At 43.0% G+C, this 60948-nt stretch overlaps 2 protein-coding genes across 3 annotated transcripts; one reads left to right on the forward strand and one right to left on the reverse strand.

The window, feature by feature from the left end:
- Positions 1 to 37851: 37851 nt before the first annotated feature.
- rnf114 (ring finger protein 114) lies at positions 37852 to 44774 on the reverse strand. 2 transcript variants are annotated; one of them, XM_058052290.2, is made up of 6 exons: positions 44582 to 44774; positions 40505 to 40655; positions 39440 to 39546; positions 38991 to 39122; positions 38804 to 38911; positions 37852 to 38728 (listed from the first exon to the last, which is right to left on the reverse strand). In XM_058052290.2, the coding sequence occupies exons 1-5, from the start codon at positions 44716 to 44718 to the stop codon at positions 38839 to 38841; spliced, it is 600 nt and encodes a 199-aa protein (XP_057908273.2). In that variant the 5' UTR covers positions 44719 to 44774; the 3' UTR covers positions 37852 to 38728; positions 38804 to 38838. The 2 variants fall into 2 exon arrangements, with proteins under 2 accessions (XP_057908273.2, XP_057908272.2); XM_058052289.2 differs by having other exon boundaries at positions 38991 to 39105; positions 44582 to 44772.
- A 320-nt stretch (positions 44775 to 45094) lies between these two features.
- On the forward strand, positions 45095 to 60052 carry spata2 (spermatogenesis associated 2). Its single transcript, XM_058051980.2, has 3 exons — positions 45095 to 45195; positions 46346 to 47152; positions 50699 to 60052. The coding sequence occupies exons 2-3, from the start codon at positions 46802 to 46804 to the stop codon at positions 52049 to 52051; spliced, it is 1704 nt and encodes a 567-aa protein (XP_057907963.2). The 5' UTR covers positions 45095 to 45195; positions 46346 to 46801; the 3' UTR covers positions 52052 to 60052.
- Positions 60053 to 60948: the final 896 nt, after the last annotated feature.

Genomic DNA, 60948 nt, shown 5'->3' on the forward strand with positions numbered 1-60948 from the left:
CGAGTACTTGTTTTTGGATTAACTCTTTAGCAAGTGAGATACACTTGCTCCCCAAAAACTGTTTGAAAGCACCGTTTCTACCGAACACTATGGTTTGGTGTAGTTCATCGTACACTAAGTCATGTGTTTACAGTGTACAAAGTTTGGATGTGTGCTGAAATGACATTCATTCATTAGTTTTCTACCGGTTATCTTCACGAGTGTCGTGGGGGTGCTGGAGCTCAGCTGTCTTCGGGGCAAGAGGCGGGGTACACCCTGGACTGGTGGCCAGCCAATCACAGGGCACATATAGACAAACAACCATTCCCACCTACATTCATACCTATGGACAATTTGGAGTGGCCAATTAACCTAGCATGTTTTTGGAATGGGGGAAGAAGCCGGGGAGAACATGCAAACTCCACACAGGGTGTGAATAACTTGAATAACAGGGCCGGTGCGAAGTAAGTGAATGAGAACAATTGAGTTTGAATGAGTCCTTCATGACTCGCACATCTCGACGCCATTGCTATTTGTGTCATGTTTCTCTGGTTGTTTGTCTTAATGTGCCCTGTGGTTGAGTGGCGACCAGTCCAGGGTGTAGTCAGCTGGGATAGGCTCCAGCTCACCCATGACCCTATGAGGATAAGCAGTATAGAAAATGGAGATTTGTTTTTTACATTTCGTTATGATATCATGCATCCTGATTTTACACCATTTATTTTTTGTCACATCACCTTGCTCTGTCGGGTTTCTCATTCTAAACATTCTTTGGTGAGCTCAGATTGGTGGAAAATGGGTTGTGAGCATGTGCGAAAGAGAGTAAGACGGAGGAAGGAAGGTCTTGGGCCACTCAAACTGATTACACAGCTATCGACAGGGACCCAGAAAACAGGCACTCTCTTTCCTCTTGATTGAATTAAACACCTTTTATGGGGCAAATCGATGGGATGGACATGGTGGGGGTTGGAGGGGGAGTTCTGGGCAGACGGTGGTCTAAACCGAGAGGAAAGCCAAGTGTTATGATATGTGGAGGTGAGATTTGTCTTTAGCCCTCACATTTCCCAACTCACACTCTTGCACATCCAGCACCCGAGACAGTTGAGAGGTCCGATGCCCTGTTGTAATTCAGGCAAATCAATGCTTTTAAACCATTTAGCCACGACTGGTCCAGAGCCCGCCAAGTGTGCATGTCCAAGACCCAAATCAATCATAATTATAGTGCCAGGCTGAGATGGTGCATCGAGTGGGCAGAGGGAAGATTGGACTATGCAGCACATTCGTTTTATGGTGCATAATAAACGGGTCCACTAGAACACCAGTTGTCATTAGACATTCGCAGTCTCAACTGTCAGTGAAGGAAAAGGCGGTTCACCTCCCCCTTTGACCAGTTCTCATATGACATATGATGGAGTGAAATGTACCTATTCCATGACATGCAGTGGCACTGTGACAAGTTAGACCTGTGTGGTGAGCTGCATTGATGATTTACAGAGCTTGCACAGGATTGTTCAGTGTCTTTTCAAAAATTACAAAACTTTTGAATTGGGGCTAATTTCCGCTTTTTTAGGACAGTGCTTGATGTTTAGCCTACACGGGGAAAGACGAGTGCTTCCGGTCAGATACAATGATGATAGGAATTTCACCGTGACAACATACAGTTGAATTAGAGGATGGACGCAATTTCTCTTCCCTATGACTTTGTTCAACCTTTGGTTTGGTTCAGGTTAAAGCAAACTCTAATACGATTACTCCTTTATTACGATTTTATTTGGACAATTTGAACATCTGAACCCTGACTTTCACAGGTGGACCAAGACCACTTTTACAGAAACGTTTGGGAATGTCTGTCTTCGCAAGTTTACAGTAGTGGTGGGCAAAACCATTCATTTCAGTTCACCAGATCATTCCAGTCAGCCTGGTCGAGTCAGTCCGTTCACTCATATTCACGTTCGTTCTGACTCAACAGCGCAACAGCACATGATGACTAGTGGTGTGTCGGTCATGAACGGGTCAAAAGAACTAGTTCTTTTTTGTGAACGCAATGAACTAGGTCACTAGGTTGAACGAGGTTCGTTCCTCAGTGGGGAAATTTACATTTACTGAACGGGAAGTTTAGGGGCGGTGGCCTCGTTCATTCCATTCACAAAAAAGAACTAGTTCTTTTGTCATGATTGGGTCATGATTTGTTCATGACCGACACACCAGTAGTTTGCAGATAGCAGAGCGGCATAACTCAAAGCTCACATCCTGTGTCATCAAATTCCCTTCAACCTTCATAGATGCCCATTACTTCTTTAGGCTATAGCCTTACTCATGAGGTTGAAGAGAGGTTAAGTTGCTTTGGTGGAAGTCAGCTACCATGCATGAGTAATAGAATGACAGAATTAGGGACGCATTCAAGTGCATGAGATATAAGATAATAAGGAATTATAATTGCCAGACAAAACAACTGGTGTTGAAAGTGAACTTGGTGCAAACCAGATCCGACTACAGTGACATCATTCTAACATAAGATTCTGCTGCTGGAATATTCTGGACCCGGCCTTATGAGCGTTGCCAACCCTTCAGTGGTCGGTGTCTTCACAGACCCTTGCCAGAACAGTATGACCTCATGTTACCACACAGCGACCCCCAACTTGCAGCCTGTCAAAATCAGCCGTTCATCGTGGCTGTATGGTCCCTTATGACCACATTAGCTAACAAGAGGGGCGTAGCCTAATCCCGCAAACCGCTATGCTAACACTGGAGCCTGCCTTGACCAATCAACGCTGTCATCAACGGCAGCCAAACCAATTAAAGGGTCTAATGAGAGTCTTGTATAACGCTAACATGGCTATTAAAGAGCATTTAAAGAGAGCGCAGGGTATCAGGTGGAGGCCTGTGGGTTATGGTGTCATGACTTATTAGTATTCAAGCTGCATTTGGTTTCCATTAAGGGGGCATTCATGTGCATATGGTCTCAACGCATCTAAAACTTCACTCATGACAATGATCCCCCCGCATTAAGAAGAAAGATACAGTAAATAAATGTGGCGCATGTTGAGTGTGTGTGAGAAAACAAAGGCACTCCGTTTAATACCCAGCCATAATATTGCTGAGGGAACAGGCCCAAGGCACTACTTTCTTTTATTAGTCATTCACTGGGATTATGGACACATTGCGTCCATTACCTGAGAGAGAGGAGCAGCAGCCTTGCCCCTTGGGGACGACCAAATAACTCTCTCTCTCATACACACACACACATTAACATGCGCACACAGATGCACGTGGAAGTAATTGCACGCAGTCCATCATGAAGACAAACACAGACTTGGATGAACCCCTTTTACCAGCAGTAGGAGTAGAATCAATAATGCGTTTAAATAAATGGAGACTAAATAGATCCATAATAAAGTTGCTGAAAGACGTTAAGTCAAACAGACTCAGTGGATGTCCTTTGTTCCTGAGCATGTGTTCATCTCTCCGTCCTTCTCTGTCCATCATTTTCATGTGTGACTTGATTTGCTCTTAAATCTTTGCCCTGTTCAAACATAGGTGAAGGTTGCAAGGTCAAGTTTGGGAGCACACCGGCTCTGACAAAACACACATCATTTTTGTCAGCAGTGATGCAATGAGGCTGATGGATGAGTAGCGGGAGAAAGGATGGATGGATGAATTTGATTTGTCTGAATGCATCGGGGGACTTCAAGGTGATGAGCGTTCTACCAGAGCTCCACGACTACAGTTGGAAAAAAGTAAATCAATTAGCAATCAATGAGTGATGCTTCAAATTGCATAACTCAATTGCTGTTGTTTCCTTTGCTCCACACAAGCTGAGTGTGGTGTGAGGTCTGTAAGAGCTTGCATGCTAACTAACCTACCGGTGGAGGTGGTGCGTTTGGTACCTGGGTCTTCATTGGGCCGGCCAGATTGAAGCAATGCCAATACTGTATTGGCATTATACATACAATATTGACAACGATAAATGTCCTCTTATCTTTGGATACATTGTCACCAATAGGCCTGACTTACATTAATGCTAGTAACTTTGAGTCAGTGACTAATTCCGACTAGTGATCGATGGTAAATTGGGTACCAAATGAGGCAAGCATCACACAAAAAGCATCGAAACCTTTCTTCGTCGTACCCTTCTCTCCAGCACCCTGGAATAGACTTTCCCAGGGAGGCAGTCGAGTGTGATCCCCCTATAGTTGGAACACACCCTCCGGTCACCCTTCTTAAAGAGGGGGAGCATCACCCCGGTCTGCCAATCCAAAGGTACTGTTCCACACAATGTTGAAGAGACGTGCCAGCCAAGACAGTCCCTCAACATCCAGAGCCTTGAGGAATTCCGGGCGCAACTCGTCCACCCCCGGAGCTTTGCCACTGAGGAGCATTTTGACCACCCCAGATACCTCAGCCATGGTGATGGCACTGTCCACGTATGTGTCCTCAGACTCTGCTTCCTCTATGGAAGGTACGTCAGTGGAATTGAGAAGGGCCTCAAAGTATTCCTTCTACCGTCCGACAACATCCCCAGTCGAGGTCAGCAGGCCGTCCCCACTTGTAAACACTGTGGACTGGGCACTGCTTCCATTTTCTGAGGCGCCAGACGGTTTGCCAGAACCTCTTGGAGGCCAACTGAAAGTCGTGCTCCATGGCCTCACCGAGCCGTTTGGCCTGACGTTGGCCTACCTGTCAGCTGCTTCAGGAGTCCCACAAGCCATCCACACACGATATGACTCCTTCTTCGGCTCCAGGGTGAGGCCCTGGTATCCTACATACGGGGGAGGTGCGGTTCCTCCTCTTTGTTGTCATCATAAGGGTGGCTATAGTACAGCCGCTCATTATTTATTTATTTTTTACATGGGCTACAGTACAGCAAACACCATTTGGACCCCAATGTGCTGTCCAATTACATGCCAATCTCAAAGCTCCCGTTTCTGTCAAAGGTGTTTGAAAAAGTTGTTCAGGTGTTGTTCAGTCCCAGTTGCAGGCATACCTTAATATTAATGGTATTTCTGAACATTTTCAATCTGGTTTTAAATCGCAGCATAGCACAGAGACTGCACCTTTAAGGGTTTTAAGGGTTATTGTGAGACTTATCAGCAGCCTTTGATCAAAGTGGACCATGATATCCTCCTGTCACGTCTGGACCTATGCAACCTATTTATTTACGAGCTGGACCTATTTATCTGGAAGGTATATGGTAATATGGTAATATGGGCCACTTCAATTCAAAAGTGGCCAGTCTGGTGTGCCTCAAGGCTCCATTTTGGGTCCAGCCTTGTTTGCTCTGTACATGTTGCCCTTGGGGTCTATTATCTCCAAATATAATATTACATTTCATTGTTTTGCAGATGATCTCCAAATCTACCTGCCTTTGAAATCTGGTACAGACTCCTTCTCTGCCCTTTTGACCTGTCTTTGTGATGTCAAGCAGTGGTTGTCCCTGAATTTGCTCAAGCTGAAAAAGGGAAAAACTGAAATTCCCAGCTGTTTTAGATGGAGTGGACAGTGTACTTGGCCCATTGGCGTCATACTGCCAACCATATGTTAAAAACCTTGGTGTGTTTTTAGACAGTTCTTTTAAATTATGTTTTAAATGATTAACAAGTGAGTGCTGAGGTCCAATCTGGTTTCTTCCACTTGAGACAGCTGGCAAAGGTAAAACCTTACCTTCCTGCTGACGTCTTTGAGCGTGTTATTCATTTATTTATTTCATAAATAAATTCACTGCATTGTGGTCTGGACCAGTCTTCCATGCATCGTCTCCAGCTGGTTCAAAATGCAGCTGCCCGCCCGCTAACGGGTACCAAGAGACATCATCATATAACCCCGATCCTGACCTCCTTGCATTGGTTACCCATTACTTACAGGATCCAATGCAAAGTTCTTCTTTTGGTTTTTAAATGGCTGAATGGGCTGGCTCCCTCATACTTATCTGACTTTTGACTGTTTATGTTCCTACCAGAACTATGAGGTCCAGCTCACAGCTCCCTTTAACTACACCTTGGTCTAATCTTAAATCTCGGGGTGATAGGGCCTTCTCCGTCGCAGGTCACCTGCCTCTGAACATCAAATTTGCACAATCATTGGAGCATTTTAAACCCTTATTGAAATCTCACTTTTATGGTCTGGCATTGTGTGCTTCTATCGTTTTCTTTTTGTTTTTAATTCATTTATTGTTTTACTGTTTTTAGTGTTCTGTGCACTGTTTTTATTTTACTTTTAGGAGCACGACTTATTATTATGCATGTGTGTTTTGTGTTTTACTGACTGCTGTACAGCACTTACAGCAGTTAACTGTTGGAAATGTGCAATATAAATACATTTTACCTTGACCTTGATGAGTATATCTTGTCATTATCCGTATTCGTGATTAAAGAAAAGGCTCATTATGTGGTCACTCTTCACGCTCTGAAACCGAGCGTTTTGAGCCATCACAAACTTCTTTCAAATGTGCAAACCTCATTATCTGAAACTTTGGAATTGTTTAACACGAGAATACAACATTCTAACTACACCTTTTCCTTTTATTGGAAAATGGGTGAACCCTTGTTACATGAATGTAGCGACCCTGAACGGAGGGGGAACTAATGGCTGCCACACGTTCTACTAAGATCCAATCTGAACTTGTGACTATGCGTGTGTGTGATTGAGTTCATGTGTGAAAACTTCTAACAAACGGGATGTTCTCCCAGGATGCAACTGGGTGCTGGCACCTCTATCTCTTCATGACTCAGAGGCCCAGGACGTTCTGCCTTCGCCTCAAGGCCAAGTTGTTTTCCATCAGCTGTACTCTTATTTACTAAGAAAAAGCACAACAGAGCAAATGCATGATGCTTGTACATTACTCAAGTATTTGCTTCTGACTAAGAGTCATTCAACAACCACTTCCTTTTGGGATTTTTAGTTAAGTCATTGTTGTTTAGAGCAATGTCTTTTACACCGAGAGGTCTCCTCATAGTAGGTGTGGTTCGTCTTATGCCAATGTCTACCACTGTTTCCATGTAGTCGCTGTCATCATGTGTATACATACGACCTACGTATGTCTGATAGGTGCACATCTGTGACAGGTTTTCCATTTGAGGTGACCATACCTCTATTTTTCCAGTACTGGGCGAATGTATGTACAGTAGCATAGGCGTATTATCTGTTTATCCTGGATTTACGACTTACATCATGGGATATGCATCTGCACTGTCAGGAGACATCAGTGTCATTTTTGGTGCAGGTGGGAGGGGGGTAAGGGACCGCCTAACTTCTTAGACCACTCCATTTGGGTAGGTCTAGTGCTGGAATATTCACGATGTGGAGGTATGACTTTGTGATCCTCACATTCTGCATATTCAATGGGGGATGGAATGAGGGATACAGCGATGTACAGTTACTATGTCCATAAATATTTGGAGGGACACAAAGTTTTTCTAATTGTGGTACTGTACAGTACCACAATGTATTTGAAATGACACGGTCCAGATGTAGATTTCATTCAGTGGGTTGAAAGATTGCATAAAAATGCCAGGAATTAATTAAACACAATCCCTTCATTTCAGGGGCTCTAAAGTCATTGGAAATTAAGTAACTGAAAACTAAATGTTTATTTCTAATACTTGGTTGAAAACCCTTTCCTGGCAATGACTTCTTGAAGTCTTGAACTCATGGACATCACCAGACGCTGGGGTTCCTCCACTCCTATGCTCTGCCAGGCCTCTACTGCAGCAGCTTTCAGTTGCTGTTTGTTTGTGGGCCCTTCTGTCCTAAGTTTAGTCTTTAACAAGTGAAATGCATGCTCAAGTGGGTTGAGATCAGGTGACTGACTTGGTCATTCAAGAATATTCCACTTCTTTGCTTTCATAAACTCCTGAGTTGCTGGAGTTTGCTGTATGTTTTGGGTCATTGTCCGTCTGTATTATGAACCCCAAACAATCAATTTGGCCGAATTTGACTGGATCTGAGCAGATAGAATGTCTCTGAACACCGCAGAATTCATCCGGCTGCTTCTGTCCTGTGTCACATTATCAATAAACACTAGTGACCCAGTGCCACTGGCATCCATGCAGGCCCAAGCCATCACATGTTAATTTGTTGGGAATTCTAATAACAGGGTATTCTTTACCAGTGGGGGAGTGACCAATGGTACTCTTGCTGTGGTAATTCTCAAGCTTCTACCCTGGTGAGGGCAAGAATTCTTGCCTTTGCTTCCACAACAAGTCACTACTTCCAGTCCCATGGTATTGGTATGATATTGGTATGTGAACTAAAAATTCCCTCCACCCACAATCGCCTGTTTTCTTTTTCTGCTTTTCTATCCCCTCCTGCTTCGGTCTGGCCGTTCCAAATTTGCATAACAACAAAACATCAAATAAAGCCAAATAATAGTCCCTATAACAGGGAAGCGCTTTGTGGAAACAGAGGAAGTGAGCCATTAGACAACTAATAATTAACAACAATTAAAAGCAAAGATTAATATCACATCGGCTGTTAAAATCTTCAAAAAAATCTTTTTATTTGATATTACAGAAAAAATATCGTCAAAGGCGGTGACAGAGCCTCTAATGCAGGTGTATCACAAACACGATGCCTGGATTAACCTGCAGCTGTGTTGTAATGCAATGTATTGTGTTGTGTTGTAATGTAATGTAATGTATTGTATTGTAATGTAACTATCAGGAAGAGATTACGTGTCCCACCAGGTGGTGTACGTGGTGACGCTCACTGTGGCCTCTGATGCGCATTTAAAAGCAATGAGAGGCATTCATTGATTGATTAAGATTACACTCGGCTGTGTCAAATCCTGTCACACCTTCTCTCCTCTCTTTGCCACTTGCGTCGGTGGGAGATAAAGAGGCGCGGGTGCGCCGAGCTGCGTTGGACTGCGCCGCTCACGGAAATTGCAAAGTGCGCGAGCCACACCCTGTTGGTGCAGTGTAAGCGCGGCGTAGGGCAGATGCGCTGCTCCTGGTCTAAGAAATTAAAGAAATGAAAGCCCTTTGAGTGATTGGTGTTGTTTGGCATACAGTTAAAGTGCACCTTCCGTCCATTGCCCAACATGACCTGCACATCACAGAAAGGCACACATGCTGGTGGAAAGTATTATGTATATTTACTCTCCTAAATACACACGACCAAGCACCCGCTCTCCTAAAGCCCAACCTGGCATACATTTTCCAGCTGGGCCTCAAAGCGACAAATAGCCAATAAAAGTGCCAAGGGTGTTCACACATACATTTCTGGCACAATCAAATCAATTTACTCTAAGTAGCCATAAACATGTTCTCTTTCAGAAGTAGTGAGAGGGGTGCCATTATCCCCGGCCCCCCTGGGCTCAAGGGGTCAAGCATTATGGCCTAATCTGTCTCAGTCCATTAGACTAGGACCTCCACCATGTCTGAACCTTCTGATCACAAGACTACGTCCATTAATCAGTAGCAAGCAGCACAGTGACAAGGAGGAGGCCTGGCAGGGGGTCAGACAGTCAAGGGAGGAACCCTGGTCCTGTTACTGGTCTCTGGCCATGCTCCAGGCTGGCATCAAGAACCAGTACAAGGGTCTGTTTAGATTTTGGTGTGATTAATTACTGAGTGGTCTTTCACTCAAAGCGCCAGCCTTCAGGTTAGCAGACGACCACTCTACCACCTGAGCCACGCCACCATCAGTGTCACAGCTGATCTTTAGCTCTATTTGTTGGAGCTAAATTGGACGCTGTTTTTACAAGTTGCATTGTCATTCAGTTGCGGGGGGGGGGGGGGGTGGGGTTGCTCAGACTACAATCACCCTGGTTGTCCTCTTCATAGTCACTGTAATTATAATTGCCTATAAACACTTTTTACAAACAACCACAATGAAGAACACTTCACCCCCACCTTACAGCTCATTCCTCTGTCCCTCCTTTACTCCATCAAACCTTGGACCTCTTGCACTCATAGGGAGTCTAGACTCATTTTCCTTAAATCTAGTTAATATCCAATGGCTCATTAAATATTGATAGCTTTAAGGGGGAAATCACACACCTACCAACACAAAATCCTTCCTCTACCTAATTGTGGCTCAGGGGGTAGAGCTAGTTATAATCCTATTTCCTCTGTCCCAATCACTATTGTTGTTTTCTTAGACAAACACGCTTCGCCCACAATGCGCCATAGTTACCTTCAACTAGCTTCAGAAGCTTCACTGACTAAGATGTTAACCCATTCACAGTAGATGCACACTGGTCGCCCACTGCTCCTCCTGAGGAAAGGTTAAATGCAGAGACCAATTTCACTGTACATTGTGCACATGACAAAATTGGGATCTGTCTTTCTTTCTTTAAAGATGTGCTCCAGTTCAGGGGTTCCTACAGTTCATGTTTGTGCATTTTAGGGACAAATGGACATGGACATTGTGGCCAAGGATAACCGAGACTCACCGAGCCAGAAACGCCGGTCGGTGGTAATCAGGTGGCGGACTGCCCCCCTGAGAGCCCAGTTCATTTCTAGTGCTGAAATATTTAGGAGTCTGTGCATGACCAAGGAGGCGAAAAGTAATCCTTGTGCCTTCTCATCCAGTTAAGCTTTGTTCAAACGACTTAGATGTGCCAACATATGTGGTCTAAATGTTGTGTTTTATAAGAACATTTTAAAATCATGTCATCATGTCATGGGTTGTTTCCCCGTCTCAGTCTACCACTCTTGTCTACTCCTTCTTGCTGACTCCAGTGACCCTTCCAGTTTCCCGGGAGTCCCTGGCCTCCGCAACACCACAAACACCATTTTATTGAAGTCATTTGCAGCACGGATGAAGGAGAGAAACTGGTGCTTGTCAAAACCACCTCTGTTCTGCAGCGAAGAAAACATGTCCTGACACATGACAGATTCTTAGCTTTGTACAAATGGACAGCTCTCGGAATCGCCTCCTTCTGAGCCCAAAACTCTCACCTTTTCCCTCTCCGATTCAGTCGTGGGGTATTCCTTTCTCCCCTCCTTCTTTTGACTCAAGAAATGCACTTACCTGTCGTTTGCTCTCTCTGCCTGTGTCAAATGGGCAAAAATCACTGCATTATTCAGTGTGCATGGACAGCCGAGTCATCTCATCAAATCTAATTCAGGCATGCTGCAGCATGACCCTCGGTGATTGACACCTGCACAAATATGGAGTTTTAAAAGAAACTCTTCCTTATTTTACAAGTTTAGAATATCAACCATTGGACTAGTAATGTGTTATATTTATGGCTGTCAAAACGCTGCTCCCATTAAACATATTTTTTGAATAAAATAATGGCCCATATTTTCAAATTTGGAATCTCTTTCAATATCATTTTGAGTAGTCATCGTAGTTGCGTGTCAAATTGTTTTCCACAGAGACATCCCCACTTATTATAAACATTTTTTCATCTGCGATTAAATGTGATTAACTGTGAGTTAACTGTGGACCAAATGTGATTAATTGCAATGAAATATTGTCATCAATTGACAGCTCTAGCTGGAATATGCGTGAGGGATTAGCCTTTGTGTACTTTCACATTTCGACAGCCCTCACCTCCTCCCACTGGCATCATAAAGGAAAGGTAAGACCCTCTCAATCATCAGCTCAATCGATGGAGATGATTGGACCAGTGAACAGGAACACATTGGGTTAACACCTCCACCCTGCTCTGCACCTGACGTGACGCTCACATCCCATTTGTCACTGCAGTTTTTCCAGGAGCACAGGGCCAAAGATTGAACGGGCCGCCATGGAAATATGATTTTCAGTACGCATTGTTAACTCACTGGGGAGAGGGCTTTGCCAAATTCTATCAAACAGCGCAAGTGTGTATTAAATGACCATCAAAAGGCCAGTCATCATTTTTCACGCCGTAACCATGACGTGCCCCAGGACTAACCCCTCTACAATCACAAGCCAGGCTATTGCTATTGATCCAGAAGCAATGGCCATTGTGAGCATGTCAACACAGTGTATGATGCTGCTGCACCCAAGCAGAGGTGAGACAGACGGAAGTCAAGTGATGGTTTGTATGTTGGAGTTTTTTACGGAGAGCTTGGGAGAGGCTTGTTGCTTTATGCACAAATACACAGGGGGGCATCTCAAAATTGCTTCTTCCCACGCTTTGGTCAAAAGTTTGGTGTTACACCACAATGATCCATATGTAAGCAGGGGCCACGAGTGGGCAAGAGGGGCTCCCTGTGGGTGGCAGGTCATGGATCGCGGTTGACGAAACATCACAATTTGCCCGCATCACACAACGGCAGCTGAATGTATCTTCAGTGTGTAGGAAGAGAGCTGGTTAAAGTTTAACCAGCCCCATCCTGTTCTCCATAATCCTCCATCAGCCAGAACCACTGCCTCCACCCCCACCCTGTTAGAGACTGAAGTGATGGATCGCCCCTGTCATTGTGCTCTGTGAGGAGACCGCTGCAAAGAGCGAGCCAGGCTCCTTGTTAATCTGACCCTCTGAGCCAGAGCAGACAACACATTATGACAACCCCCTTCCAAAAAGACAAAAAATGGCGTGAAGAGAAACTCACCCGCCGCCGCATGGCACGCGACACGTTTCTTCTTTGCTTGTTCTTTGGCAGGACTAAAAAGTAGAGACATAGTTGGTCAGAAGGAGTCAAATGAGAGAGAGGGAGATGGCGTGACACGATGCAGCGCTGATGAATGATGCTCAATGAACTCATGATATCGACGAGTGATCAGTCATGTACGGATGCCATTTCTGCCTTAAAGCATATGCTGACGGCACACAGCGCACTTTCTTCTGTCATGATTGTAAGCAAAGATATGCAATAGTATAACTAGTGGCTTGCATCACAAGCATCTGCTTTTTGAAAGGTAAGTTTTTCTTCAATTAAACTTTTGTTGCTTTTTGGTCTTTCTCAGGATTCAACAGTGCAGCTCGGGCAGTGGAAATGTTTGTACTTGCTTGGAACATGCTTAAGGAACATTGCACGTTCACACTTGCATCATTCAACATGCCTGAAAAAGGAGTAGGAATAAGCAGAACTAATTGAAGCCTAATCGCAGCAATTACTACTCATTTGTTCACTTCCTGTGTTTAAAAGTAGACCTGTTGCCATTTTCTTAGACAACAAAAAGAAAAAAAAGAAAAGTAAGTAAATACAAACAAATAAATGAATCCATAAACAAACATACACAAAGAAAAATAAAACGTTTAAAGATAACTAAATCAGAAAATAAAATAAATGAATACAGCGAAAAAATGGAGAGAAAAAAAGCTTTTGACAAAAATGTTTTGTTTTTTTTTTTTGCACCTCTAGTAAAAAGAAAAACCTCACCAGTTTGACATATCACATTATGGAAGAAACACAGCGTAATTAATCCTACCCCCCATCGTTTCACATCAATTGCAATGTACTCTTTGCCAGTATATACAAAGAAAAATAATAAAGCAATATAACAATGTGGTGCAACAATGGTCAAGGTTAATCATTACTGTAAGGAAATTATATAACAGACTTAATCATAATAATAAATAGAAGGGTTTGTAGTTTACAGTTGGATCATGAGTGAGTACAGACAATGTACTCAACAGAAAGTGTAGTAGTGGTTAGACAAAGCATTGTGGTTCATGACTACTTCCTTGTACTCTTTCTTGAAATACCTCAGTTTAGTGTATTGTTTGAGTTTCTTCCTCAAGCCATTGCATAATTTCATTCTACCGACTGAAATACTGAAGGTTTTTCGCCTTGTTCTTTGATGGAAGTGTCATACTTTAATTTCTGCCTAAAGTCATATTTGTCCTCTCTTGTTGAGAAGAATTGTGGGGCCATTATTTGCTGTAGCAGTTTGAGAGGTTAACATATCTGCAGTCATTTATGAGTTTGTATGTTCTCTATAAGCGGCATCATAGATTACTAACTGACCTGATGTACACTTTTAATATAATGGCCTATCAAGAGTGTGACTTTGGTATATATATATGTATATATATATATATATATATAGTCTAAACAATCATCTGTCAATATTCATTTCTTTTTAAAGCATGAAGAATGTTACAAAAGAAAGAACACAGCTAAATTGCAGAGGCCTGCCTTATGATTACTACGTACACGTTTCTCTTGGGGGGACCTGGCAGGTGGTAAGTTCATTTTACCGTTTTCTTGAAGGACCATGGGGTCACACCCTCACACGTAAATTTAATGATGCAAACAACATGGGTCAGTCTCACATTTGAAAAAAACATCTTGTATCTGTTTTCATGGACTCATGTGACAGTGGGGTCAGACCTGAAACTTGGGTGGACTCGCATGTGTATGAGCAAATACGTGTGTGTGGAGGGTTTGACATGCACTTGTGCTGCACCTCTCACAGCTGACGCGTGGAATATGTTTGCGCGGGACAAGTCCACCAAGACCCATCCATCAAGTGAGCCCAAATACGCCCTGCGCCTCTGTTGACACAAGGTTAACAACTTGACACTGACAGAAGTGGGCGACGCTCGCGGCAGCAAAGAGGCCGAGACAGAAAAAGATGGATTGGACTGTGATCGACACTTAATTTGAATGATTGCAAATATTTTCATTCAGGAGAAAATGACATACATAATGAAGTACAAGCTGGTGGACAAGCCAGAATGATTTGTAACAAGGCACTGTTCGATCACATGCACATGTGTTTGTGTGCTGCACAAGTGAAAACAAACTTGTTTATATTTTCTAATCTCAGAATTTGACTTGATAGACATGCTTGTCAAATCTGCCGCCAGCGCTGAGTTATGTTTAAATAGTTGGAGAAGACATCTAACTTCCTCTTTGTCTGTAATCACCATACATTACACATTAAACATGCACTAATGTACGAGTAATCAATTCTGTGGTGTAGCAACAACCAGAAAGTGATTCAAACTTTTAGGGCACATTGATTTATAAACTACTCTGCAGGCTTTGTGGAAAAAGTACAAGCTCGTACATGCACGGATCAGACATGCCGGGAAACCTCAGACAATGTGTAAGAGGTGAGGCGGGGATGTGCAGGTGGATGAAAACGCAAGGGAAATGTAGCATAATCTCATCCTCAGCCATGTTATCGGCAGGGCTTTTTAACACAGGGGCCAATTTAATTGCACTTAAAGCCAAATGGCAGAACATCAATCTTGATGAGTGGATCTGCATCGCACTTGTCCCAGGCCAATCTATCACTATCTGTGCCTCTGGCACACCCTCCTCAACCTCCACCCCCGGCACTAACACACTCATGTATGCCCATGCTGCCCTGGTCTGATCTGCATGTTCCCAACATGGATGCTGCTCTCACAAAATGATGTTTGAATGTGATGCTGAAGCAAGTTTGTTTGTCTTAGATATGGCTGCTGGTATTTTTCATGTCGTAATTTTTTGTGATCAGCGCTTAACCCATGGTTACTAAACCATGATACAGTATGTGATTTAGATGCATTCTGCAAAACTGCCAAAAGGTGGCACATTTCTCATTTCTCGTTAAGATCAATAGTCATTAGTGATGGTAAACTGCATTCCTTTTATAGAAGGAGTTTTTACGAGTCACTCACTAAAGGGAATCAAGTATTCGATTCACTCGATTCGGGTGACACAGCTAGCATGCGCAAAAAACAAAAACCCTCACACGGATGCTCCCATAGACATACAGTATAGATGCACGAAGCAAACCTCCTAGAGATGGTTGCCATGTTGCAGGGATACGTTTGGATGTGGCAGATCTTCCCCTTAAACAATTTTTTTTTAAAAGCGAACAGAACATAAAGCACTCGACTGCAAAAGAGCCTGGTTCAACCATAGGAACCATTATTTATTTATTTCATTATTAACCCTTTGGGCGGCAAAATTTTTTTCAAGAGAATATTCAGTTTGATATTGCTATTTCTTTTGTAATGATTAGAGATAAATATATACTGTAAATGAAATCACCAGTATGGCCCAGGAGTTAGGATGGGAGTAAATGCAGTAAATGCTGCAAAAAAAAGTTTGGGAAACACTGGTCTTGTGAGACAAGGTTCGCAAGTGCCAGCTTTCTTCAAGTGCTTGGCTCACGGTTAGCGAGGGAGCAGCTCGGACAGGAGCAGGAAGTGGAAAGGAGAGTTGGAATGAAAATACAAACAAACAACAAATAAACAACCAATTTAACAACGACCGCCATCGGTGCTGTTCACCTACAGGGTGCCGGTGGAACTTGGCTGACTGGTCAAAGAAGGAGAGAAGGAAGATGTGTCCGTAAGAAGAGAGAGAAGAGGAGCGCCAAGAACCTAGAACTGAGAGTAGGGACTTTGAATGTTGGAACCATGACAGGAAAAGGTAGAGAGTTGGTTGACATGATGCAGAGGAGGAAGGTAGACATACTGTGTGTCCAGGAGACCAGGCGGAAAGGTAGCAAGGCTAGAAGTTTAGGAGCAGGGTTCAACTTCTTCTATCATGGTGTAGATGGAAGAGAAATGGAGGAGGAGGACTTGGTTAAGAAAGTGTCAGATAGGGTGATGAGTCTGAAGCTACAAATTGAAGGTGGGTTGTTCAATGTTGTTAGTGGGTATGCCCCACAAGTAGGATGGGAAATTGTGTCTGGACCTCGATGAATTGATGCAGAGCATCCCTAGAAGGGAAAGAGTTGTCATTGGGGCAGACTTGAATGGACATGTTGGTGCAGGAAATAGAGATGATGAAGAGGTGATGGGCAGGTTTGGTATTCAGGAGAGGAACGCAGAAGGACAGATGGTGGTTGACTTTGCCAAAAGGATGGAAATTGAATTTTTTTAAAGCAATTGTTTAACACTGCGAGATAGGAGCATTTTCGCCATTTATGCATTTAATGTAAGTCTACAAAAAATGGTCAGAGCTGTGACGACGTGTTTGGACCCCAGATGCAGAGACAGGCAACTCCAGGAGCAATTCAAAGTCTTTAATAAAGAGTTCAAAATAGATTTCCAAGGACAACACAAGGGGGTGGTGAAAAAAACAAAAGAACAGAAAATCTCACCACGAAAACCAGGTCAGGAGAGAAGAAAACTAGGCCAAAAATCTGTCTGGAAGACTAGGAAGAGCTGGGCTAACCTAGAGGGAGACACACAAGACTATGCTGGCAAAAAGTTTAGCAAAGGGCTTGGGGTGGCCCAAGCGACAGTACACTAGCAGGTGTCTGAGACCAGGAATCAGCGCATCCGGCTGCAAGCAGTCAGCTTACATGAGGAGAAGCGTAATGAGCTTCAGGTGTGCCCAGTCTTCCCGCTTCCAGCCCGCTCAAGGACATTTGGAAAAAAAGAAAAAAAAAACAGCCAGGAGAAGGCAGGGACTCAAAACAGGAGGCAGCGGCCGAAATGTACTTGGAAAGTTCTCAACAGCTTCTACAAAATATCAAAGCCTGATCCATAAAATGTACGATTCTTATTGTGGTGTGAATCAAAATATGGGAGGAATTATGGTGCTTGGCCGAGTGCTGCTACATACAGTAATAGTATATAGTACAGTATATATTTCTCACTCCCGTCCAGCTACTTAGGCTGATTGGAGATTGGTTCCTCGCTCTCCTTTCCTGATGCTGTCGCACGACATCTCACCCAGCGGTCCCTGCCTCCTCAGCCAGAGGACTTTCTCTCCGTTTTTGTTATCCTGGTGTGCAGTCTGCTGACGGTGACGAATGCAAGACGGCATTTAACACGCACATTGGCCACTTTGAGTGCCTGGTCATGGCCTTCGGTCTCACAAATGCCCCCTGCCGTATTCCAAAACCTCATCAATAACATCCTTCGTGACATGCTCGACCGTTTTTTTTATATGTACCTCGACAACATCCTTATTTTTTCTTCCTCACTTGAAGAACAACAGAAGTCCAACAAGTCTGCCTTGTTCTCCGACGACTCTTAGAGAACAGACTCTTTGTCAAGGCCGAGGATGCTGCTTTCACGCGTCATCCACTCCATTTCCGGGGTTCATCATGGAGAAGGGCCATCTTAGAGATGATCCTGCCCAAATCCAGGCTGTAGCCAACTGGCCAGTTCCTATTTCCAGGAAGCACTTACAAAGGATTCTGGGATTTGCTAACTTCTACTGCCGTTTCATCCGTAATTTCAGCCGTGTTACAGAACCTTGAACCCAACTTACTTCTACCAAGATCCTGTTTGTTTGGACCCCAGAAACAGACTCCGCTTGTAATAAAATTAGGGCTGTCTTTACCTCTGCACCCGTGCTGGTGCACCCTAATCCCTCTCTCTGTTTCTTTGTCAAGGTTGACGCCTCCGATACAGGCATGGGGGCTGTCCTCTCCCAGCGCTCCACCACCAAGCAAGGATGTACCCCTGCGCCTTGTGGTCGCCTGTTCGGTTAGCGCCCGGAACAAGGCCTCCCATCAGGCCCCGGCAGGGGTCCTTCACCCCCTGCCCATCCCGTCCCGGCCGTGGTCCCACATTGCTGTGGCTTTCGTTACTGGCCTCCCCCCTCCAGGGGCAAGACCACTTTTTTACGAATAATGAATTGCAACATATACTTTGCAAATATTCTGTTTGGCTGCATTTAGTTGCTATTTACTTCTGCAGTTGGACGTTCTACTGTTGGCTCTGTTAGCATTAGCGCGCTAACATTAAGGCTGTTGACAGTGCAACATTCACATTGGCTTCAAACGGTAAGTAAGGCTTGGGAACTTGTGTAGAATTGGATGCACTTCTGGGTGGTATTTGGTACCTTTAAGTTAGTATGGGGTTAAGTGTGGGGGGGTTCATGTTGACAATGATATTGTAATGGCGGCTGAATAACTGGACGTCAGGATGGCTGCATTCAGTTGGCCATTTATTTAGAACAGCAGCATACAGCACTTCCTGTCTTGAATGCTGACTTCCTCCACCTCTTATTCTAGCCTTTTTCCTCCAAACGCTTGCTCTACCCAGCATGCTGAACCTGACTGCCCTCTATAGCTTACACATGGAACAGCAGCTTGGAACAACACAATATACCCAACCTACAATATTTTAGCCATCCATGAGGTTATGGCTATTATTTTTTTTTCCTTACAGGTTCTTGGTGGATTTATGAAAAAAAACATTGGTCAATTTATTCCCAATTATTATCATTGTATTATTGGAATTATTTGTATTTTTATTTTATTTAAAAGAAAATTGTTACCCTCTGGGACACTAGATCCGAGCCATTCAATAAAGCAACCATCCATCCATCTATCCTCAGTGCGAATGGAACAATTCCCACAATTCGAGCGTGCGCTCGATTAGGAGGGTCCGTGGAGACGTCCTTTGGGGTGAATTTTCAATTGTATACGTTTGTTAGGTAGATTACGTTTCCTCTTCACTTTTCCAAATTTGTGTGTGAATACTTTGAGTCATACAACGGCTGCCAATGCAAAGTCCAACTTTATGCCTTTCAAACTCATTGATCAGAGGTTCGAGGCAAGATAAAAGATTTCTAGGATATAATATAATAATATATTTAATAATATATTCATCTGTAGATGAAATGTCATTCAAATCTGTTAATTATGGCACGGAAGGACTGTGTACATAGTGTGATGTAGAAACCAATATAGCGTGCAGCTGGAGTGGCGGAGCTACGCGGTGGCCAGGGGTGGCCGTGACCACCCCACCATTACCAGCTTTGTTTCTTAAATTTCTTGTTCATTGTGATGGCTGCTACCACTACAAGTGTGTTGCCTGAAGAATATAATGAACACGACAGCATGGAAAGCCATAAAGTTTTTTTAGTACAATGCCATTATTGATGTAAGAACTTAAAGGGGACCTATTATTCTCATTTTTTGACCCTTTGTATTGAGTTGTGGTCTTCGAAACAGCAGCTACACACAATAACCTGCACAGAAAACTTTTCAGATTTTCCAGAATATATATCTATTCCATCTGTATTTACTTTGATTTGAGCTTCCTGCCAAAAAGATCTGTTTTAATTTATTCCACCCACGGCCCGCCTCCGGACATTCCCCTATTTTGCTGTGATTGGTCACACGCCCAAAGTGCTTCCAAACTACGAACCATATAAGAAAGTCTGGCACTCTGTGACATCACAGAGGGGCAGTTTTACCACACCTTTTGAAATCGAGAGTTTAAACTTGGAAGGCAAGTTCTAACAATAAAAGAAAATAGAACAGGTTGAATAGGTGAAGATATGCTAACACAATGGTTGTTTAGCTGCACGAAATATAAACATGAACAGAAAAGGTGTCCAGTGTTTATGTAACATAAACAGTTTTTTTCATTTATAAGTCGCTCTGGAGTATAAGTCGCAGAAACAGCCAACCTGTGAAAAAAGTGTGACTTATATTCCGGAAAATACGGTAGTTTTCATGTTGTCAGTTTATCGTGAGGCAAAAGATGCTTATGGTTTTGCTTATTTTTTTGTGAGTCATTCAGATGAACTAGCGTATCCAGCACTCTGAACCTTGCTTGATTGTAAGTGTCATTAGCTTTATGGTTATTGTTACTGAGTGCGTTACACGTGTAAATAAGCTATATATCCAAAGAACCGTTGTTATATTTCAGAGTTAGTTCCATCAACGATATGCTTGGGATATCACCAGATTTGGGATTGTGTGGCCATATAACAAAAGAATATGATGTTGAAATCCATTTGCACCCAGATCTACACTTTACTTACTTTGGTGAAGTAGATATGGTAATGGTTTAATTTGATTTGAACATATATCAGGTTACAATTGAATGCATCACATAATGCATCCACAGTTCCACATGTCCAAAAGGAGTAGGAAGAAGCAAAGCTTATTAAATCCTACCCCTCCATCTGGTATTTTTACAATCAGTAACTGTTACATTTGTTCACTTCCTGCCTTCCTGATATTATTTTTTACATAGTCTTGGACAATCTTGGTAGCCTCCATTGGTCGTTTGTTGTAATGATGGTTGAAAATTGTGAAGACTGGAAGATGATCACTGATTAATTAGCAGGCCTCAAGCTATACATTGTGTCTATAAAATCGCAGATTACCTTGTTCTTGTGTGGATATATCAATATTGAAGTCTGTACAAAAGAAAATTGTTTTTTTGATTACTTTGCAAAAATATTGATTTGATCCAATCTTCAAACATTTCTATCCTGGAATGTGGAGTTCCGTAAAGACAACTTATGAACAGGTTTTTGCTTTTTTGATTTGCTTTACAGATCTCAATTGTAATACATTCTGAAATATTGTCAATAGCGACCAACATATTCTTTACCACTTTGTAATGTAGTTGTTTGTCCACATACACGGTTAACCATCCCCCCTCACCCCCCTCGTGTTGTTCCTGTTGACACGGGTCATCTTGTAACCTTCCAACTCAAAGTCCGTGCCTTTATCCTCGTTCAGCCAGGTTTCCTAGATTGCTATAACTTTGAAGGGTTCCTCCAATAGATTCAAATATTGTTTGATGTTGTCATAATTTGCGTACATGCTTCTGCAGTTTATATGAATGATTGACAACTTGTTGCCAATATTAAAACTATTATTGCATTGCTCCTCTGTGGAATAACGACAGTCATTTCTGATGTGTGAGAAAAAAAATGTGTCCAGATCTATATCCTTTTCCAATTCCAGTTGTTTGTGATTTTAGAGCCAAAGGTGGCCAATTGCAGATCTTCTTGTGTCATAATGGTGATGTTGAAGCCCTTTTCCATTTCCATGGTGGAGTAATCTTAGTATCTTTCCAGATCCTTCTGGCCTCCGGTCCTCCATTTAACTCGATGATGATGTGATGAAGACGTTACAGTTGGCACTCCAAGTAGCTTGGATCCTTCCCTGCTTTCTCAGGTCACGTGCTTTCTTAGCCATTTCAGCATTACATTTGTCAGGTTGTCATTCATGTAGACGTTTGTACCTTTCAGCTTCCGTCCCTGCTTCAGTACAGCGGTCTTGGATTCCTGTTAGTGAACTTGACGATGACGACGGGTGTACGACAGACAGGCTATCCTTCGTCTGAGAAAAATCAGCAATTTGAAGCCCATAAACTTTGAAAGCCTTGATCTGCTACGCCAGTTAGGAATAGCAGATCACAGTACAGACCGCCCGTGGAGACATCGAAGGCGATGCGAGAGGAAGCAGAAGCGGGGTTGTCGTGGTGGACTTACAGCTAAGCTAAAAGCGAACCCGTTCCGACCAGCGCTTCCATCAGTCTTGCTCGCCAACGTACGCTCCCTGGAAAACAAATTGGACTACCTGAAATTGGACTTAAGCACCAAACGGGAGACAAGAAACTGCTGCATCATCTCTCCCGGATTCCGCCATTAGCCTGGACGGGCTCACAACATTCAGGTCTGACATGCACTCACGGGTAAAACCCGGGGGGGCGGTGTTTGCATCTATACTAATAACAGTTGGTGTAACAACGCTACCGTGGTCTCCAGTCACTGTTGTGTGGACATTGAGTTCATGATTGTGAGATGCAGACCTTTCTACCTTCCCCGAGAATTCACCAGCGTCACCATCACCTCTACATTCCACCTAATGCTAACTGCAAGCAGGCCCTGAATGTACTCTACCTTGCCATCAGCGACATGCAAACCACACACCCGGACAGCGTGTTTATTGTTGCTGGAGACTTTAACCAGGCCAACATGAAGACGGTGCTTCCGAATTTCTACCAACATGTGGATTTTGCTACTAGAGGTGAGAATACTTTGGACTTGGCTTACACAAACATCAAGGAAGCATTCAAAGCCGTCCCCCGCCCACACCTTGGCTCCTCAGATCACAGATCTGTTATGCTAATCCCAGCATACCAGCCCCTGCTCACCAGGGGAAAGCCTGCTGTGAAGAAGGTGAGGGTGTGGCCAGAGGGAGCTATGTCTGCACTACAAGACTGTTTTGAATGCACCGAATGGGACATGTTCAGAGAAGCTGCAACATACAACCAACACACCAATGTGGGGGAGTATGCTGCATCTGTAACAGGCTACATACAGTGGTGCATGGAGGAGGTTACAGTCACCAAGACGACCATCACACGGGCCAACCAGAAACCTTGGATGACTCGGGAGGTGCGTGAAAGACTAAGGGAACGCAATGCTGCGTTTAAATCTGGTGATGTGATGGCACTCAGATCAGCAAGGGCAAATCTGAACCGTGCCATCAGAGTGGCAAAGCGTGCCCACAGCCGGAAGATCCAAAGCTTCTTCCAGGACCCCGGCAACACCAGACAACTGTGGCAGGGCATCCAGACTGTCACTGACTACAAAGCCAGACCTGCACCCTGCCAGAATGACATCAGCTTCCTCAATGAGCTAAATAACTTCTTCGGAAGGTTTGAGGCTCTGAACAATAACCCTGCGAGGAAGGCTACCCCCACCCCGATGAACAAGTTTGATACTGCTGCTGTGTGGAGAGTCCTGAGGAATGTCAACGTGCGGAAAGCTGCAGGCCCAGACGCCATTCCAGGACGGGTGATCAAGGAATGTGCAGACCAGCTGGCCCACATGCTCACAGACATCTTCAACACCTCACTGGCCCAAGCTGTAGTCCCCCCGTGTTTCAAGACCGCCACAATAATTCCAGTGCCCAAGAAACCATCTATTACATGTCTGAACAACTTTCGGCCCGTTGCACTCACATCGACCATTATGAAATGCTTCAAGAGGGTGGTTAAGGACCATATCACCTCCAAACTCCCCCCATCACTCGACCCTTTCCAATTCGCGTACCAGCCAAACCGCTCCACTGAAGACGCCATCTCCACTGCTCTCCACCTGAGCCTGGAGCACCTGGAGAAGAAAAACACCCATGTACGGATGCTGTTCCTGGACTTCAGCTCAGCATTCAACACAATCATCCCCCAGGACCTGGTACGCAAGTTGGAGCCACTGGGCCTCAAGACCTCCCTGTGCAACTGGCTGCTTGACTTCCTCACGAATAGAACCCAGTATGTCAGAGTGGGCAACAACACATCTAGTGTCATCTCCCTGAACACCGGCTCACCCCAGGGATGTGTTCTGAGCCCCCTGTTGTTTACCCTAATGACCCATGACTGTCGCCCCAAGTACAGCAGCAACCATATCCTGAAGTACACGGACGACACGACAGTTGTGGGCCTCATTCAGGACAACAACGAACTGGCTTACAGGGAGGAAGTGCGACACCTTGTGGATTGGTGCAAGGCGAACAACCTGATCCTGAATGTTGACAGAACAAAGGAGATCATCGTCGACTTCAGGAGATCCAGACCCAGCCACACTCCACTCAGCATCAACGACACAGCCGTAGAAGTTGTGAACACAACCAAGTACTTGGGGGTGCATATCACGGACAACCTCGGCTGGTCACTCCACACCTCCGCTCTGGCGAAGAAGGCACAGCAGCGACTGCACTTCCTGCGACGGATGAGAAGAGCCTCCCTCTCCCCTTCTATCCTTACCACCTTCTACAGAGGGACCATCGAGAGCCTGCTGACCAACTGCATCTCCGTCTGGTCTGGGAGCTGCAAGGCCTCGGACTGGACGTTACTGCAGAGAGTGGTGAGGACAGCGGAGAAGATCATCGGGACCCAGCTCCCCCCCATTAAGGACATAGCAAACAGCCGGTGTGTATCTAGAGCCCATCGGATCTGCTCTGACCCCACACACCCCCAGCATGGACTGTTCTCTCGCCTGGCATCGGGGAGAAGGCTCTGCAGGACGCTGTAGGACGACCAGGTTCAGAGACAGCTACTTCCCCCTGGCCATCAGACTGCTCAATGCCAAATAAGCCCCTCTACCTTTACTTACATTATTATTATTTATTTAAATTATTTAAATTATTTGGGCAATTTACTGTTCACGCTGCACTTTACATTATGTTGTTCATATTTGGTGTCTATTCTATCTATTTATTCTCCACATTATTATTATTATTATTATTTATTATTACTTATCTTCTTTTGTGTCTGTTATTATATGGGAGCCAGGCAACGACATTTTGTTGGCAATTTCACTAGTGTGTTTTTGTGCAATGACAATAAAAGGAGTCTATCTATCTATCTATCTATCTATCTATCTATTGTGAGCGGCTCCGTTAGCGGCTGCACCAGCAGGTGGTTGTGATCGCTTTCAGCGGGTTTCGGCGACGGATCTTTGAAGGCTTTCTTGTGTTTATCATTGTGTCCGGAGTGCTTCGGCCCGAGCTACATGAGCTCATAGGTACACCTCGATCCGAGGTACCTGGGCTGGCAGACACGCCAGTTTGTCCACGGGCTGAACCCTTTCCCTTGGACTCGGGCATTGTATTTTATTTTTTTATGAAATTACTATCATGTATCAAGTGAAAGTAAAGACCAGATATATACATTGATCAATTAAATGGATAGATAGAGTTGAACTGAACCAGCCCGAACCAGAACCCTCGGCCTGAATCAAGAAATGATTGGATGTTCTTGTTCCAACTATTCCAATCATGCATCAGCTGGTAGGCTGTGCTATATAATGCCCCCTGAAAGCCTATGCACGGGTGTACAAGTAAGGTAAACACAGCAGAAGCAAGCATTAGGGCTAAAGCCAATAGTTCTGTGGTTAGAAAATGGTTACAACGTCCTGTGCTATAAGCATCTTGAACTCTTAGTGGCTATAGAACACTTAAATACAGAAAGCTTTGGCCTCATTGAGGCCATAAAGCATAAAGAGGACTTATGTAGTATTGAAAGCGAGGGACAGAGCATATAGATGGGTAATGATCCCTTAATGTGGTGGCCTCTCTCTCTCTCAACCTCTTGCACTCCTGTTTCCTCCTTTCCTCCCACTCCCACTCCCACTCCATGCTGCTACATTAGCACGGATAATAAATGAAGGTCTGGCATCACCAGCATCAACTTTTTATGACCCACCTAACCAGCCTTATCAAATGTGCATGTGATTAGTCCACAAGGTGACAGATGATGAGATGAATGGACAGAAATGAAGGAAGAGGTGGAAGGTACAAGTGTGTATGGTGGAAATGTCTTCATATTTAGCATATGCAGGAAGGAGAGGGGAAAAGTAAAAAGTGTGAAATTAAAGACGGGGCTAAAAAATTAGGGTGAAATGAGGAGCGTACCTGTACCTGTATATGGGCTCAGTCACATGATAACTCACTTGATAATATCCCTCCTATTTCCACACATCCTGGTCCGAGTGCATGAAGAGAGGAAAGCCGACCATTCAGCGACTCCCCTTGTTTACCATATACTATATATACATCTCCATCTCATATCTTAATATACTGCAGAAAATGCCAAATAACAATAAAACAGCATTGATCGACAGTGATAATGGTTTTACTTGTAACGTTACCTTGACTAATCAATAAAAAATGAAGAAATGTTGCATATACACAACACAATTATCTTCATCAAACTTGCAGTCACGCCAGATTTGATGATCAAAGATCATCATCATTTGAATTATTGTTCAAAGATATTTATATCATGTGTCTCTTTATTTAAACTTGTTTACTTAATAGTGAGAAGCTGTGGTTCATTTGACTCACAGCGCCTTATTAACGCTTTGACTAATAGCACGGATGACCGCTAAAGATGTGTGACATGTACTTTTTGTTCTGGCCCATTAACAGATAGTGGGAGTGTGAAGATATCAGATTGAGAGCAATTAAAATGACAAAAACACACCATCCTTCGTAATGCGGCTATAATGACACCTTCAGCGTGGGAGAATGCCAGCCGCTCCACCTCCTTTACCTCCCAGTGGCTCTCCCGGCTCATCCCTCCCTGCAGTTCGGCTGTGGCTGCAGAATCATTAACCAGGCCCTGTGAGAAGGATGTGCTGACAGAACACTCAGCCATTGTGCTTCTTGTCATCTTCAGGAAATCAGGGCTTCCCCTGCTGTCAAGGTAAAGCATCCCTGTGTGACGAGCGATGCCAATCTCTCTCTTGGCTCCTCATTTCAATTTGTTCCCTATATTTATCTAATTTTTGCTTTTGGCGTCTGGAATAATAGCTGTGTTCTGTGTAAAAAGAAAACCATATTTAACACTGGGCAAAGTAAGAAGGAATGAACACAGCCGTTCATAAGTGAATAATGACTGATAGTAAACGTACATGAAACTTCTTTGGATTTTTCTATCTATTTAAGAACTATAAGGTTTGCTGGCATTGCCAGATATTGTTATGCTCAACCCCACCCACCCCCCACCCCCCACCCCCATGTGTGGATGTGTGTCCTTGTATTAGTGATGGAGTAGGTTGGCTCTGTCACAAGCAGCACAGGTCTTACGTTTCCTTTACATGGCAGCTGTAAGGCTCCAGTGATGAATCTGAATCAGCAAAAGCATTGATCAGAACCGGGGTTAATCATTGCCCTGGGAACCCAGAGAGCATAGAGGCTGCCTGCGGAGAAATAAGCTGGGCAAGTGGGTATCTTCACCACAGGAGGCCTGCCGCTCTCCAGTAAAGGAATGTCGGCTGGAAGACACTCTAGCACTCATGGTGTATCCCGAACCGTCCAACGCATGGTGGTCCAGGACTGTGGTCCAGGACTGTGGTCCCATCACATGGACGGACTTTGGAAATATGGGCAATGTGACTCTGGAAGTTCCAAACAGAACTGGCCAAGGAGTCTACCGGCCTGTGTGGGACAACACAGCCAGTGACACGGAACCATGGAAGTATGGGAAAAGGTAGAACCACATCAAAATTAGGGCGGGATTGTTGAGTTATTACAGTGACCATTGTGAGTTTTATTTTCCTCACAGAAGTGTACCAACTATTTATCCACATATGTGAGTAAACAAACATCATGTGTGTGTGCGAGTGTGTGTGTTTTTTTAACATGTAAAGTACTTTGTGCTTCATTTCATGCATGAAAAGTGCTCTACAAATGAAGTTTGATTGATTGATTGATATGTGATGTGCTCTGGGGTAACTTGCATAGAAATTAATTAAACAAACAAATAATTATATGGGTATTTCAATCCAAAAGACAAGAGTTTTGAAGTGGAATAGGGATATAATAGGGATATACTCCTCCAATGTCTCTGACATGTTCTCCCGTGCATGCATGGGTTTTCTCCGGGTACTCCAGTTTCCTCCCCCATTCCAAAAACATGCTAGGTTAATTGGCCACTCCAAATTGTCCATAGGTATGAATGTGAGTGTGAATGGTTGTTTGTCTATATGTGCCCTGTGATTGGCTGGCCACCAGACCAGGGTGGACCCCGCCTCTCGCCCCAAGACGGCTGGGATAGGCTCCAGCACCCCCACGGCCCTCGTGAAGATAAGCGGTAGTAAATGAATGAATGAATGTCTCTGACATTATTTTTGCCTTGCAAAATCTGAATACAAGTACAACTAGAGACCTGAAATTAATATGAAAAAATATTTGTTTTCTTTCTATTTTGGGTCAATTGGCTTTTCTTACGTAATGTGAGTTAAAATCAAATGAATCACAAAATGATCATGATTAATCACCATTAACACCTATAGTTGAGGTATGGCCATTTTTATTGTATTTAATGAAGAGAAAGCTAAATGACAGGACGTGGTGATATAGAGTATATACGGTACAGTATATATGGTACAGTATATACAGGTATTTGTATGTACAAACAGCTCCAAATGAACCGAATATGTCAATCAAGCTATATGTCAATCTATTTATATCAGAACATTTAAATTACACATTAAAAGTTTTTTTCCAGCGTAACTTCCAGCATACCTAAATGTAGCAAATTGTACTGAATTGACAGTTTGTTTTTTCAAGGTTTTTTTCCAGAAAATGTCCAATTTCGATATTACTATTTCAAAAGGTTGTCAGACACAAAGTATATTGTATATACTGTATATATGGATATACTGTATATATTGTATATAACTATACTGTAAATAAGAAAAGTCATCAGCATGGCCCAAAGTTTGTGATGGGAGCAAATTCCCTCTTCTAATGTGGATATTACCAGTATAACCATATTACATAGTAATACTGATACTGATTAATACAGTCATTGGTAATACTGGTAATACTGGTAATACTGATTAAGGCATAAAAACAAAACACAAGTCACAAAGCACAAGTCACAAGTCAGGAGCAAAGAAAAGAAAAGAAAAGAGAAAAAGAGACAAAGAAGCCAAGATTCTCAGTGGCTCACTCTCTATTATATTATATTATATTATATTATATTATATTATATTATATTATATTATATTATATTATATTATATTATATTATATTATATTATATTATATTATATTATATTATATTATATTATATTATATTATATTATATTATATTATATTATATTATATTATATTATATTATATTATATTATATTATATTATATTATATTATATTATATTATATTATATTATATTATATTATATTATATTATATTAAGATAACATAAGACAAGATAAGATATGCCTTTATTCGTCCCTCAGTGGGGAGATTTGCATTGCACAGCAGCAAGAGTACAGAATCTGTTAAGCAGTACAAAAATACACAATATAGAAAAATAAACAATATAAACAACCCAAGTATTAACAAAATCAACAGTTTTTCCCAGAGTTGTATACAATACAGTATGCAGATAATATGAAACGAGATGAGATATATGACCAGTCTATACACTGAGATCTTGCTAGTGAGTTAATATGAGGCATTATAAAAATACTTCACATAGAACTTATATTATATTATATTACATTATATTACATTACATTACATTATATATTATAGATATTTTAAAAATGATGATGATGATGATGCAGCAGGTGGTGAAGGCAGTGGGGCAGCTGAGCTAGGTAAGACCCAGCTAACTTTTTTTTACCCAGCCCCATAATGTAACGGCACGCCATTCATGATAGCCTACAATGTGTGTGTGTGTGGGGGGGGGGGGGGGGGCAGTGTCAACGGTCAACGGCTCTGTCCACCATGACCAAGCTCATCTGCTCGTCCTCATCTCTCACACAAACACAGCCATCATATGCTTTACTGCCACCCACAGGACTGGAGTGGATGTGCATTGCGCCGTCATGGTATTTATGAGCCAAGAGACACTTTTAACATTGCGTGGCCTTGTTGGAGGTCCGTGCTGCGGGCTTTGTTCTTATCATTATCCTGTTCAACCAACTATTTATCACTTCCCTCCTTGCCTCACTTCATCCTCACCACTGCAATCAGCAGCATCAAAGTTCAGGATGCTTTCTCTAAGACATACTGTATAAGATCGTCCACCGGAAACACACAAGCCCACAAATGCTGATGAACAAACATGCCAGTGTGCACACAAACACACACAGACGCTTGAAGGAATGTCGGATATGCCAGTAGGAAGGATAAAGGGCAGCGGGAACACAAAGGGGTCGATCCCGCACCGGGGAGGAAAAAATAAAAGCATCACGTTGAGCCAAGAATCTGCTGATAGCACAAATACATATATGCAGGTTCAGAGAGACAAAGAGAATCTGTCAAGCAGATAAAGCCATCGCTTGTTCTTTTCATGCATGGTTTTGTCCACAGGCGTCCCCCTTTCACCTCTCCTCTGTCCCGCCAACACTCGTCCGGCAAGAGTCATTAATGTTTAGCTGGCCAGTGATGGCATCCCTGACAGCCCTCATCTGTCTAAGGAGACGAGATAAGGCAGAGGGGCAGCCCATCAAAGGGTGCCACTTAGAGAAGGAGAAATGAGGGAGGTGTGCGTGTGCGTGGGGGAGGGGGTGGACATGAAAGGCAACCATCTTTCTTTGCAAAGTTAAAGGGTACGTCACCAAGGTGGGCCACAAAGTGATGCCATTGTCATCCTCATCCTCCCCTCCTTTTATATCACTCTCACTATCCACCTACACGCTCCTGTCTCCACCCCCCACCCCACCCCACCCCAACCCCCCCGGGCTTGTCAGCAGTTTGATTCAATACCTGCAGGTTAGTTACTCATTACTCAGCTGAGGAACTGCTGGATCTGGTGGAGCTGCATGGACGGCTGGCTTTGGGCATCCACTGGTGTTTGGGGGGGGGGGCTGCGGTTTGACTGACAGATGTGCCAGCATCGTCCATTTCATCCTCAAAGCCCCAAGACACAAAGCACAGGAAGTGGAGGGAGGTAAATAGTGTTTGAATACCAATCATACACCACAGGACCGGTTAATAATTAGGAAGTGTTGGACTGTTAAACTGAAAAACAAGAGTCTGGGGTTCGTATTCTGTGTCGCTGTGCCCCGTACCGCCTTTGCTCGTAGGTGCCCAGGTAGACAATGTTTCCCATTAGCTTGAGAGTCACACTAACATCCCAACCACAACGACATTCATCATACTGTTACTGATGTTCAAGCTCCGATGAAGCCCTCCAACGGGCAAGTTCACTCATCAGCTTTAACTGTGCATTCATGATTGCAGCAACGTGGAAGCGAAGCCAATGAGCATCTCCTTATTCCATCTTTTTGAGAAGATGCTTTGACCACCGTGACAAGTTAAATAGAGGGAGGGGGACCATTGTCTTCCAAATCAGCTGTCAGCATGATTCTGCTGTCAGCACTTTGACTCACTGCCTACCTGGTTAATCATCGAGCAGCTCCGAGTCGCGAGCTGTTGGAGATGTGGGTCCCGCCGTATGGACCCCTGTCAGAGCCACAACAGGACAGCCTTTGATTGACACATTAGCAAGCTCTGGCGTTTTTGCAAAGAAAGACGGGGAAAACAGGGTGGAGCGAGTTGATTGGAATTGAAGGAGACTGAATGAGGCGGTGAAAAGTAGAGGAGGTGCATGTACGTGTACGTGGAATGGAGGTCAACAGGTCTCACCATGTAAGATCTGATGTTTAAGTTTCATTTTGATGAGCATCGGAGAACTTTTCTGGCATTGAAAAGATGGCCAGTATTTTAATTTTAATTTTATATTAAAATATGACAATAATCACCACACATATTTTATTTGTATACATATATAATATACAAATAAATATTAATATGATTAATTTATAAATATAATATTTTCTTTGCTGACTGTCTGATAAAAAATACCATTGGCTACCTACTACTGCAACTGCTCTGTAATTCTATTCGAGGTTACACAGGTAAATAAATGACTATGCCGTTTATCCTCACCAGGTTGCAGGTATGCTGGAGCCTATCCCAGCTTTCTTTGGGTGAGAGGCAGGACAGGCGTGAGAGGGTTTAACACAGCATAGTGGAATCTCAAGCAATCAAATAAACGCCTCTCATTGCCTTTAAATCCGCCAGAGGCCATCATGCACATCGTTCACCATCTACGCCACCTGGTGGACACGTCATCTGTTCCTGACAGTTATTTTAAACACAGCAGCAGGCTAATCCAAGCATCTTACTTCTTTTCCACCAGCATTCCTGCTCTACATCACCAAATAGGAGAACCTTCCAGCACAACCACGGAGATGTGAGTGGAGCCGTATTGTCCTTTTTTTTTTTGGCGCTTTTCACTTTTCACTTCTGAAATGTTGATTTCGGGGGACAAACCATTTAATAAGGGGAGCTTTGTCAATGCTGACCAGAAGGGCCGAGGCATGCAAGTGTGTCAGGACATCCTTGAATTTCTTGAAATCGAACCAGACTTGCAAGGGAGAGTCATCGCTGGTGATGAGTCCTAGTCCTAGTCCTAGATGTGACGACATGGACTACACCAAAAAAGGCCTAACGAAGGAGCCTCAGAGGATTTAGAAGAATCCTTTCAGGAGTGCAGGCAAGCCTGACAGAGAAGGACAGAAAAGAGTAGTAGACTCCAGGGAGATTACTATGAAGGTGAAAACTTGTCGTTTGTAGATCTTGTCGAGATTCTAAATACAAATACAATTCTGACATACCTCATATTTAGAGAAAAACATTATGCACCAAAATTTTGGAATTAATTATAATAAATGAAATCAAAGTGAAAATGTTAATTATTTCTAATATATTTGCCATCATTCCTTATTAGGTCATAAAATGTGTGCTTTGTTTTGTAAAAAGTACAGTTAGTACACAACACCCAGAACAGCCGCTTGAACAAAATATTTCCAAAGTTCCTGTTTGTGGATTTTACCAAAACCACGAGCCATTGTGTAGCAGTAATATGGGTCAACCAAACAATGTTCTGGTGGCTGTCATGTCAGACTGGGATCACTCCAGTGGAAGAGGGGGTACTTTCTGCAGAGCGTTTCATTTGAAAGGGAAATGGCCTCCCCTGTTGGTCTTTGTGGCTGCTACATCCAACATTTGTAGACCCCCCTCCCCCCCATGAGGTCATCACTAGTGTAAGTCCTCTCCTACCTCCAGTGACTCCCTTGTGAAGGTCCACTGAGGTTCGATTTCAAATAGAAAAATTAATAGGAGAATAACAGCCGAGGGGCTCGCTCACTTGCCTCCACATGCATTTACATTCAGATCTTGGCGAGTCTATGGGGGTACAAATAAAGAGGGAGGAGGACTAAAACTTGCCCGTTATTCCGCTAACACCCACATGGGACATTAGCCCCTCCCTGCACCACCGCTTTTGTTTACACCCTAGAGAACTCAACTTTCAAATATTAGTACAGCGGCAGTGTGAATTTCAAATACAAATGGAACTAGGGATATAATGATGAGAAATTATCTTGGCAGCTACTGGATATGAATGATTTATGTTCATATTCACCACCAAGAGAAAGCTTTTGAAGTAACTCTGACATTGTGAGCAATTTAAGTTTGTTTTCTTCAGATCTTACGATTTAAGTAACCTGCATTACCTTATGTTAGGACAAAATGTGCACAGTGCAGTGCAGAGTGCTTCTACTAGTATTTCAAAGGGCACACAAATGTGCAAGCATACACACAAGTTACACTTTAGCTGATACAGAGCCTACTTGGTTACAGGCCTTATTAAATCAAAGTTAGGACTGGTTGCTTGTGGGCTAACAACGCAAGAAACGCGTGTGTGTGTGGTTGAGACAGGGGGGGTCGGCTGTTAAGACTTTAAAAGCGGAAGAAGAGTTGGTGCAGATCCAGTATTGAAGTCAGGGAAGCCCAGTGGCATTTTCTGTTCAAACATTTGAGACGACCAAGTTGCCGAGCTGCAACGCCTGGGTGGCAGGATTCCCACTCTTCCTGTTTCTCCTGACTTTGAGGAATTTTGCGGTGAACAAACTCCCAGCGCTCCTCTTGCAAGGCCCACCCCAATGGTAGATACCTGCCTCAGCAAAACTAGAAAGACTAGAGACATGTAGAACTTCATCTGCCATCACTATTTCTGTACATGATAGAACAGTTTTTCAACCTTTTGTGAGCCATGGCACCGCCGTGCAGCACACACTCTGTACAGTATATTTCATTACAATATCATTTCTCTATTTATTTATACTCAATCAGTGTAAAACCTGGGCCTGTTTAGATGAACCCAAAGCCGATATCCTGGCAGGAATAGAAGAAAGATGTTTTTTTAAGTGATTTAAAAAAAAAAAGTAATATTGGATAATCCCTCACGGCACACCTGACAGCACAGTGGTTTAATATCACTTTTATAGAGCAACACAACTACAGTATTTTTCATGTCACCATCTCACTCTCAATACAACAATTCAAACAATGAATTGGTGGTGCAACAGCGTGAGAAAAGAAAAAGTCAAATCTCGTAAGCTTATTTCATTTATGTTTCAAGCGTTCATAATACCGGAACACATTCATCTTGTTATTTTTGTCATGAAAAATAACATTGAAACACATGTTAGATATTAGATGCGTGCTCAAATGTTTCATTCATTCATTCATTTTTTACCGCTTTTTCCTCACGAGGGTCGCGGGGGTGCTGGAGCCTATCCCAGCTGTCACCCTGGACTGGTCGCCAGCCAATCACAGGGCACATATAGACAAACAACCATTCACACTCACATTCATACCTATGGACAATTTGGAGTCACCAATTAACCTAGCATGTTTTTGGAATGTGGGAGGAAACCGGAGTACCCGGAGAAAACCCACGCGTGCACGGGGAGAACATGCAAACTCCACACAGAGATGGCCGAGGGTGGGAATTGAACAACGGTCTCCTAGCTGTGAGGTCTGCGCGCTAACCACTAGACCGCCGTGCCGCCCTATTGTCACACTTTAAAAAGCTTAAATAAAAGCTTAAAAAAAGGTTAAAAAAAGGTTCCGAAAATTCTCACCACTGAAAAACATTCCTGTTGGAGAATGGAGAAGGGGGAGGAAGTGACATCACTTCTAGAACCCTCCCTGTCTGAACTATGCAAATGCTTGTTGACTGTATTTTTTCTAATAATGGCCCATTGTTCCCAAATTGATATCCCTTTACATAAAATTTGATGTAATTATCATTGGAGTTGCACATCGAATCGTTTACCACAAAGCGATTTCCCTTAATTATTATAGATAGAAACTTGTTTCCATCTGCGATTAAATGCGATTAATGTGAGTTAACTGTGGACAAAAAATGTGATTAATCGTGATCAAGTATTTTTTTTCGATTGACAGCCCTAATTTTTTCGTTTTTACCACTCATTGTGTGGCAGGCTTTTTATCAAACAATCAGACAAAGTAAGAGTGACGTTGGCCCCACACTTTGCTCAAAACTGTAGGCAAATAGTTATTAAGTTAAATGAATTATTAACTATTTATATTTTGGCCTGCTACATACTAATTCCAAGCTTGTTGGGGGTTGGTTATATAATAGGTCAAAACAGCACTAACCTGCCACTAAAAACTGAGACAACTTTGCTTTCATTCCCAGCATGTTGGTGGGCTGGCTGACCTTTGGTTGACCTATGTAATAAACTGTAATAATGAAAGCAGTAAAAATGCACAAAACAGCGCTAAGCTAATATTTGACCAGAGTTTTGGGTGAGCTGGGGGGCCAACACTCAGGTGACAAACTCGGTGCTTCGGTATTATGTTCGGCACATTTGGAGGACAGTTGTTTTGATAATGTGTCTCAGATAAAAGGAGGTTTAGGATTGAATGTGTATTACCGTAGGGTGCTTCTACCATCCGCTGTCCCAACTACCTTTATTCCACCCAAACCTGGGAAATACTAGTGATGCAGATGGAAATACTAGTGATGCAGATGGAAATAAGAATGCAGATGGAAATAAGCCAAAAGTTAGAAACCCAGAAGACGTTTGATGGTGGAAAAGCATGCCAAGGTGATTTTTTTTCTACCATATATGTTGTAGCCTGCCTCTCACCCAAAGTCATCTCGGATAGGCTCCAGCATACCTGCAAACCTAGTAAGTATAAACATAAGATATTCTACAAAATTACAAGGTGATATAACCATGTAGTGACATAATGGCGGTTTTTTTTTACAACCATAATAAATAGTCCAGACAATCCCAGGGCACATAAAGACAAACAACCATTCCCACCCACATTCATACCTATGGACAATTTGGAGTGGCCAATTAACCTAGCATGTTTTTGGAATGGGGGAGGAAGCCAGAGTACCTGGAGAAAACCCACGTATGCACGGGGAGAAACTCCACACAGAGATGGCTGAGGGTGGAATTGAACTTGGATCTCCTAGCTGTGAGGCCTGCCTGCTAACCACTCGTTCACCATGCAGCCTTATTTATGTTTTGTTTTTTAATTGAGTTACCTGGAGGAATAGCCTATGATTACAATTCAATATGTCCAAAAAGGAGTAGGAAGAAGCAGATGTTATTTAATCTCAACCCCTTTCTATCGCTCAGCAATTAATGATCACTTTCTGTTTAAATGCCACCATTTTCAGAAAATAGAGAATGTGTAGAGATAAATATAGCTTATACAATGATGAAAATAAAAGGAAAATGAATATTCTGTGTAACAAAAACAAATAAGTAGAACAAAAATATTTGTGTGTACATATATATATATATATATATATATATATATGCTTACTGCAATGCTTACTATATGCCTTAAAAGACACCAAAAGGTTGGTGTCTAGAGGTAGAGTGACAGTGCCACCCACTTCCCGCCTCCAGCAGCAGGCCTACGGCTCCATGTAGCATTAATTGTTGCCTTCACAAAGGCTGCAGACTCCGCACACTCGATAATGCTTGCATCAAAGACAGCACGCACTGAACTTTATGAAATTTTTATTCAGTGTTCACTTATCCCCCCCCCCATCTTTCTTCCTATCCCCTACCTTGCCCCCCTTCTCTTTTTTTAGCTCCATCGACAAACAAGACAAGAAAGACTTCTCGCTGCCATGTTTTCGGCTGCACTTCCTTCCTGCCCAGGAGCACTCTGGAGGTTCTCGTTAGTTCGTATAGCAAACGTCTCCCCTCTATCTGCCAAGAGCAAAACTAGAAAAGCCGGTAGTGGGGTGGGGTGGGGGCTACAGTGCAGAAGATTGGTAGATACTCTGCATAGCTAGGTGAGAAATGGTAATCATTTAGCTGTAGTAATTACATATACAAGAATCAGGGACAAAAATCAGGGAAAATGAGATGAGAGGGTTTTCTCTCCCAGTAGACAATACACACCAAAGGGCTTGAGTTGCATCATAAGATTAGCACAACTGCATGCAATAAATACAATGCAACCTCACTGCTCTATTTCTATTAGATCAACAAGGTTTGCACAAAGGTTGCCATGAGCATTTCACTTGCTCATTCCTTAGGTTTCATGCTCAAAAACGCACGATTGGGGGTCGTCCATCAAAGCAAAGTGTTGTAAATCAGGGACAAACTTTAAATGAAGAGATTTCATTTATCAGGATCAGGCTTCACCAGACAGTATACTGGACTGAAAGAAGTAAAGGTCATCATTATGACACACAGAGAAATGAATACACAGTTGACACAAGAAACGAACAATGAGGCCAATGAGGCCCGAGTGCCACCAAAGATTATTCAAGCTATTTAGGGCTTGAAGCTACAGCTACTTTATCTGGGTTTACTGGACATTGTGCCGTGACTACAACAGACAGAACTACTCCATAAACATTCAGGAGACGGGACATTGGAAAGTGAGAATGTGTGCAACAATGAACTTTTATCACAGAAAAAAACAATGTGCTTCAGGAAGCACACAGCATTGTTTTTGGTTTGTTTTTAATTTTCCAGGACAATCAGCAGTGATTAAAGTCTGAAGTTGATTAACCAAGGAGGTGAGCTTGACGAAACAAACATACACAGTATGATACATGTTATCTGATATGACAAAGTGTCTACACGTGGTTATTCTGTGGTTGTTCTACACAAACCTAACTTTCTACATTTATTTATCTTGTAGTAAAAGTCATGTACTGAAACCCTTGAACACCCTGCAACTGCTGCTGGCAGGGGTGGGACGCTACTGCCCTCCAGTGGACGAACACACGCAAATCAATTCTCCACATGAACATCACTGAAGTGGCTGCTTTACTGTACAGCAGAAGGAATGGTGCGCTATTTGCATTAGTTTGTTGGGTGAACCATCAGCCATACGGGTTTCGGAGCCAGATCTATGATCGGGCACACATTCACAACACCGCTCATATCATCATGTTAGTGGATACTTGAGAAGCCAGAGAACACACAAACAATACATCAAAGTGTTATAAAAGAACTGGAAATAAAATAAGAATAGAAGAAATATACGTCCCTTTTGATTCAAGTCAGTAAATTCCTGTCAATTATTAACATGACGTCTTGAGTGAAGTTTCCTGGCAACTGTTAGCCACCTAGTGGTCGTACCCTCTCATTACAAACATGGGGGATTGGATTTGCAGCATGGACGCTTCAATCTCCAAGTGTCAACAGCTTTTTGAATAATAAATGACGATGCAAGCGTATTGTTGTCTTCTCAAGACATCACATTGCCATCTACTCTTGCTTCATCGGCCCTCGCCCCCCCACCGGCTTGTTCAGTTGTCCAAAAGGGAGCGTTGTAGAGCCTCCTGGATCATTGTGTGCTCATCTGTGGAGTAATCCTGCACAGAACAAGGAGCAGTATGTTAGCCAACAGTATGTTGGTGATCATTAGTATTAGGAAATCATCAACTTACAACAAAGGTATCATATGAAAAAGTGTGTCTAATCTTCAGGTGCTGGAAAAAGTCGGTACTCCTGTAGTTCGGGTCCCCCCACGGCATAGAGGCACAGATGGGGCAAACCTACCGAAACAGAAACACAACACTGTCAGCTATGCATCAGGTGTCGCTGTGGCAGCATGGAGGGACTTTGACTTCTCACCACTTGGCGTGCATCGCGAGCATGCTGAGTAGTGCAGTGTTCAACCAGGCCATCTTGATCAAGGTTCTGGCAGTTGCAGTAAGGGCAGGTAAACGTGTAGCGGTTTGGCACTGGACTGCAAGGCACAAGCATCTACATCACACTGAATGGTTTTCATTTTTCACTACCAAGAAATCCAAAAAATATTAGCGAGGGAAGTCCACCTATAAAGGTGTGACAGCAATGTTCTTGATGACGACAATACAACTACTACGTTCCCTTGTATTTCCTGGTCAAACAAGTTCAATGTTATTCTATAAGTCATGCACAACTTAGCGCTTTGTGTTTATGTTCACCAAAATGAATGGCAACTCCCTTTCCTAATTCAGACATCTTGAACTATCATGAATCCCAACTGTTAGTGTGATGACAAGATGTCAATCTTTTTCTCTTTTGCTTTTTCTCCTAACCTGATGATAGCAGGCTGGCTCTGGGCGGTCGTCCTCACACCTTCCTCAATGTACTCCTGGTATTTTAGACAAGCAGCTGTGTGGCTTCTCATCTGAGAAAGGCCAACCTTAAGTGTAAGAAAAAAAATGTATCAAGTACCACTGAAAATACTACGTTATCACATCAAGCTCTGCTACTGCTGACAATAATAATAAACACACAGAAGCCTTGATATATTATTAGCATATTTATATATTAGCTATATGTGATGCCTTCAAATCTAATATGTGTACTATATTAGGGTTGCAACTCCACATGTATTTGTACTCTATTTTTTCAGTACAGAGCCTTTTTCTCCCATAACTGCGTACAGATTTCCCAAAAGGTACACATTACAGGTGAGCGACAGGAAGTGTATATTTGGTTTTGCAATGTGCCTCCACAAACCTGTGTACAATAATAGTGCCCCTAAAGGCAGAGGAAAACCAGCCTTTAGCTAGCATGGTGTCCTGAGTCATGGCCATTCATAGTGCCGGGGGAAATACTATACCTGCAGCAATAGCTAAACTACTTGGTTTGCCAAATTCCATTTATGTCAAAAAATTTGAATATTGTGTAAAGTTGATTTTCTTCCGTAATATCATTAAAAATAATCGTTCATATTTCCTAGATTACACATCAACTGAATTGTTTCAAGCCTTTTTTTATCTTGTTTGTAGCATTTACTTCATGAAAACTAAAAATCCATGTGTCAGAAAAATATTCCATATTCCACCAAAAACAATTTCAAAAATGTGATGTATAATACAGAAAATTATATTTAATTACTGAATACTTACCATTGTGGCTATTTTACTCCCGTTTAAAAGGCCTATACATACATACATGGCACGATGTAGGAATGCTAACTGTTAGCATTTTAGCATTTCAAGAAATGATCCTTGAATGAGTTGTGGATTAAAGTTACTTCCAAATCCAAACCATCCATGAACTGAGGCTGACCGGTGTCCCAGAATGGATCGCATTCAACTTCAGAGAGTCAACTGTACAAACCTTATCAAATCATATTTTAGCTAAGAACATACCTGAGTTCCGCATCCTTTGCAAGCTGCCACAGATGATTGGATCAGGGCCTCCAACTCCACAGCTTTAGTGCAATGACCAAGACTAGCCCGACATACAGCACACACAGGTTTTTGTGGACGCAAGCATTCCTGCAAACAATTCTGGCAGAACCTGAGTGATAAAGCAGAAATAAATGATGAACAAGGAGAACAAACAATGGCCGTTTTAAGGTTGTCTTTTAGCACAACATTCAAAGTTCAACACGCACAATATTTTCTCTTTCACTTTGGTTGTTCCAGAAGTGTTTTTACACACACAATTCTGCACACAACACCCCATAGTGACAATGTGAAAAAAGTTGTTGTTTTCTTTGTAATGGTTGCAAATTTATTACAAATAAAAAATGAATAATCACATTTCCATAAATATTCATAGCCTTTGCTGTGAAGCCCCAAATGGAGCTCAAGTGCATTCCGTTTCCACTGATCATCCTTGAGATGTTTCAGTAGCTTCATTGGAGTGCACCTGTGGTAAAGTCAGTTGATTGGACAAGTCAAGACCAGAACAGTCACTTTCCCATGCTCAGCTGGTACACTAGTGAGCTGAGACAATGGGACATGTTCTTGAACGGCGTTTCAAAGATTCTGGACTTGCCGTTCATAAATTAGCCTACCAGGAACACCAGCGGGCCTATTGCAAGTTCCTCAGTGACACACGGGCTTAGTTTTACTCCCACATCAAACAATAGCCCTGGAAACTCCAAGTAACTTTTTTCAACCATTAACCATCTCCTCAAACCTCAGCCCCCCCTCAGCTCTAAAAACTGCTGTCATGATACCATTACTCAAAAAGTCCAGTCTTTACCCTGACGATCCTGCCAATTACCGCCCCATCTCCAACCTCCCCTTTCTTTCCCAAGTATTGGAAAAGGTGGTTTTTGCACAGCTCCACAGCCACCTTGAGTCCACTAGGAGAAGTTCCAGTCCGGGTTTCGTTCGGGCCACAGTACCCAAACAGCACTGGTTAGGGTCACTAATGACCTATTAATGGCAGCTGATCCTGGCTCCCCATCATTGCTCATCCTTCTCGACCTCACCGCAGCCTTCGACACAGTTGACCATCACATCCTTCTTCACCGCTTACACTCCTACATTGGACTCTCTGACTCCCCCTTGGGTGGTTCACATCATACCTCACAGGCAGAACGGAATATGTGTCCTGGGGGGTCATAAATCAGTCCTCTCCCTGTCACTTGTGGTGTCCTTCAAGGATCGGTCCTTGGCTCTTCACTATCTACATGCTCCCCCTTGGCCGTGTCATCAGCCAGCATGTAATATCATTCCATTACTACGCGGACGACACACAGCTGTACATCAGAACAAGTCTGGCCCCCTCTGTTGCTCTGTCCACACTCTCCACCTGCCTGGATGAGATAAAGGTATGGATGACAGCGAACTTCCTCCAGTTAAACAGTTCCAAAACAGAAGCTATCCTTGCTGGCACCCCACACAAGTCCACTATCACCACCATCACCTTCTCCGGCCAGGATATCCATATCTCATCTGCAGTTGCCAACCTCGGTGTCAAAATGAACCGCAACCTGACTTTCGAATGCCACATCAAAAATCTGTGCAAAACCTCCTTTTTCCATCTCAGGAATATAGCAAAACTCCACCTCACACTTACCCTCACTGACGCAGAAAAACTTGTCCATGCCTTTGTCTCCTCTAGGCTGGACTACTGCAACGCACTCCTCATCAGGCTTCCCAGCAAAAACATCCAGCTGCTGCAACACATCCAGAACTCTGCTGCCAGAATCCTGATGAGGGTGCGAAAGTTTGACCACATCACCCCCACCCTCAAATACCTCCACAGGCTCCCTGTTAAATACCGGATTGAGTTTAAGGTCTCCCTCCTGACCTATAAGTGCCTCTATGGCACTCACCCCCCCCCAAAAGAACTCCTCACCCCACAAGCCTCCTCACGCCACCTCCGCTCAGAGGGCAGGCCAATCTCCTCCTCCAGCCTCCAAGGACCTGGCTCAAAACTATGGGCCATCATCAGACTCCCCGATCATCTGAGGGCGCCACAGACATTAGATTGTTTTAAAAAAGGATTAAAAACTTATCTTTTTAGAAAAGCTTTTACATAGCTTGCCTATTTTAATGCATATACAATGTCTTTGGTTCACTGTGTTGTGTTAGTTTGGCTTTGGTCATTTCCAACTCCACTGCTCTACTTATTTTAGATGTTCTTATTGTGTTATTGTGACACTTGCTGTTAATTTTTATTCTTTTATTGTAACTGTTGCACTTTGAGATCATTCATTTTATGTAAAGTGCATTATAAGTTAAATTTATTATTATTATTATTAACACGGACACTCGACAATTACATAATATTTGCAGGAAATGATTAATAAATGTTAATTAAAAAAATAGATTGGATAATAGGGCTGCACGGCGGTCGAGTGGTTAGCGCGCAGACCTCACAGCTAGACACAGAGTTCAATTCCACCCTCGGCCATCTCTGTGTGGAGTTTGCATGTTCTCCCTGTGCATGCGTGGGTTTTCTACGGGTACTCCGGTTTCCTCACACATTCCAAAAACATGCTAGGTTAATTGGCGACTCCAAATTGTCCATAGGTATGAATGTGAGTGTGAATGGTTGTTTGTCTATATGTGCCCTGTGATTGGCTGGCGACCAGCCCAGGGTGTACGCCGCCTCTCGCCCGAAGACAGCTGGGATAGGCTCCAGCACCCCTGTGACCCTCGTGAGGAAAAAGCGGTAGAAAATTAATGAATGAATGATTAATAAATGTTAATTTAAAAAATATATATTGGATAATAGGGCTGCACGGCGGTCGAGTGGTTAGCGCGCAGACCTCACAGCTTGACACAGGGTTCAATTCCACCCTCGGCCATCTCTGTGTGGAGTTTGCATGTTCTCCCCGTGCATGCATGGGTTTTCTACGGGTACTCTGGTTTCCTCCCTTAATGGTTGTTTGTCTATATGTGCCTTGTCATTGGCTGGCGACCAGTCCAGGTTACTCTCGCCCAAGGACAGCTATGAGAGGCTCCAGCATCCCAGCGGCCGTCGTGAGGCTTATTGATCCATTTATTGATCCATAAGTGGTAGAAATTAATGAATGAATATAGGATAATTGCTCACGGCACAGTGGTTGACAATCACTGGTCTAGAGGCACAAGGCTGGGAAAGGTTACAGAAAATTTCTGCTGCGTAGTTGGTGTGAGATAGATGCAGAAGACTGGATGGAGGATATTGGTTTGCTGTGGCGACCCCTGAAGGAAAAAGCCCAAAGATAAAGAATTTGCCTAACATCATGCATGTATTGGTTTGTGGCCACACCAGAGTACACGGAAAACAATCCATGCAAGATTTGAATCCATATCTCCATCATTTCTTGTGCCATTATGATTTTTCTCTTTCAACTTTTACAATATTCTTGTGTAACTGTATTTATTTATAGAATGTGCCACGGGCCAATAGAAACCAAGCTGTGGGTCACAGGATGCACTGTGGACACCACTTGGCGACTGCTATATTGGGTGGTTTCATTATAACGATTTAATTATTAACAGCTGATAAAACATAATAAATCTGGGCATAATTATCTCAAGTGCCAAAAATACAACAGTTGCTTGGTATGGCAATAATTGTAGTCTTTTAAATGATACCCATAGTCGACGACATAGTAAGAGGACTACAACTCCCATGCGACGTTTCTTTGGTGTAAACAAAACTGGTGTAGCAAACTAGCGCTGTTTGGCTAAATAACAAAGAACGGACATGTATATGTGCTTTGACCTTTGAGTCTGCCGAGAAAGAAAGAAAAGATATGGTGTGAATGTAAATATGTCATGTTTATCATCGCCACAAACAGTAGGCGTAGGTTAAGAACAAAAATTTTAACAAGTCATGCATGTCAGCGTTACGAGGCCTTAAAAAGGGAACAACAAAAGCACAATTAAGACGAGTTGCTAAACGTCCGCTGCCTTTCAAAGGCTTATCTTAAACGATCCTTTGACGGCTGTAGACGCTTTCAAAGACAATGCCGTACAATGGCAAGTACTTACGTGTGGCCGCATTGTGTTGTCACGGGACTGTCGAATATTTCGAGACAAACTGGACAGAGAAATTCTGACACGTCGCTGTTGGTGTCAGAGATGTTTTTCTTGTCTTGTGTAGAGCTAAAGCCTCCGAGCATCGCCATTTCTTTTCTTTACCCAGTGTTGGTGCCACAGCGGCCACGTGATCACATCATATGTGCTCCTGCGCGAGGGCGGAGCCTAATCGGAGACTAATGTAATTGATCCATATATATCCATATGTTGTTCCAGCGTGTGAAATCTCTATGCAGTTTTCTTATTGGATTATTTCAAGACAGAAATATAAATATAATACAAATACAAATATAACAAATATATAAAACATGAGGCTCCAGCATGCCCGCGACTCTCGTGAGGATAAGCGGTATAAAAATGGATGGCTGAATGAAGTGCGATTAAAATGAAATGGTAGGTATTTAATTTGCAGAATCATATTATAATTAGCGAAGTTCCACTCTGACTCCTCCCCATACCCACCCTCTCGGTGTATGACGCGAGGGTCCTACACGCATGCGCGTTCATATGATGGGAATTTCCAACAGCTGAGAAGGCGTCGCTAGCTACGGTTGTACTTGTCAAAGGTAAGATGACCTGCTCCTGCTGGTCTTTTTCTTTATTAAACGTCACAGATAATGGACGTTTGAACATCCGTGTACACATGTCTCATCTAAGTGATGCTAAATAATCCATCATTTACAAAATTGGTCCATATTATTTTTTAAAGGTTGTAGTCTGGTAGCTAAAGCTAACCAGCTACGCTGAAATGGGCGTTCACTGCTTTTGCTTATTTGGGGGCCCTTACTAGAATATCTAGCCATTTAGAGCTTCTGATATGTTAATAATGACATGCATGCACTTTAAACTCAATATCTTTTTAAACTCAGTATCCAATATGGAACAATTGTGTGGAATGCAAAAGCTAACGATTTTGCTTTCGTCTGCTAATTCACGTATTGGTGTTCCTGTGGTTTTTGATGTGTGCGGTAACTGGAATAACCAACTAACTAGCAAACGGCCCCTTCTCTTATAGATGACAAACCGTTTAGGATTTTCCCCAAATACGATATTTATACCAACATTGCGTCGAAATAACCCCCGTTATTTGATGGTGACAGTATGATGTTGGCTATAATTGAAGAGCATACTGTTATGCTGTAGATAACATGTGTAATCTATAACAATGTTACACTGTCTATAAGATGTGTGAATGCTTATTCATAACATTTACACTAGTACAGATCTGGTGTTTATTAGTCAGCATATTAACTATAACTCACACTAGATGAGTATCGCCATTTCTGTAAAGCATATTCACAATTACTTGAAACTAATCAAGTTATAGCTTTCACAGTTCTTTCTGGTTATCATCCCATGCACACATCATTTATCCATCTGTGCAATTTCTATGCTGCGTTTCATTATTAGGGTCACAGGTGAGCTGGAGCCCATCACAGCTGACTTGGAGCCAGAGGTGCAATGTGGACTGGTTGCCAGGCATTCACATACAACCATTCACACTCACATTCACATCTATTCACACCACTCACATGTAATCACTGAAAATAATAGCCTGCACGCAGTCACTCCGAATGTAAAACTTTTCGATTTTCTAAGCACTGATTTTCTTATTGAATAGATGAACACTGGCTGATATTGACTGCATGATTCTTGTTGGATTTGTGTGTGTGTGTCATGTCAATGTTCACAATGCCCTCCCCTGTGTCATTACAGTTTGGAGCAATCACACCATTGGGATTCTGACTTGATGAGTCCGCATGACCTTGCAACACTGCACTTGCTGATTCCAAGGGATGTATTAGATACAGCATTTCTTTAACAGAGCGTGAAGCAAAAGCCTACTCTCAGATAATTTAAAACGACATTGGCTGGTGTCTCTGAAAACAAGTCGCCGTTAAAGCCGGGAACAGAGATGTCCATAAGAAGACATTCGCGCAGCTGAACCACAACAACTGAGCGTGGCATCTCTTTGTGTAGAGAATGTGCTGCTGAGTCGCATTCCCCCTTCACTCTCATCAATGATATTAATGTTGAGTGTGTGCCGGTGCATACAGAAAAATTTGGTCCCCCAAAATTGTGCTTCAATGTGGCATCCTTGTGCAGAGTATGCAAAGGGGGTGGATCTCTCTCTAAACAGGCAAACAGCTGACTATTAGTCTGCTGCAGAAAATGGATGCAAAGTTAAAAGAGGACCTCTTTCGAAGGTATGTGGGGGCACTGGAGCGGCGCCTGGAAGATGGAGGGGAAAAATTTGGGTTGGAAAATTTGCATAATGGAGACAAAGGGAGACACAAGGACAATGAGGCACTACTTTCGACAGCCACTGCACTTCTTGGGGCTTATCAGCCAGATCCAGGACAACGTTTCCGCATGGTGCGCTTTTATGAAGTTGTTGAAAGCTCGCTCCGCTACCAAAGAGGAGGCAACCTCAGGAGCCTGGAGAGAGCTTTCCACACTCTGGAAACCATCTGCACCAACCTCTTGCTCTTCCCTTGGAAGAAAGAATTCAGATGTATAAAAGTAAGTTTATTGTTTGTTATTTTGTTGCTCAGACTTCGGCTTCATTCAAACCAGACTTGAGACTATGTTCACACTGTTGTTCAATTCCAATTTTTTCCATTCATATATAACCTCTATCAGATTTTTGTTTAATGTCAGTGTCAACAGTACAGTTTCAATCTTTTCAAATGTGACTCAGGCCTTCCTCGTTTCTAGATATAAATCCCATATGTGTCCGATCTGCTTCCTGGACACATCGCTTTCACATTTACAAGTCACACTTTCATTTGGTTATATAAATGACCACATCAAATATTGGCTTTTAACAATAAATCTGAATTGGTCATCATGCTCTGCAGTGAATGTAGCCCTAAAATACAGCGGCAAGAAAAAGTATGTGAACCCTTTGGGCTTTCTTGGATTTCTGCATAATTTTTAAATGAATTTAAGTCAAAACAATACAATCGTACATTCTCCTGAAGTAATACTGCACAAAAAAAATATTTTTTGATTTTTGTTTAATGAACACAAGATGTTAACATTCACATTACAGGGTGGAAAAAGTATATGAACCTTAACATTTAGTAACTGGTTGACCCTCCTTTTGCTTTTTTGTTTTCTATAGTTGCAGATCAGACCTGCACAACAGCCAGGAGGAATTTTCACAGAATTCCTCTTCACAGAATTGTTTCAAATGAATATTTTTTGTTTGTCTGGTGTGTATGGCTCTCTTAAGGTCATGCCACAGCATCTCAATGGGGTTGAGGTCCGGACTCTGACTTGGCCACTCCAGAAGGCGTCATTTCTTCTGTTTGGTCCATTCTTTTGTTGATTTACTCGTATGTTTGGGGTCGTTGTCTTGTTTCATCACCCATCCTCGTTTGAGCTTCAGCTGGTGGACCAATGGTCTTAAGTTCTCCTGCAAAATGTCTTGGTACATTTTGGAATTCATTTGTCCTTTCATGACACTAATCCGTCCCACTAATCCGTCCAACCCCTGAAACTGCAAATCAGCCCCAAACCATGATGCTCCCTCCACCATATTTCACAGTTGGGATGATGTTCTGATGCTGGTGTACTGTGCCACTTTTCCTCCATACATAGCGTTGTGTGTTCCTTCCAAATAACAAAATTTTTCTTTAATCTGTCCAAACAATGCTGTCCCAGAACTGCTGTGGAACATCAAGGTGGTCTTTTGCAAACTAGATGTGCAGCAATGTTCTTTTTGTCAGCAGAGGTTTCCTCCGTGGGGTCCTCCCATGAACTCCATTCTTGTTCAAACTTGGATGTATTGTGGAGGTATGAATAGAAATGTTTGCATGTGCCAGAGATGTTTGTAAGTCTTTGGCTGATGCCCGAGGATTTCTTCGACCACGCCTGGAGGGAGTGGCAACTGTCTTGAACTCCTTCCATTTGTAGATGATCTGTCTAACTATTGAGACATGGACAGCAAGGCTTTTGGAGATACTTTTGTATCCCCACCAGCCTTATGTAGCTCAACAATTCTTGCTCGCGGGTCTTCAGAGAGCTATTTGGTGCGGGGCATGATTCCCATCAGACAATGCTTCTTCTGAGAAGCCATTTCAAAACTAGCATGAGTTTTTAAAGGGCAGGGCAGCTTGATACGACTCCTGCAAACTCGCCATATGCATTGAACTCCATGTTGGATGACACCTGACTCAAATGAGCTCTTGGAGAAGTCATTGACCAAGGGGTTCACATACCTTTTCCACCCTGTACTGTTGAGTTTTTTTACATGATGTGTTCAGTGAAAAGATGAAAATACAACATTTTGTGCCGTATTAGTTACAACAGAAGTTGTTTATCTATTGTGGTGGCTTACATGAAGATCAGGCCACATGTTATGCCAAATATATGCAGAAATCCCAGAGGGTTCATACTTTTTTCATACACATACTTTTTCTTGCCACTGTACAATGTGGTAATGCACATATTCGTTTCCAACATTGTTGGGTATACTGGAGCCTATCCCAGCTGTCTTTGGGCGAGAGGCGGGGTACACCCTGGACTGGTCGTCAGCCAATATAGACAATCAATAATTCACACTCACAATCATACCTATGGAAAATGAACCTAACATGCACGTTTTTGGAATGTGGGGGGAAACCGGAGTACACGGCCCGAGTGGGGATTCGAACCCAGGTCTTGCCCATCTCCTAACTGGCCACCATGTGGCCCCCGCAGCAACATCTAAATGCTCCAAGCTAGAGATGGGTGGGTGAATTCTTTGTGAAGCCTTGAGGCTTTCCTTCAAATTGTACCGGAACAGATTGTGAGTTTTGATGCTTCAGTGAAAAACAACATTAGCGACATCTGATGGAAGAGTGAAGTCTATGCCACTAAAAGCTTCGTAAGATGATTAAAATCAGCTTCGGGCTCAGTTGACCATCTACTCCAAACACAAAAATTATCAAAGACACCATAAAACACATACAGCAGGAAAATTGAAAATTATGCAGTTGCATAAAAGCTGCAGGTTAAAAAAATGCACAGGGAAATGCTGTGAATGCCAAAAACACAAAGGAAATGCTGAAAGTTTACAGAAGAAAACGGAAGGGAGCAAGGCTACCAGGTCAGCCATACATTTTCGTTTGTTAAACAGTGAGCTGTAAAAATCAGCTGTTCTACATACTTTAAAGTATTGCGTCTTAAGTCTTTAAAGCCAGCTATCACTCAGGTCTCGCACCTTTGGTGTTTTTGCCATTTTGCAATATTTTTCTTTTGCATTTGTTTTTGATCCAACAGTGTGTATGTGATTGCAGCATTTTTAATTAGCTGATTTTTCCATTGTGCGTGTTTTATGGTGTTTGCGTTTTCTTGGTTTTGGATTATTTCTGTGTGAGCAACACCATAGCTCACAGTCTGATTGGCTTCTGGCTGCCCTGTTCCCACAAAACAGCTCGAAACGAGAACAGCTCTTTACAAGAAATCTTGTCACAACCCTAACTACGATATAGTAGCTAGCCTCGGATTAACAGTGATTTATAAATCACATTGTTCACATTTCGCTGCGTGGCGTGTGACCGCTAGTAACTGCTAGTAATACTGATTGTTGCACAATTAAAAGTGCAAAAGTAAAGATTCTGGTCAGTTTAATAAAGTCATTGCGTTTTGTATGAATGTGAGTCACACATGATCATCTGCCACTTTGTCATATTAGATACACTGACTACCAATAGCATTAGGTACAGCTCTTGTTTTGGTTCCTATCGCATTCAGCAGGTGTACCTGTTGCTGTCAGCACTAAATGCTCCATATACAGGTGCATAATCTGTATTATTTTTCACTGATAATTTACAATTCCTATAATCATAATTACCTCCTTTATGACCACCTTCCCCATTGGCGTAGCACAATTTTGCACGTTGGATTACAGGAGAAAATCTAGCAGATATCTGGTGTTAGGCATTGTGGTTGTTCATGACCATGAATTTGTAGTTTAACCTGTTTTTAACACTGAACAAGAGCCTTTGATGGGGCAATGCATTTTGTCCTTCCCAGTTTAACTCTTACAATAATTTTGGTCCAACTTTTTTTCTCTTTCAGACTTTCACTGGCCCATATGTGTACCACCTAAAGTCTGCAATTTCTGATGCTGAACTCCGATCTCTAATGCGCACAATTGGCTACACCTGTGACCATGACTCGCAGTTCTATTTTCAGGAACATCCAGGAGGCTCAGGTAATCTCCGCCAATTGGCTTTCGAGTTCTTCCTGGCCCAGGCCGAGTGTCGTCTTCTGGGAGAGATCGTGGCTCTGGCCCGTGGTTCCGCATCAGAGTCGGAGGCCCTGGAACTCCGCAGGGGCTGCAGAGATGATGCAGCTGGCTGTGCTGAGGCTCTTCGGAGACGCGACAGCCTTGGGGCAGATATGGCTCGCCTATCTGTGCAACCTCTGGATATTGAGAGGCCTCATGTTCACCACCTGAGGCGAGGTAGCCGACCGTCAAAGTCTGTGGATGTGACAGATGGGGCAGGTCACTGGCACGCAGCAGTTAGCAAACCAATCTTGAAAGCCTCATTGAGTCTGAGGAAGGAGCCTCTGTTTGTGGACGCAGAGGACGATATGAAGGATGAGATCATCAGGCCCAACACCTCATCTCTATTCTCTGTGGCAGCACCCCCTTCATACAGCCCCATTGCAGATTTCTTCCCAACGCCATCACCTCCCCCAGCCGATGCTTACACTACCTACCACCTTTCGTCATTGGACGAGATTGACTTGTACACAGAGCGGGGTGGGGGTGGTACGGGTGGAAGGCAAACACCCTCACGGCCTCTGTCCAGAGAGCCCCGAGATGCCCGAGATGGGTGGTTGCTCAAAGCGCACAGCAGTGTGAAGTGTCACGGCTGTGGGATGGCCTGCTCAACAATGGCCTCCTGTCAGAGGTGTGACATGATTTTGTGCTCTGCCTGTCATGATGTCGACCCCTCTCCTTGTTGTAGCCTGCAGGACTACCACCCCAAGTCCCCACGACCGTTGGATGGATATATTCCTGTTAAGGAAAAGCTTTCTGTCTACTCAAATACTCATTCCCACTCGCATCTCCACCCTCACCCTCTCACACTGACCCATTCTCACATTCATTCCCACCCTCACCCACAAATGGTGGACAAACCTTTACTGTCCACCAAGCTGTTTCCCAGCAAATCTGCTGCCTTGACTACGCCAAAGGGAGGCAGCAGTGAGCGCATTAGCATGGGGGGATCACGATGCGGGTTTTGCAACAAGCCAGGTGCATCTCACACCTGTGTGAACTGCTCTAAGGTGTCATGTGACTCATGCATGGGCTTGTATGCCAAGGATATGTGCACACGGAAGAATCCTCAGCACATGTTTGTTCCCAACCACCAGCTCAACTTCAAATCTGGCACCATCTCTCACATGGTGTACCGATGATCCAGGTGTAGGCTGTGCTTCTCTGCTTTGAGTTCCCTGCTTTAAACAGCAACATAGCCCTGCACTGTTGCTTGAGCTCCGCTCCACCTTTTTTCACTTGGAATGACACCTTTTAACTCATGGTCTTTTTCAACTCCACACAGTATATTTTCTCTCACTGGTGGTGGGGCCATCATTTTTGCTCTGAGTTATGGCCTTTTATCAACTGTAATACTTCCTTTTGCCTTGCTACCTGCTCTTGACTAGTCATGTGATATTGTAGCGCAACATTTGTCCTCATTTTAAATTCCATCCAGAATGATATATACTTCTAAGCTAAAATGTTCTCAGATATAAAGAATATATATAGAGTGTGTGTGTGAGTGTGTGCGCGCGTGCACACGCGAGCCTATGTTTGTGCACTTAGTCGACCTCCTGAACTTAGAGTGACTTTTTTTAAACTTGAAAAATTGAAAAGATACACTGGAAACGAGTAACGTAATAGTATATATTTTGAATCTATATTCTGTAGAACAATCTGAGACTTTTACATAGATGTTAAGTCTACCATTAAGACTAAGTGGGCAGTATCTCAAAGCGACTCACTGAGACAATGATCAGATGCCATAGTCTATTGATGAAGTCATGCCTTGTAAATGACCCCCCCTATTGTTTCTGGCTGTTTTAATGCTGCTGTTGACTTGAGAAGTTAAGAGGTTGGCCTGTTTCTAGTAAACAGCTCCTTTGTGTGTGCAGATGTTCCATCCAATTCAGTTCCATCCAACCAACTTTAAATCCAGTCATAATCTCAGAACCTCTGTGGTCCTGGATGCTGCATTGCCCCCTCACCTCCCACCAGACCTGTTTGTCTCAGGTGGAGTCAAGTGTCTGGGCCACAAATGAAATGCATGCATCTTTTCAGGCTTACTCTTTCAAAAGTTTCAAAAGGTGTCAAATGTGGAAGTGTATGATGTGTCATGCTTTCTGTCTACCTCAAATAGCTCCAGCGAGTGTGACTTAGCAGTCTGGGACTACCCCCTGAAATGTTCGAACATTTGTATTTATTACATATCCAAGGGAGGCATAGGCGAAGAGGGAATACTGATTTGGTGGTTTTGATGGTTTTCCTTACCAATTTATTTATTCTTGCCTTTATTCATAACAGTTCAAACAGTGCATGTGAACAAACACACCTGTAAATGTAATGCAGTATAATATTGCAGTAAAGACTTTTGTGATGCTTCAATGCCACATGTGATTGACAGTTGAAGCAGTGCTATCATATTAGCCTGGGGTTGACTGGATGTGTCCATTTTATCTTGGGAAATTGGGCACTTGAACATTTCACTACTGAAGACATGTTTAATTCCATGTGACTTCAAGAGTTAAATGCATGCTGACTGGGATGACTTCAATGAACTCTTGTCATATGCAAATCTACAATGGAAAACATCACACGCAAAAAACTACTCTTTTATCCTCAAAATACGACATAACAGGAACTGAAGAGTTTGAGGGTTTTCACAAATACTTTAGGTGGCTTAGCAGCTTTTACAGTCAGGCTCTATGGGGAGGCCCACAAAATGGGTGGCTGCAGTTTGCCGTGCTACTGCCAGATGGCAACATTCACCCACGTTAATGTGAAATAACATAGTGCCAGCATTAGATACATCTGCTTGAAAATTGTATATCCTGTGGACACATTTTTTGTCATTGAATATAATCCACTAACATTTTAGCTTCACAAAAGCTGTTTTTAGTGTGTGTCCTCCAGGATCAATGAAGTGTCCGTATGCTTAGTGGTGGTGGTTTGACACATGTGTCCCTCTCAGGCCAAGTTTGAGCTCATACACACCAGCTTCTGGACAGCCTTGCTTTCCAGTTGTAAACATCATCCGCAACGTCTATGATAGATTGGATTGATTGATAGAGTTCTAAAAACCTGCATGTATCATATTACATATAGTTAAGTTTTTCCATTTAGTGTTTTAAGTGCTTTCATGTTGATCCTTGTGAGTGCAGTGAAATAATGCAGTTTAAATGTTTATTTAGAACGTTATGCTGTTAAGGAATTAACTCTCCTTGCCTTACAGTCATTCATCTTACATTTCCATAAATTACTGCCTGTTTCTGTACCACAAATGAAATGCACACAAGTGTGGATTAATCACCACAACGTATTTCAGAGATGCCTCTCGGAGGCCATTCTGGCATGTGAGCGACTTGTATAACTTTTTTTGTTCACCAAAAGACCATGGTCTTGTTTGGTTTTAGAATACAGGGCTCTAATTTCGTAGACCAGGCGCAGCGCACCTGCCTTGCACCACGTCTACGCTGCACCAACGTGATGTGGCCAGGGCAGTCTGGCGCAGCGCCGCACACCCACACCTCCATCCCTCCGAAAGTGGCAAAGAGGGTTTAACACAGTGTAATCTTAACCAATCAAGTGAACGCCTCTCATTGCCTATAAATGCACCGCACTGGACTGCGCATCAGAGGCCACCATGGTTCACCACGTACGCCACCTTTTGGGACATGTACTGACATGTCATCTGTTCCTGACAGTTACATTAAACACAGCAGCAGGCTAATCCAAGCATTTTACTAGTTTTCCACCAGCATTCCTGCTCTACATGACCAAATAGGAGAACCTTTGATGATATATTTGTGGTATCTCCTCCCCATCCTCCATTATGCTTCAGATGTGATGAGACAATGAATACAAAAAAGTACAGGCTGGGTCAGACGCTTACATTAAATAGTGGTTGCTGTCATTGTTTTTTCCACTGTGCAAAAGTGTGCAAAACACATCTGCCTGAGGATTTGGTGACGTGTCTGCCCTGTGCGCCTGTCAGGCAATTTATCACTACGCATGCTGGGCTTTTGCCTGCGCCCCGAATAGACCAGGTCAGAGCTGGTGAGCTTTCGCCATCCCTTTGGTGCGCTGTTTTGTCACTGCGGCAATCTGAAAATGTGGTGCGCCGCCACACCCATCTCAGCGCAGTCCAGTCGACCAAATGACCAAATTGGCTGCGTTCAGTGGTGCACTGGACCAAATTGCCACGCTCCGCCATCTTGCGCCAACTTGCAATACGCCACGAGCGCATGATGTTTGATTCAACACACTTGGTTTCATTCCTTCTCTTTAAGAACTTGAGAGTTTTTTGTTGTTTTTCTTTATATTACAAACAAAACTTAATAAGATGTTCTGTTCTGCAGGAGTGTTGCTGAGATTTCTTTTCAAAAAATCAACAACTTGAGTCATCATCACCAAAGGCAACTTTTGCACATGTGTTGATGTCTATGGGGAGTGCAATCATTTTGTTTTCGTATATATATAGTTTGTGTGTATATGTGCTATATATAAATATATATTTGGGCTCTCGCAGCTAGGAGACCCGAGTTTAATCCCACCCTCGGCCATCTCTGTGTGGAGTTTGCATGTTCTCCCTGTGCATGTGTGGGTTTTCTCCAGGTACACCGGTTTCCTCCCACATTCCAAAAACATGCTAGGTTAATTGGCCACTCCAAATTGTCCATAGGTATGAATGTGGGTGGGAATGGTTGCTTGTCTATATGTGCCCTGTGATTGGCTGGCCACCAGTCCAGGGTGGATCCCGCCTCTTGATATCTATGAACACTTGTCCCCAGGTGCTGTTCCATTTCATCCAATGTTCTGTCTTCCAGGCCAGGAGACCAAACTTGCCATTCAAAGTACCCTTTTCTTTGTCCATTTCTGATCGATTTTCATTTCCGCTTGTGGCTCAACATGAACTGCAACACCGCTGCGTTTCCCCATAGTACTAGTGTAAGCCAAACATAGCGTGTTTATGTTAATCGTGCATTTAAAAAAAATAGCACCGTAATGGCGTTAACTTTGACAGCCAATATACCCTTGCCAAAATATGAAGGGAACACTAAAGTAGCACATCATAGATCTGAATGAATGAAATATTCTCATTAATACTCTGTTATAGTTTACATAATTGAATGTGCTGAGGACAAAATCACACAAAAATGATCAATGGAAATCAAATTTAGCAGATTTAATAGAATCACACTCAAAAACTACAGGCTGATCCAGATTTGATGTTATGTTTTTGGTTTGTTTCTTTGGGCTTTTTCCTGATTTCGAGTCGCCACAGCAATATGCATACTGATTTTGGCTTGAGCACTTTATATTAAGTGTTCCCTTTATCTTTTCAGCAGTATACATATTTATATATACAATATATATATATATATAGATAAACACACATATGCACATACATTGTTGTTCATTGTGAATACTACCAGTAGCAAAGCTGATTTATAGTAAGTGTGATGATGTTGCCAAATGAAGAACAAGGATAAAATCCTTTGATTTGCCTTTTGATAGTAAATGATATGGTTAAAGGTCACTAAAGGGCTAAACAGTTTTCAGGTCTGCTGCCGGGTTTGATGATGGGGAAATACCGACTTTCCTTACATCACTGTACATGAACTGCTGATGTTGGACAGGCAAGAGCTTTGCATTGGGCCGTTTGAACACAATTGGTTGGAGGTTGACGCTCCCTTTACTACTTCTGTGGTAATGGTATTTATGCTAGCAGTGACGTGTGGTGAGGCAGTAAAACTTATGTTCCAATCAATGTTAATACAAGTTGCTCATTAAGAGGATAACAAGAAAATTAAGAGAATTAGTGACTTTATAGGTTTTCAAATTTTAATCCCTACCCTCCAAATCTTTTGTCTCTTGTCTTTCATGTATTTGTTTATGAAGTTCATGTCCCTATTTGTTTACTTGTGGTGAAAGCCCTCCTTAAATTCTTTTAGTTGTAAAAGTCTCTCAGCTGCTCTGCCTCAGCACCAGCCAGCTCTCGTGTGCCCCCGACCATATCTCCGCAGTTTATTGTCCGATGAGCAAGACTAATGATGTCGAACTAACATTACTGCTGTGTAATAAATATTTCTTCAGACATACTGGCAACATGCTGACAAACTGACATCGTCTCGGGATTCTGCCCTGTATTTGATAAGGAAATCTACAAGTTCAGCCATTTTTATTTAAGGAAACATTACATGATTTCAATTATACAGAAAATACATTTATTACACCGTTCAGTGGACGATATACTGTTTATATATTTTTTTTCATGACCTGGTGAAGCTAAGCTTCACCTTCCTCCCCTGACCACACGTCACTGTACTGTACAGGTAGGCTGTCTTATCCTGACCTACTTTTGGCATGCTCTACAAGGACTATCCCCGTACCAGCCCCGTACCCTGACCTCTTTAACACCGCACCACTCTCCCTCCCAACCCACTTTGGCACCTGAGATCACTGCACAATCGTTGTAAGGGCGTATGGACCTTAGGATGAGTGTGTTGCCACACCTGGGTGTGGACAGGGAAAATAGCCAAAATTGTTCATCTGTGAAAATATATCTAAATGAAAAAAAACAAATGTAAATGATATTTTATAAAATAATTTAAGGAATAAAATCCTGAAAAAAATATTGTGACTTTTTTTCTTCTGTGGCTGATTAAATGTGTACATGCATATTCATTCATTCATTTTCTACCGCTTATCCTCACAAGGGTCACGGGGGTGCTGGAGCCTATCCCAGCTGTCTTGGGGCGAGAGGCGGGGGTCCACCCTGGACTGGTGGCCAGCCAATCACAGGGCACATATACAACCCCTGGCAAAAGTGATGGAATCACCAGTCTTGGAGGATGTTCATTCCGTTGTTTCATTTTGTAGAAAAAAAGCAGATTACAGAAATGCCACAAAACTGAAATCGGGCTTTAAGAAACACTAAAAGAAATCAAGAAAAAAAGTTGTGACAGTCAAAAACAAATTCTTATTTAGATCAAGCAGTAAGAAAAAAATATGGAATCACTCAATTCTAAGGAAAAAATGATAGAATCATGAAAAACAAAGAAACAAGAAACACTCCACTAGTACTTTGTTGAACTACCTCTGGCTTTTATAACAACTTGCAGTCTCTGAGGCATCAACTTTACGAGTGACAAACGGTGTTCTTCATCAATCTGGCTCCAACTTTCTCTGATTGCTGTTGCCAGATCAGCTTTGCAGATTGGAGCCTTGTCGTGAACCATTTTCTTCAGTCTCCACCACAAATTTTCAATTGGATTGAGATCTGGACTATTTGCAGGCCATGACATTGACCTTGTATGTGTTTCTTCAAGGAAAGTTTTCACAGTATTTGTTCTATGCCAAAATGCATTATCATCTTGAAAAATGATGTTTGGGGGCGACCCCAAATAAGAAAAGTGTACAACATGTCAACATAAACTTGTGCATTTATTGAAGATGTAATGACAGCCATCTCCCCAGTGCCTTTACCTGACATGCAGCCCCATATCATCAGTCACTGTGGAAATTTGCAGATTTTCTTCAGGCAGTCGTCTTCATAAATCTCATGAACGCCACCAAACAAAAGTTCCAGCATCATCCCTTGGCCCAATGCAGATTCGCGATTCTTCACTGAATATGACTTTCATCCAGTCATCCACAGTCCACGATTGCTTTTCCTTAGCCCGCTGTAATAGTTTAGGTTTCTGTTTAGGAGTTAATGATGGCTTTCATTTAGTTTTTCTGTATGTAAATCCCATTTCCTTTAGGCGGTTTCTTACAGTTGGGTCGCAGACATTGACTCCACTTTCTGCCCATTTGTTCCTCATTTGTGTTGCTGTGCATTTTCTGTTTTCAAGACATATTGCTTTAGTTTTTAGTTTTCTGTCTTGACGCTTTGATGTCTTCCTTGGTCTACCAGTGTGCTTGACTTTTCCAACCTTCTCGTGTAGTTTTGTACTTGGTCCAGATTTTAGACACAGCTGACTGTGAACAACCAACATCTTTTGCAACATTCCGTGATGATTCACCTTCTTTAAGAAGTTGGATAATCCTCTCCTTTGTTTCAATTGACGTCTCTTGTGATGGAGCCATAATTCATGTCAGTCCTCATGGTACCTCAAGGTCCGAGGTGTGAGCACTGGTTCTTAACTGCAGACTAGTGAGCAGATTTCATTTGATGCAGGTGTTTGTTTTGGAAATGGAAATTTACAGGTGATTCCATAATTGTAGTTATAGTTGTGATAATAGTTGTAGACAAACAACCATTCCCACCCACATTCATACCTATGGATAATTTGGAGTGGCCAATTAACCTAGCATGTTTTTGGAATGGGGGAGGAAACCGGAGTACCCGGAGAAAACCCACACATGCACGGGGAGAACATGCGAACTCCAGAGATGGCCGAGGGTGGACTCGAACTCGGTCTCCTCGCGACCCTGGTGAGGATAAACGGTAGAAAATGAATGAATGAAGCTCTACTACTTATTTCTTCATATTTGTCTTTACAATTTACATTTGCGCATGTATATAAGCATAACATTTTTAATCTCATCATGAATCATAAAGTGTTACCATTTTCTAGTAGTAAAACTAAATAAGTACAGGACAACAAACATCCTCATCAGTGAAAAAATAACGTGGTGCGAGTGGTTAGTGCGCAGGCCTCACAGCTAGGACAGCTGGGATAGGCTCCAGCACCCCCGCCACCCTTGTGAGGATAAGCGGTAGAAAATGAATGAATGAAGTAAAAGAAGTGAGGATAAATTAATTCATCACACGTGAAAGGGATATAAAGTGGATAATTTTGCCGGTCTCCACACATTGCCATGTTCATGCGTGTTTGTTTTCTCATCTCCAAACAGGCAGGGAGTCTGGTGCTTGTGTGTCTCAAACATTGGTGACACCTAATGTCCAGTATGGAAGCCTACATATATTTCAATGTGTCCTCTCAGTGCTTTATATTTCTATTTCAGTTCAATGATCCATTTTCATGCTTGCAAGTGTGCTTAAATATGCGTATGTTCTGACTAATAGGCGTTATTCAACCACAAAACTCTATGATTTATTCAGGAACATATTTGTGTCACAGCGGTGCACATGAAGCTCTCCATCCTGGTGACATGCTGGCCAGTAGACAACTGGGAGTGGAGATGCTGCCGAGTCTTCATTCATTCATTCATTTTCTACCGCTTTTCCTCACAAGGGTCGTGGGGGTGCTGGAGCCTATCCCAGCTGTCTTCGGGCTAGAGACGGGGTCCACCCTGGACTGGTGGCCAGCCAATCCCAGGCTGCCGAGTCTTCACAATGCCAAAGTGATCAGGACCAACTGAGCCGTGGCGACGCTGCAGTACTGCAGTACAACCTCATGTTAGGGGGCCCAGGGAGTTGATCGTGGTTGCTCACTGGTTTTTCTCCAACAATGCTGGAGAAGCTGGTCACAGATGACAAGGCTGGGCCACTGTGGGTGGAGGGCCTTCGTCTCTTGGTCAAGCATGGAGATGGATGGTGGTGATGTTGGTCTTTGGCTGGCCTCCAGCCATCCTTGGACATGACTGAGGAAGTTGTCCACTTTGTAGGCATGTTGTCGTTGTGCCAGGTCTACTTTGGGGCCACTGATGATGCTCTGGTGATGGTTGGAATTCGGGGGAGAGCATTCTCTCTGCCTGCAGTCCCGCTTGGAGAGCCGCTGCCATTGGAGCCACGGGTTCTCACTCTTCCAGACTTTGGCAGTGTTGACATTCTTTGCAGGGCATGTGAGACAGGGAGGAGGCGTTGGTGTTTTGGTGCCCCTGCAGCTTCCATCTCAGGTCACATGGCAGCTGTGGCACATAGCATTGGCTGGTGGCTGTGGTTCTGGTTGGGTACTTCGGTGCAGCGTATCCTTTCATCAGCGATGGTGTGGAAGTATGTCATAGTGCTGTACCCCCAGTTGTTTGCAAGGGGACCATTGGAGAGCCCACATGCAGCATTGCTCCGGGTAGTTCCCTCAGGTTCAGCCCAAGGATGCAGGCATCTTGGATTTCAGCCAACCAACAGTTGTCCAGCCATGGTCACAGT

This window comes from Doryrhamphus excisus, linkage group LG15, assembly GCF_037039965.1.
Source record: "Doryrhamphus excisus strain RoL-2023G ecotype Guam linkage group LG15, RoL_Dexc_Guam_v1.1, whole genome shotgun sequence".
Taxonomy (NCBI): Eukaryota; Metazoa; Chordata; class Actinopteri; order Syngnathiformes; family Syngnathidae; genus Doryrhamphus; species Doryrhamphus excisus.

Bases quoted from the DNA above. Each gene is read 5' to 3' on its own strand.
- rnf114 (XM_058052289.2), bottom strand. From the start codon at position 44,718: ATGGCGATGCTCGGAGGCTTTAGCTCTACACAAGACAAGAAAAACATC. The intron at 39,547-40,504 runs GTATGTTCTTAG...CTTACACTTAAG, and splicing joins GCAAAGGATGCGGAACTCAG to GTTGGCCTTTCTCAGATGAG. The intron at 39,106-39,439 runs GTTAGGAGAAAA...TGTGCCTTGCAG, and splicing joins AGCCAGCCTGCTATCATCAG to TCCAGTGCCAAACCGCTACA.
- spata2 (XM_058051980.2), top strand. From the start codon at position 46,802: ATGGATGCAAAGTTAAAAGAGGACCTCTTTCGAAGGTATGTGGGGGCA. The intron at 47,153-50,698 runs GTAAGTTTATTG...TTTCTCTTTCAG, and splicing joins AAGAATTCAGATGTATAAAA to ACTTTCACTGGCCCATATGT.